Source organism: Netta rufina (genome assembly GCF_964035555.1).
Source record: "Netta rufina genome assembly, chromosome: Z".
In the NCBI taxonomy this organism is placed as follows: Eukaryota; Metazoa; Chordata; class Aves; order Anseriformes; family Anatidae; genus Netta; species Netta rufina.
The window spans coordinates 44,425,099-44,497,187 of record NC_140126.1 but is presented as its reverse complement, the minus strand read 5'-3'; the positions used below and the strand labels follow the sequence as shown (position 1 = coordinate 44,497,187).

At 36.8% G+C, this 72,089-nt stretch overlaps 1 protein-coding gene across 1 annotated transcript; it reads right to left on the bottom strand.

Moving 5' to 3' along the window:
* Nucleotides 1-21,033: 21,033 nt before the first annotated feature.
* On the bottom strand, nt 21,034-69,053 carry ROR2 (receptor tyrosine kinase like orphan receptor 2; the record flags this gene model as incomplete). Its single annotated transcript, XM_084305574.1, has 9 exons — nt 21,034-24,324; nt 25,999-26,201; nt 27,746-27,991; nt 29,761-30,075; nt 33,967-34,094; nt 53,436-53,466; nt 54,578-54,865; nt 64,306-64,383; nt 69,011-69,053. 9 exons carry the CDS (start codon nt 69,051-69,053, stop codon nt 22,882-22,884), a joined length of 2,775 nt encoding a protein of 924 aa, XP_084161700.1. The 3' UTR covers nt 21,034-22,881.
* Nucleotides 69,054-72,089: the final 3,036 nt, after the last annotated feature.

Here is a 72,089-nt window from a genome sequence, read left to right as displayed (position 1 = left end):
CCTTATTCATACTGAAATATGGAACAAGACATAATACCGTATGAAACAATGCTTTAACTATGATTCTATTGAGTATGGCTACTTAGACAAAAAAAAAAAAAAAAAAAAAAAAAAAAGTGTTTTTCAAGTTATCACGTTCACAAGAGGAGATAATAATAAAAATGTGGAAAGGCTCACAGAGCATTGTTTTTATTTGTATCAAGATGAACTAACCTGTCTCCATTTACTGTGATTGCTGTCACTTTACTTCCCAATTCAAAGGATTAGATCTCTGAGATGCCAGGAGGCAGTAGTAAGGTGTGCAAGTCCAAAGTACTACAGTACTATAGCACTGCATTTAGAATGGAACTTAACCTGGCTATGATTTAAATCAGAATAAAACACTGAGTGAAATTCTTGTAGCAAGAAGATCTTGCCCTGGCTTTTTGTCTATGGCAGAACTTTATTTTATTGAGTATTTATCATAACAAAAGGAGTATGCTTAAAAACTTCAAGAATCATAGATTTTGTAATAAAGCAAAACCTCTATAACGACTTTGTAATTAACATACTGTAATTCAGAAATCCAAAAAATCTAGACATTTCAACAAACTGAAAGACTTCATTGCATTTGCTTTGGATCAGACATTTCCTGTGTTTACATTCTCAGTAATCATCTTTAAACAGGCAATGTACTGAAAACTAATGTAATTAAGCATATTTCTAATAATGCTTGTGGTGATGTGTCTCACTGAAACAGTTGTAGGTAACCTTCATCTTCTCCCGTCAAAAATGGACAACAAATGAATTATAACACTTCAGGAGACAAAAACTTTGAATTCTTTTCAGCCACCTCACAGTTTGGCATTGAAGTGGTCAAGTATAAGCCATGACAAAATTAGTTCCTAGATACAGAAGCACTTCTGCTATGACTTGACTTACTTCTGTTACAAACTATATCAGGTCTAGTAATATCTATGGTGTGAATGACTCTTAGTTAGCTTCATATGCAAAGTTGTAATATCTGGCTTCTGGAAATCAATCAATCAATCAATCTTATCCCTCCCACCCCACCTACAGTCATGTGTTTGTACTACACTCTGCCCTGCAAAGCAAGCTGATAAAAACCTGTCTTGCCATTGCCCACTCTTGCTACAGTTGAGTTGCCCTGGTGTGGAACTAAATAGACCACAATAAAGCACAAAAACTACGAATCACAAACAGTGAGCAACACCTTGAAGGCTTGTGTCCCATTCAGATATTGCAATCAGATCAGCCATACAAGCAGGACTTCAGCTGACTGCTGAAAAAAAAAAAAATAAAATAAAAAAAAAAAAAAAGAATCTCACCAAATCCCATCTAGCTGAAGTTCAATTTCCTCCATTGCAAGTGTTGCCATTTCAAATAGGAAGAACAGCTGCAGTAAGAATATTCGTGCTTTGTTGTTTTCTGGAAAAGAATAAGATCATTTTAAAACCTGGAAAATGCAAGGGTTGACAGTCACATGCTGGGTACTGATGACTGTGAATAGCCCACTGACCATGTATCTCCAAAGACTAGCTACTTCACTTCAGAAGGTCTAGAGAAAGCTTGATGAAGACCCACTGTTCCTTCTCATGGTTGCCCTTTAGACCATACCTACGTGTCTATTTGTTTCAAACTGTTACCTCAGGCTTCACTTCAACCTACCCCTCTAACCATATTCTCTACTACTTTTTCAACAATTCTTAATGGACAAGAGACTGTTGGATACCATAACCTGGTATCCAGTTATGAAGGTAATGGAAATTGCAAAAATTCAGGCTATAACCACCTATCCACTTTTTCTTCATAAGCCCATTATGCTTAATATTTTAGTGATCCCCACCAGGGATTTATTATAAATTTTAGTATCTTATCCACTTGAAGAGGGATTGGGTTGAGAGGGGTTTTTTAGATGTTGTTTTCCAATTGAGCATTAAGTGCCCATTGTAGCACTGAGTCCCTCATGGTGTAACAGATGCCTTTGTAATTTAATTCATGTGTGTTCCATGAATATTTATGTATATTAGTTAAAAATAATTCAGCGACAGTAATACTGTTTTGTGTCCCCTAGTCAACAAATAAGAAGAAGTGGCCCCCTTGCCACACGCTTATCTCTCAGTCATTAATGTACAATAACAAATTCCAAACTCTCAGCTGGGAACATTATATTGTAATTGCTTAGTAGGCTATTAGGGCATACCTGTCTGTCAGAATCAAAATACAGAAAATAACACCGCTGTTATGGGCAGAGAATGATTGATTTATTGTGCCATCTCGTGGAAATATTACTAATTGCAAGAGTCCTTAAACTATTTCATACAGTTCTGTACAAGCAGAAACATCAGTTACGTGGCTCAGGACAGCTTTGCCTCCTCATTGAAGAATTCTGTTGCCTATAAAGTATTAACGTGTTTTGTTAACATCTATACTTTTGATCAGTCCTAAATTTGAAGACTCATCTTTCTGTGTGCCTTGTGAATTGAACACAAGCAGCCTTCATGACAAGGTTCTGATTTATTGTCCTTGTTACAACTATTCTTAGGTCTTCCTCTATGTTCAGATTTATTCAGAAAGATAATAAGCTTCTATTAAAATTCATTACACAGCAGAAGTATTTATTCTCACCTATTCTCACCTGGACTGCTGACTGGAATCTTATTTTTATTTTTTTTCCCCAGCACTTTTCTGAAAATCACAAACTAATTGTTCTAACAATAAATATTCACTGATTGCTTAATTAAGCTTATTTAAATGCAAATTAAAATCCCAAACCAATGAAAATAATTAAAAAAAAAAAAAACACTTTGCTAAAATGATGAAAGATCAGATTTAACTTTTTCCATTATCCAATATAAAGTCAATTAACTATAATTGGAAAATGAACAACCACAAAAAAAGTCTGAAAACAGGAACTTAAAGAGGACTGTATTACCTCATACAGAACTCAGAAGATTATACAGTTCTATTTTGCAAGTGGTTCAGTTCATTTTTCCTTTCTAAAGCCCACATGCAGTCAGAGTTTGAACACAAGTTAAATCTTCTCCCCTTCAGCTGTGTGATATTCTATCTGTAAGAAACCTGAACACTTGCCTAAATCCCAGATCTTTACTCTACAGACATTTGATAAACCTCATTCACAGATCATAAATATTAAGCTTAAAAACAAAACAAAACAAAACAAAACAAAACAAAAAAAAAAAAAAAAGGAAAAGCATGGTAGAATAACAGTAATGTTTGGGGATTTAGCCATGCATCTCTTTTTATCATTAACGTGAGTCAGTAAAGTGAATCTCCATCCCCCACTTTGAAAATATGTTTGAGGTTTTTAATTATTTTTTTATTCACTGTTATCCTTCAATAATGCTTCAGTGTATGAATACCACTAAACAACACAGTAGCAGAGCTCAGCACCATTTTCTTATTGCAGAATGAATTAGAGTTGCATGGATGCAGTATCCAGCAAATGTTTCAGGGACTGCTCCATCCTGCTCTCTCCTCCTCACCTTTCACCTCAGGAGTAGCATGCCCTTTTACCCTATTTCTGCCTCTTTCTAGAGCAGATGTTTCTTTCTTATGCTGCTGCATGACATATTTCAGTTGGTCAAAAATACTCCAAGGACAAGGTCAAGACCAACAAATTGAGAGATTACTTAAATAAAAGCCACTTGACATGTCAAGCTACCGTGCTGACATATTGCAGTGCTGACCTCTTTCAAACTGTACTATTTAAATTCCTCTGATCTGTTAAATGCCTTTCCTTCTTTGCTATTGCTGCAACACCTTTATTCTGTCAAGCCTGCTGAACCTGTCAGAGGGACATAAATGCTTACGGAGAAGAAAGGTTACTCTTTTTAATGTGCCAAGATCTCATTACATGTGGGTCAGTCATGACGGAGAAACACAGAGGCACCTATTGTTTGTGGTAAAACTATAACTCCACACAGATCTTCGTTACAGCTCTGAGCCCTGAGTCAGTGACACAGTCCTTGCCTTTCCTTTTTCTTAGCCACTTTTGATTACCTAATGCACTGCTGTGAGAGGGCTCTGACAAGAAACCAGAGCTGCAGCCCCAGCACATTCTGCCCTGCTATCAGTGCCCTGCTGTGCAGTACAGTAGGAGGCTGTACATGCACTGACGCTCCTGGCTGGCTGTTCTCACCACCAGTATGTGTACATGTTTTCATCTGCTTTGCAACCCCAGCACCAGACACCCTGCAAGAACAAGGTGATAAACTGTGATCTCCCTGTACAGGCCTAGTCCATGTCATGCTGATGTGAGAACTGCCACGAGTTTTGCTCTGACCCAAATACTATGATTCTTCTTTGTGTGGAACATAGCTGACAGGTTATGCTTCACGATGTAAGCCTATGGAAAGGTTTACTCCAGCACCATCTTTCTTGACAAAATTTTATCCCTGATATCTCCTCAGGTATCTTTCCCGCCTTGCTTCAGACCCAGTCTCCATCTATAAGCATCTGTACATGGTTAGGGTCCCTATGACATCTCTTCTGCTTCAGCATCTCTTCCAGGCACCAGATGCATTCCCTAGCCCCTATGGGCCTGGATAAAACAACTGAACACCTGGATATTCTTGTTGTTAAACTTAAGCATGCAGAAAACACTAACCACCTAAAATTACAAGTTTTGAGTAAATGAACTTGAATCAAAGGAACTTTATCTTGTTTTTGAGACTTCAAAGTTCACTTGAATTGTGTTTTTCAGATTCTTTGCAGGCTAAAGTCCTGATACAGTTTCCTCACTCCAGGTGTGGGGTTTCAGAATTGTTCCAGATATCAGGTATGAGATTTAGTAACACTGTAGTTTCTGCAATCCATTAAAATTAAATCTAAATAGCCTTGACACAGAGAAGTCAACTCAATAAAGAATTCTGAGGTGAGCACCAGTCTTAGGACAATTAGGTATCAGTGTTAATGGATCCATATCCAAGGAACTGAAGTGCATCATCAGCAGTAATAATGATTCTGCAAGACAAATTAGAAGGCTAATAACACCTAAAGAGACCCACAGTATTCTGATTATGTCATTAGTAATAATAATGCAACTGCAATGACGTCAGAGGCAGATCACATACAAACCTAACTGGAAATTGCCAAACCATCCTGTTGGTAGGTCAGAAAGGGAGGAAAGCTGGCTACCACCCTCTCAGACGTGTTGGCTCTGCAAGGTTAACAGGAGTGGAAGGTAGTGCTAACTTAATTCTGCCATTGCAGTAAACAAACAGGCAGACCTCCATATTCACATTTCTCAGTGTAACTGTAATGTTTATTTTTTATTTTCTACCCTCTTACTTGCTGTCAGACATTTTATTTTCTGTAATTTCCTGCATTTCTTCTTCTCATGCTTTGTTCTTCTGGTTTAATCTCCTTGTACATAAAGTAGCAGTGGTATGCAAAATACCATTGTTTGCCACAGAGAGGACACGGGGGTGATTTTAATTTCTCCTGTGCTACAGGGAACAGCATCTCACTTTGGTCTTTTGCATTTAAACTGTATGCATAAAGCAGAGGATATGAGCCTCCATCACCCATTACCCTGTGAGTGTGGTGTTGGCCTCAACACCATTATCTGTTGCAGTGGAAAGTGTGTCAGCTTCAATGCTAAAGACTCTTGTTAATATAAGTCTATGCAATGACAGGACAGTAATGCATATTTACAAAGTGTTTTGGTGATTCTTTCTCAGACAGTTATAAATGATTTCTTAGATGAGAGCTTTTTGCACTTGATGAATAGCAGAAGATTGTCACTACTTTACTGTTTAATTTTTAAATTAATTTGAAGTATAATTCTCCAACTATAAAGTGCTCTGAGACTACTAAGAAATGAATCACATTAAATGAACTTCATTATAAATCATCATCTTTACATGACACTCAAAAGTGTGTGCTGGAAGAAATTAATGCATCAAAGCAGGATTTTCAATGTTTCATTTAAACAAAAAATGCATTTCAGAATTAATTAAAAAGAAAAAACACTAGGTGAATATTTAAATTGTTTGTGTGAAACTTCTATTCCAGAGATAAAGGAAAACCAATCTTATGCTTAGTAACAGCATAAAAATTTGTAAGTGCTGTGAAATTCTATTTATGCAATAATCTCAGCTTCAAGTTATTCAAAAATTTAATAGGGCTACAAATCTGAACAAACAATGACTTAAAGTCTTACATAACAGATGAACTTTCACAAATTACATTTAGGAAAAAGAAAAGACAATGATGCAAGAAATATAACAAACAGAAATTGTATTACACTTTCTGCATAAAACTATGACATGTTCCTATTGAAAAGAGCAAGACCAGACATAAAAAACATGAAAATTATACTTATTTCTGAATGTCTATTAAACTACTCTTGAAATATATAAATAAATATATAAAAGAGATGCTGTCAAATAAAATATTGGAAACTTCCTCATGTATACACTTTTTTTTTTTCTTCCAGTAAAATCCAGTCATTTGGAAAACAAAACAAAAGCACAAACAAACAAACAAAAACCCAACTTGCTCTGAACTAAAATGGAAGATGACACTTTTCTATAAATATAAAGACATTTGCTAGTCTTTAGTACAATGACAGTTACTAGAGGCAGCAGACTGAATATCCAATCTATTCAGCTGAGACAGCCATGTAGAATACATAAGTTTTTAGACTGGTTGTTGGATAAAGTTTTAAATTATTTCAAAATGAGGTACAGAAAGTTTGAATGCTTGGAGGAAGTTTTTTGTGCTAACTTTTCTGTGAACTGCTCAGACATATCTTCATTAACTCATGAAGATCATTCACCATGATCTTCATTAACTATGGAGATCACTGATAGGATGAGTTTAGGAACTTGCCCCTGCTCTGCTCATCCATTTTGCTAGCACATGGTATGCTTTTACAGCATATAAAAAGTACAGAAATTCTAAGTTTGCAAGGTTAAATTTTTCAAAATTTGTCAAAGATTTGTGAAATCACAAAGTGTTGAAAATGAAATAGTACAGTGGAATGTGGGAAACCAATACAACTGAAATTTTAGACATCACTAACACCTGCACAATAATTATAAAGAAACAGACATACAATGCTGGTGATTTAAAGTTGGAATTGCAAAGGAAATAAAAGAAACTTTTTTTTTTTTTTTTTTTTAAACATGGAGGTTCATTGTTTCATCAATAAAGAAATTGCTAAGATTAGCTTAGGTTTGCTAAGATTTACAGAGTGACAGGGAATGTTTCTTTCTGCATACCTACAGAACGAAAAGTTAAGACAATGCAAAATAAGAATAATCTACAGCAATATTAGAAAATTTAACCTAGATTTAAACTTAGTTTGCAAGCTAATTCTTAAGCTTCTGGAAAGTTTAAGCAGTTTAAAATTTTCATTTAGTTAGCTTTTGAACTTTTGGGAAAGTCACAAAATTCTTTACACAGATTTGCTGGGCGGGGGGAGGGGGAGGGGTGTGGAGGAAGGGGTAAAGAGGGAATATTAAAAATAAGAAGGAAAAAAAAGATGCGTGTTAGAGAGGCTATCTGAATTTTACTCCCAAATAAATATTTACTTGCTTTTTTGAAGGAGAGAGGGAAAATGGAAGGAAAACACTGGCTTAATGGAACCTAAAAGAAAGAAAGTTTGTTAAGTTCCTACACTTCTACCCTTGAGAATTATCTAATTGAAATGCAAGAGCGAGTCAATGAAAATGGGAACAATAACAGCTTTGTGAAAGTAAGCATGAAAAATATTACCTTATATCTGCAGTAAATGTGATGAGTCAATATCTACTTATTTGGAAGATTGATTTGGGTGTAATATATAACCACAGGTACTTATCAAAGATTGAGTCTCTGAAAGTTGACAAAAAACATGCTTTTATTGTCTCTGACCATGATAATCACGAAGGGGAAGATTTCTGTCTAGCAGTTAAGTGACACTATGATCAGCATGTCATTTATTTTATTATTTTGTTGGAAAAATGTAGCATTACACACTTGCCTCTGATGTAAAAGTATTTGAATGATATGGGTCACGAGTGATCTTTTCTTCAACTAACGTGGATCTGAATATATGTAATAAGGAGCAAAATATTCTTATTTTGCAGTATTTCATAAACAAGGCAAATCCAAAACAAAATGAATCTGAAAATGTTGTAAGTGTACTCCAATTTATAAATTAAAAAAAATACACATATATATAGACATAAGATGCATATGCAGTTTATGCACACATATATGCATACAGCTATTTCTTCCTCTGTATATTCCTTCAGATTATGTTTTTACTGCTTAGTAGTTATACTTGCCATCTGTACAGAAGCAGATTAACAAAATATTCTTTTGTCGCCAGAGAAAAAATGTATCATTAAAAACAGAAACGCAATTTCTTTACTTAAACAACAGTTGATTGTAAAGATAATACTTTACAAGTAAATCTACTGAAGATACAACAAAACTGCAGAAGCAATATCAATTGTAATGGATTATATATGGATTACAAAATATACACATAGCTGCAAATGAAATTTATGGAAGTAGGAATACAGGCAAACACATACTGAAATGCCATCTGCAATAACAGAGGCACTGTCACTAGCATGAGAGACAAAGTGCAAGGGTGGAAGACTGATGTCTCAGTAAATCAAAATGACTGCTCAAATAAATGTATTACTCAAACAAAGAGCTTCATTTCAAAGGAATGAACTAGACAGTAAATGATGAACACAATTACCTAGTTTTACATAAGGTTGTCAACACAAAATGTTTTGTTGCATAACAAAGGATTCCAAATAAATTCATGGCTATGGTGCCATCATGTGTAACACATCTTAATACTCTGCTATTGGCAATGCTATACTCATACAACACATTAACCAAATCAATAAAAACCTTTGAGAAAGTGTGAAATGAAGCATATGGGCAAATCTGTCTGACTATCACAGCTCTCTGGGATATTCCAAAAAGCATCTGCCTCATTCAGTGTCATTCATTTTATTAAACTCTGAAGGTTTTGAATGTCCCTTTTTAAGATTGTGATATTAATTGTCAATATATAAATATACATATATTTACTACAGTGCTTAGTTTCAGGATTGCTGACAATAGACTTTTGTTTTTAAGGAAAACTCATTAACTTTGGCATATTACAAAATTTATTGAAGGACTACTGATAACTCAAGACATGCCGATGCACAATTGTGTTAGTGTTCTTTTCTTACCAGCAAACACTACATCACAAGTTTTTAAGTGTCAACTTTATGAAACCTCATAGACAAACTGGATTTTAAAAGTACAACAATGACCAATGAAGAACTTTTATTTGAAATGTCTCATTTTTTACCTCTTCTGGCCAACCTTACATTTGTGAAAAGAACCAGTGTATTGCTTAGAGGTCTTTTTAATTATGATTTCTATAGTCATATTTTCATTATTTCTCTAATTACCTAGTGCTGTCTAATTGTAAGTACACTTGCAAAGATATACCTATTGCAGACACACAACAATATTCAAAACATCTATATATTTTCATGGAAAATATTTTCCCTTTGTTTCCTCAGCTACATCTTCATGTTCCAGATATAGTTATTTACAGGCACCCACACACCTACTTTATTTCATAGGTAAAATGCTCTCCATCTAGAAATCATGGGTTAAAGCTATTTTATGGTTGAAATAAATCTTGTTCATATCCCCTCATTATTCCAGAACAACAACAAACATTGTTACTAAACCGGCTCTCTAACTGAACATCTCTGTTTCTCCAGCTCTGCTTGTGCAACAGCCCATGTTGACACTTATGGCAGAGAAGCAGGAAAGTTAAAGACAGTGTGGCCATTACCTTTAATAACGTGTAGTTTCTGCACAGACGGTGATATTCAGTAATACATATGTGCCCAAGGTAATGGAGAAAATATTTTTTTTAATGAGACCTTAGGGCATTCTGCTGTCTCATTACAACTCTCACTTTTGAGGTCTACATTCAGCATTAGTAGCAATAGTCCCTGGAACTATTTTTGTGCCTCGCATTAAACATATAGTTGCAAGTCTTACCAGATCTTACACAGAAAGGAACAGCAAAGATTAAATGTCAAACATAAAAAGGATTCTCTTTCTTCCATATCCTTTCTTCTTGTAAAGTGAGCCCTACACAAGTTTGGATGTGCAGAAGGTTTACTTATTAAGCAGAAAATCCCACTCTCTTGAAAGATTCTTCTATCACACCTTGTAGCTTTATTTTAATTCTGATATGCCCACTTTTTTCCCATTTAGCATAAACTGAAAATCTCAGTTCTGCTTCCTAAAAGGATTTTCATGCAACATGGGCATCTGTAGGCCTGAAATGATAGATGTCTTAACAATTGCAGACCCTTAGAAAAGATGTGTTTTGAAGTGCTGCTGTTCAAATCCTTTTTTCTTTTTTTTTTTTCTTTTTTTTTTTTTTTTTTCTTTTTTTCAAGTCAAAGTCAAGACAAAGAAGAGAGAGACCAAGGTCAGAGACCAACAGCAAGCTAGTTTTAAAATGGCTGTTCTTATTTGAGTTTCAACACTAGCTGGAATTTAAATTACAATAAAGTGAATCACCCATGTTTCTTTTCTAAATGTTCTGTTCTGAAGCAAAGGCAACTCTGAAAACTGGAGGATCTTCAAATAATATCTAGATAGACCAGAAATGCTAAACCTGTGACAGTCAAGATTCACTCTAAAGAGTTGTTGAGATGGCATGTCTCCCAAATTCAGTGAAACCAGCACTGGCACAGCAGAGCTTATCAGCTTGGTTTGCACTGCTGAGATCTCACTTGTGCTTTCCAGTGGGGCTGGGGTTTCCTTGCAGGGACTAGACCATGACATAAGATTAAAAAAGTAACATAAAAGAAAAATACTCCTGAGGTTGCTCTGAAATGAGCTGGGAGAATTTGTACTTTCTAATTAATATTAGTACAGCAAAATTGCAATGGAAAGAGACATTATAATACAGAAAAAGCAAAAGACCAAGTTTTTCCACTGCAATTTCCTTTATTTAGAAGAATTTGTAATGCTAGGTGAAATGTCATTCTGCTTCCCAAAACAAAATTCTTTGCCAGAAGATTGCTGGATTCCAAATAAATTTAAAAACCATTACTTAAAAAAAAAAAAAAAAGAAAAAAAGAAAAAAAAAAACACTTTAGAAAGTTCTGAAAGTGCACCCCTTGCCAAAACATTGTAATTGACTGTGTTGTGAGAAAATGTGGTTCAGTTTGGTTAATACAGCTTCTAAAACACTGGAAAGTACTGGCCAGTTTCGCAAGTATGCATTCATTCAATAGTCTTCTCACCCTTTGTGGGAATCCAAAGGTATGCACATGCATGTGTGTACAGCAGGAATCTAAACAAATAATAATGTAAAATATGTACAATTGACTTCAAGCTCAAACTCAAAAATATTCTGGCTTCTCTGTATTTGCTGTTAAAAAGTCTTGAAGAATCATGTCTAGCATTTCCTCAAAGCAATGAAAATTAGACACTTTCTTAGGAAAACTTCACACCTTAATTATTTTGACACTCCACTGCAATGTTTAATAGAAATACAAAATGCTGGCATTAGAAAGATTTGGCACAATTTTAAACTTGCAACCCAGTACAGAGAAATCACTTAGAGAAGTATTAGAGGAAAATATGTATACAAGATCATGCATTGATAACAACATCTGGAAAAACACCAAGTGAAAGCAAAGCAACTAGATGAATGTAGAAGTTACTTTATTACCAAATTGCTACATTATGCACTAGTATAAATGTGTTGTGTTAAACTCACATAGAGAACATGCAAACTGATTTTTATAAAAATAAAATTATCTAAAACCTGCATTTGACATGCACAAAATGTCTTATGGGACTCCAGAAAGCTTCTTCTCCTATCATTACCATTCTTTTCCCCACTTTCAGGGGCCAACCAGAAGCAGAAGTGCTGAAGCAGCAGGAGGAGGTCTGCTGCACTGTACTTCCGTCCTAAAGAGAGAAAGCACTAACAACCCAATCTGAAAGCCTTATCTCACCAATTTGCTGACAGAGAAGATCCCTGATGAGACAGAGATAACACCTCCTTACTGTAGGATTTTTTTCTGGGAGAGGGTCAGGAGAAATCTCACCGGTATTCAAGATGGTGTCTGTACACCTTGCCCTCCCAGATGCCTATATGTGGCTCTGGGCAGTTGTTAGCATCTACAACTGTATTCCCCATAGCCAACTGGTGATGCCACAATGGCCTTGGTAAGGCCCTGTGCCCCAGGACAGATGCTTAGGTAGAAGTAAAAACAGAACCCATAGCTATGGCCAGCAGGGTAGCAGCACTGGGTCCAGTAGGACTCATTTGAGAGGCAGCCCCAGCCCCCAGGTTCCCACTCTGACAGACTCTGTCTGTCTTCAAAGAATGCTGCCACAGAGCAGGGCAAAAGCTTGCTCTTAGACCCTTGACCCTTCTCTCCCTTGCTCAGGCACACCCTGTCAGACATGCACCTCATGATGAAGGTATATCCCTTCCAAAAGTTCCTGGCACACCTGCAGGCTCCAAGGGAACCTTAACAGTTTTGATAGGTAGGCCCACATGAACCTCATGAAGTTCACCAAGACCAAGTGCAAGGTCCTGTACCTGTGTCAAAGCAATCTCAAGCACAAATACATGCTGGGCAGAGAATGGATAGAGAGCAGCCCTGCAGAGAAAGACTTGGGGGTACTGGATAATGAAAAGCTCAATGTTGAGCCAGCAATGTGTGCTTGTACCCCGGAAAGACAACCATATCCTAGGCTGCATCAAAGAAAGAGTAGCTAGCAGGGTCAAGTGGGGTGATTCTCCTCCTCTACTTCACTCTTGTGAAAATTCAGTTGGAGCGTTGCATCCAGCTCTGGGTCCTCCAGCACAAGAAGGATATAGACCTACTAGAGTGAGCCTAGATGAGGGCCACAAAGATGATCTGAGGGCTGGAGCACCTCTCTTGTGAAGACTATCTGAGAAAGTTAGGATTATTTGGCCTAGAAAAGAGAAGGCTCTGGGCAGAACTTAGCGTGGTCTTCCAGTACTTCAAGGGGACCTACAGGGAAGCTGGAGAGGGGTTCATTGTAAGGGAATGTAGTGATAGGTAGGTTAACATGACACATAAGGAAGAAATTCTTCATTCTGAGGGTGGTGAGGCACTGGAACAGGTTGACCAGAGAAGCTGTAGATGCCCCATCCCTCGAAGTGTTCAAGGCCAGGCTGGATGGGGCTTTGAGCAACCTGGTCTGGTGGGAGGTGTCCCTGTCCATGGCAGGGGGGTTGGAACTATATTCCTTCAAACCAATCCATTCTATGATTCTACAATACCAAATTGCTCCCCCTTCCCCAAAACCTCTCATATATTAACATGCTTAAAAATGCATGATAAAAGTAGTTATATTAAGTCCCACTTATTAAAAGCAGATTACTGCAAATATGTACTCTGATTTCCAAGCAAAGCCACAAAGTTGTTTTTTTTTTTGTTTTTTTTTTTTTAAAAAAAAGGGCTTCATGCAAGTTATTTTGGCAAAATATTTTCCCAACGGCATAGGCTAGTGAACAAAATGATTACAAGAAGATACGGTATGTACCATGAATTCTTTTTGGTATGCACAGAACATTTTAAGGTGTTATAATGCTACAATGTCATGTTTAAAGAAAAATAAAATAAAGTCACAGGCTTTTTAAGTTATTCAGAAAATAATAAAATGTTTGCTCTGTATTAAAGGTACAATTCAAGAAAAAAGAAGATTTTATAACCCATGTTTTAATAACACTGATTACAAGATGGGGAGTGTTTATCTAAAAGAACAAGATGAATGTTTCTTATGGCCTTAATCCAAAATCTCTTGAAACTGAAGAGTTTTTCCCAATGACTTCAATGGGCTTTGGTTCAGGCCTCAAGACCATTTGTCATTATAAGATGCACCTACTCATTTCAGACCAATATCCCTCTCCTCCTCCCCCCCCCCCCCCCCCAAACCCCTCTTTCCCACAAAAAAGGCAAAAAAAAAAAAAAAAAAAAAGCTACATGTGCCTCCAGTATGTCCAGTATGTCTGTAGCCCAGACCAAGCCCGAGAACATCACAAGCAGTTGACACAATAATCTTTTGGGCAGCAGGAGAAGATGGCTTTTTGTAATGCCCTCATGACATTTCTAGCATGAGGCATACAGTATCAGGAGGCTAATAAGTTTTCCTGTAGTATGAATACCCCTGTATCTCATGAGTTTCCCCTCAGAATACCCATATGCAGTCCAAAACATTGTTATTTACAGAAGAAACAACAACAGAAGGCTGAATAATTTTGCACAACACAAGAAGCATGGGAAGGCACTCAGTCTGTGTTTAATCCCACACATCATAAAAACACTGTTAGGAAAGATAAGCAGGCATGGAGATTTGCGTCTAGTTAGGGCAGTGTCTAATACCTAGTTAGAGTCTGTTTAGCAGACTGCTACCTCCAACGGTGTCACCATAAAGCTGCTGCCCAGTAATGAGTCCTGTGCCTCTGACTTCCTGCTGTGCTGAGTCACCTCCATCACAGAGAGTCAGATGAATTGACCAGCCTGAGCTCAAAGAAGGTAAGGAGGACCGGTAGAATCCCTTGCTGTGTCTTTAGGAGAATGTCTGAAGAATCCCAACTGTTTCAGAAATTAATATTGCAGTGGTTTGGGTTGATTTCTTTTTTTTTTTTTTTCAACATGGAGTAGCTCTTTCCACAAAAGCACCCTTAACAGGCATCAAGATAACACACCCACATGAAACAGTAATGCATATAGTTAGTGAACTCTTCTTTCTCCAATTCTATAAGCATTGGTCTACTGTAAGCACATTTTTTCATACCCAGGAACAGTCCTTTAGATAACCAGGGATGTGTTTCATTCTTTATGTCATCTGTGGGATGCCAGATGCACCCTCACCCCCACAATCTCACATTAATACCTTTTTTTTCATAGTGAAGCAGGAACATTTCTTCACATGTCCAACAGGGAGCTGGTTAGTTAGCTGAACCTCTTGCTGTCTTCACACTTTCCAAGTACTCGATTTAAGGTATACTAACAAGTTTTTCTACTGAAGTTAGAAGTCTGTCAAAAGAGTCTTTTGTATGGGAGCATTTCCCACAACAATCCACTTTTCCCACAACATCCACTTCGTGCTGTAGAAACAAAGTTTTAATTTACTTAGCTAATCTTACAAATAAGACTTGCATTCCTAATTTATAGAGATAACTCAAGATTTGAGTGCAATGGAAATAAATTGCTTAATTAAAGGCTGCAGATGACTATCTGAATGTAACTGCTCACTTCAGATACCTGGTTAACAGAATGAGTAAAAAAATTACAAATATAGTCACCCATTATAAACAAAGATGCTGCAGAATGTTGACAAAAAGCCAGCACCTTTAAAGACAGAAAAGTGTTAGAAAATCATACAGAATGTAGAAGTAGAGGCCACAGCAAAGTCAGAGGTGAACTTACACTGAAAACCAAAGTCATTGCTTCCACACACCCTTTTGTTTGGAAATGCTTGGGTTTGCAAGTTAATGAACAACAAAACCCTTACGCTTTTACCACTGCATGCTTTTCAACATGTCAAGACTGAGTTCATTCACAAACATATCTATTTATAAATATAAAAACTGGGTCTGTCTTTTGAGAACAATATTTCATATGGAGGAAATGCATTAGTGAATGTTGTGGTTGTCCTCTGAGAAATACCTAAGAGAGGGCAAGGGCAAAGAATATATTAAAGGAAAAAGAACAGAGGAAGCAAAGATGGAACATAATACCTTCATTTCATAAAGAAACAAATTCTTTATTCCCAGTTCTCTCAGTGTTAACAGGTTATAATTTAAAGTACTTCCCTGATAATTTATGCAGAAATGATCACCTAACAGCTGGGAACAGAAAAATGCACTAAGGAGACACATTTGATGTGAAAACAAGACAGTGGGAAAAACTGAAACACAACATCCCCTTCTTGGTATGAAAAACACATGGCTATTAGCTCTTTTAGAAGATATTTCTCCTAATATTTCAGCTTACCTCTCAAATATATATTTAATTTAAATCTGATGTGAAAGTAATTAAATGGTAAACCATGTCAGTTTATGAAAAATGTATTCATAGAATTAAGAGCTGTAGATTTTTACAGTAACTGTAAAACCACAGACTATTCCCTCAGTTCAAGAATAATCAGCCTCAGCTGCAATCATATTACATCTAAATTAAATTAATGCTATGCACCTGAAATATTTCTGTTTTTAAATGACTTAAGAGACAGTCCCTATGTGGTCAATTACTTCTCTAGTTTGCTGCCTATTTTCTTACCTACAATCATGTTGTTAATTACAATGTCCTTTGTGGTTCTGAAAGGAATTCCTTTCATTTATTAATGGTGATATATATCAAATAGTTACCTTTAAAGAAGACTAAGAATTAGAGTTAGGTTTCTTTGTAAGATTGTTAAAACTGATTGTTATGAATCGAAATTACAATAGCTCACAATGTCTCCAGTGACCACTTTAGTAGTTTGAAAAGAAATTTGAAACACTATGTGGAGGGTGGCTCCTACATAAAACATCTTCTCCGGTAACAAATATAAAATACTTGGCAATAAAAGCCATATTCTGTAAATCTCCATTATGATTATTTATTACCTTGTGCATGGAAACCAATGTTCAATTAAATGAAAGCATTAATTTTATTTTGTTTTATTTTTCTAATTCCACCAGTTTTAGAGTTAGCAAAAGAACCTACTAAACAGATGGGTTATTTCCAGTTTTAGACACAGGTCTTTAAAAGGACAGTTAAACCATCAGGTACACTGCATTTGAGATAAAGTAAAGTTCCTCTTTCAGATCAATAAAAATGAGAAGTAACTACATCGGATTCTGCGTTCCCTCAGTATTGTATTATTTTAAATTCCGACTCTTCTGGAGATTTACAACCCTGTGAACCCCATACTATTTCCAGCTCCTGCCATAACCTCAGTTATATTACTTCCCTCTGCTTGTGCAATCTTGCTAAAGATTCACTAATTTCAGCTTCATTTTAGCTAACATTCAGCTTCATTTTAGCTAACTTCAGCTAAAATGTAGAACCATACTTTTAATGTACTCTATGTAAAGTACACTGGACCAGGCCTGGATTGGGCAGAGTGCTGAGATGCTCAACACAGGAGTTGGGGAGAGATTGGGAGCATAGCTGTGATGGTTGACATTCCACCTTCTCCCCACCTAAAGGCCCCAAAGCTCCCCCACACCTGTTTTTGACAGTCAAGTGCCTGCAGCTGACACAAGGAGATACCCATTCTGCGCCTGAGCTAGAAACCTCACAAGGCTGCTCTCAGCTCTTCTGGGTGCACCAGGCCAACTGTGGGCCACCAAACTTGAGTGGTCTGGATACTTGTCTAAGCCAGGCAATTTGCTGTTGTGTCTGATTGCAGGACCTCAGGCATACCTGTTCAAGCTGTGGCCCAGCTGTCCTGCACCTTGGTGTGGACACTATACGCTCCCATAGGAGTAGGCCCACCATCCATGCTGCTATTCAAAGGACCGGTGCTATCTCTTCTCCTCTGGGCATGGTGGGGTTTCACATGGCCACTCAGTATCACCAACAAAACCTCTCTAAGCTCAGTAATAGCAATTTGGTGGACCCTGAAATACATGTCTTTCCAGAAGGAGCCTACCATCCATGTTTTCTGCAAGCCAGAAGCCACCTACACCAAGGCAGGAAGAAACACTGAAGACAAACTTTGCATAAGACCTAATTTTGACTGGAGTCACACTCATGCTACAACAGCATGTATGCTTTACAGCATAGCAGTACTTTACTCTAAAGGTCACTTGCACAGATCTGTCAGGGTAGGTATCCATACTCTGAGGTCCATATGAAATGCTTGGCTGAGCCCCCAAAGCACTAGAGCAGTGCTCCAGAGGAGTCCTTGTGCCAAGCTGTCCTCCAGACTTTTTCCTGGCACAATCCCAAGTACTGTGGCTGACTGGAAGTACTGCCAAACAAAGAGTTTCTGGAGCACTAGGAGGAGCTAGTTTTGGATTCAAACCTGCATAATACCTCAAGCAGCCCTGGAACATCTGCACATTCCAGAGAGGGTAAATGAAGAAACATCCCCTACTGAACTGTATTTATCTGAATATGCATTGCCCTTTGCTTTTTGTGTGCATGTACATTCGTATGTGCATCCACATACTTTTCTTTTGGCCCTGAACATGGTGCTATTGTCTTATATCTTGTCTTCTAAAAGTAGGTATGCATGCACGTGCAGAGATTGCCTTATACTTGGGATCACATAACAAGCCAAGGGACCCAGCCTTCTGCAGTTGTAACCCAGTGTTAGGAGCCCCCACTAAGTATCTGTCAAGGAAGAGCAGTGGCTTTAGAGTCCTGGTGCTACAGTCTTCAACACCCAGCATAGGGCAAGACAGGAGAATTGGGTACAAAGTGTTTTTACAGAATTTTTCTGGAAAGGAAGCCCTGTAAAACTAACTCTCCTATGTTTTAATACAGTAGCTGCAGTACATTTTGGTCTAGGGAAAGCCTTACCAGATTATCATGGGCTTGGTTCACCTTGCCAGCTGAGCACATATAATAATACTCCTTGATTGTCCAAACCTCATATAGCTGACTGAGGGAGCCAGTAATTTGTCATATGTGCAAGCTGGGCAAAAGTAAAAGATTACACAATGTCACTTTGGGAAGAAAAAAAAAAAAAAAAAAAAAAAAGGAAAGAGACCAAAATTCAGTTTTCTAATAATATAAAAGTAAACCTCATTCACAGAGCCATGTCATTGTTCATACTGTATCTTCTAGTACTCCTTTCCCTGTGTCTGTGAGAAAATTCCCTAAACTTGACTTTTGCCATGCAATAACATTTTGTAAACTTATTTATACGATAGGAAAGTATATTATTCCTTCCAATATGAATTCAGAACTTTCTTTGAGATAGAATCTGACTTTGCTAGCGGATTTCTTCTTCATATTGTAGGGTAACTGGAGTGCTCTTTCAGAGAATATTTTCTGGTAGATTCTAGCCAGCTAGCAACTATGAGTTACTGTTTATTCAAGGTCCAACTAAAAACAGTAAAACATGACATTATTTGATTATATGACTGTGGCTGTTTCATCCTTATATTTGTTTGGCAAACACCTTGAGGTCTGACATCTTTTAAAAGTGCTTCATCCCAAAAAGTGTCCCTGAGCTCTTGCCTAGTAAGCATCTGACCTACTTCCTTCAGTCCCACATGGCCATTGAAATGATTTGTCCAAACATGAAGTCAAGTGATATCTAATAAATTCTTCCGGTAATGTAAGAAACAAGATTCAAATTCATATGTGTAATAAAAGTCTGAGTTACAGTTACTATGAAGAAATTTCCCCTTGACTTATTATGATGTTCAAAGCCATGCAACGAATATGTCTTTCTGGGTCAGACTTCAGGAAAATCATTAGAGGAAACTGAGAATCATGATGGTGAGAATATGATGGTGAATGAATGAAGCTGCCTATCAAAGCTTGTAATAATAAGGCCAATTGTACTTCTCAGTTTGCACTGTGGATGTATCCTTTATTCTTACATACTTGTTTATATTGTGCTGTTTATGGTTTTGTCCTCCCTATAGTCCAAATAGACAAGGCAGCTGAAAGGATCATTCAATTACTCAAATCTCAGACAGTGCCAGAACTGGATGCAGATGGTGGTCTTGCTAGTTTGCACCAGCATGGTGCAGGAGGAATGCACATCTGCAAGTTAGTTTTATCACTTAGTTTCCCCACTTAGACTATGACACACCAGTCCTCCCTGCCCTATTCCATTCCATTCTCCCATCTACAGTGCTTACTGTATACAGGAGTCAGCTGCTCAATGTGGTTGCCCAAGGCACCATCGGATACTATAGCCCTTTGGCTCTTTGTGCTCTGGGAGACATGAACCATAAGAAAATGCTGTCATGCACCAAGACTTTGCTTTGGCACATTTGACTGCTATACCCAAATCCCTCCTGCCTTTTATTTCAGCTTCCCACTAGATCAGGTTGTCAAGGGCCTCATCTGACCTGGCCTTGAACATCTCCAGGGATGGGGCATCCACAATCTCTCTGGGAGACCTGTGCCAGTGCTTCACCATCCTCTGAGTGAAGAATTTCCTCCTAATCTGTCATCTAAATTTCCCCTCTTTTAATTTAAAACCATTTCTCTTGTCCTGTCACTATCTGCTTGAGTAAAAAGTTGCTTTCCATTTTTTTATAAGCCCCCTTTAAGTACCAAAAGGCTGCAATTAGGTCACCCCAGAGCCTTTTCCTCTTCAGGCTGAAAAGCCCCAGCTCTCTCAGCCTTTCTTCACAGGAGATGTGCTCCAGCCCTCTGATCATCTTCGTGGCCCTCTTCTGGACCCCTTCTAACAGATCAACATCCTTCTTCTGCTAGGGGACCCCAGATGTGGGTGTAGTACTCTAGGTGGGGCCTCAGAGGGGCAGAGCAGAGGGGGGATAATCCCCTCCCTTGACCTGCTGGCCAGTCCTCTGTTGATGCAGCCCAGGACACAGTTGGCCTTCTGGGCTGCAAGCATGCACTGCTGGCTCATGCTGAGCCTTTCATCCACCAGAACACCCAAGTCCTTCTCCAAAGGGCTGCTCTCAGTGAGTTCTTCTTCCAGTCTTTACTCATGTCTGAGATGCCCAGACCCAGGTGCAGCACCTTGCTCTTGGACTTGTTAAACCTCATGAGGTTCATGTGGGCCCACTTCTCCAGCCTGTCCAGGTCCTGTCCAGGTCCCATCCAACTACATGGATGAATGTAGTTGATTAATGAAGTATATGAACATGAGAACAAGAAACCTAGGAGAAACAAAGAACTTAGAGTAAATAAACTTCACATTTCTTTTTATTTATCCTTTATTTATTAATAGCACCCAAAGCTGCATTATATTAACACAAGCAATAAAGTTTTCATATTTTATTCCTACCAGTGCATTTCCAAATCCAGGTGAAATGCTGGAAACAAGTAACGCTGCCATACCATGAACATAGAGTTTAGATCACAATGATACATGACTTAAAATGTATCCCCATGTAATTAAAAAACCAAACCAAACCAAAACAAAACAAAACAAAAAAAAAAAAAAAAACACCAAACCACGCACAACAAAACAATCAATAGTTTAGGCATGATATCTGTAACCTAAGGGACTGTGGCCATTTCTACTTTGACGTGTACCACAACAAAAAAACAGCCGTAGGAACTATAAAGATAACATACTTAATCATACTTTTTGCATTACTTTATTGAATACTCCATGTTCTGGACGTACAACTTATAGCTATAGTGTGTGTTGGCTACAATACTACAACGAGAATGTGTATTTCTTGTATTACAGAAAGAGTCGTGAAATGTATGGACCAGTCTGCATGTTTAACAAAAGGAAACAGCAATACAATAAAACTGTACCACATGTGAATATTGTAAATGATTAAGTTATAAAGTCATTTGTTCAAAAAATCCAAATATTTCAAAGAAAAAGGTATATAAAATGTAGTAAAACATAAATTACATTTTAAGGTCTGTACATGATTCATCCTGCAAATAGAAGACAAAACCAGCGCTCTGTACAATATTGCTTATTTTGGTCTTCTAAAGTTCAAAGAACCATTTTCACTAAAGAGGCAGGAAAAAAAAATACATGGTTTCACATGCAATCCAGCAGTAATTGCAGTAAATCAAGTGAGTTTATAACCCCGCACAAACCCCAACATTTTTACAATGTAGGAACATGTATGTGGAGCCTTTTTTACTTGACAACCAATATGCAATTAAAGTTGGATTGTTAAGTTAGTGCATACCTACAATATCCCCATTTTTGATTAACAGTGTATTAAGGCTGCTTGCTGCTGAAAATACACAGCAGAGAAGAAATACTTTCATCCACAAATGCAGTCAGATGATGTCATTTGGAAGCTTCTGTCACAGTCATTCATTGGGAATGATGAAAGAAAGACATCCTCTCTTCTCTCATGTTATTCCACAGGTTGTTGTGGATGCTATAAGTTTTTGTGGGTTCCCAATCATTTTGGATAAATTCATGGAAGAAAATTCCATTGAAGGTAATGAAACAACAACAAAAAAAATCCACCTCTGGCTTGGGAAGTCCCTAAGCCACAAGTTGCTGGAGCCTGGAGAAATACCCTGGGGAAACGGTTCAAGGGAAATTGCCCTTGTACTCTTCCCTGGGCAAGCACTATTGACTGTCTATGGAGACATGTATATGGGCTAGACAGACCCATGGTCTCACTCAGCACAGCCAATTTTATGTTCAGTTTCTCTACTTTTCTTATAATACAACCACGGATCAGTATTCTCAACTTGTTAGTTTTTCAGACTCAAAAAGCAAACAACAATCTTGTGTCCATTATATCAAAGAGATAAATACTATAAACTAAGCTGTTCATCACAACCAGGGCACTTCTATATGCTGAGGGCAACTGTAGTTGGATTCCTTTTTGTGTTATTGGTTTAAGCATAATTCACTAACATTACACTCACATATCATGATATACATGATGTGCAATGCTACTCAGCAATATGTTGCACAGCAACAGTACATTACTGAAAAGCAGCTTCCCTCAAGAACTGTAGGACTGTAAAAAAGATTGAACCCAGCAATTCCATACCATCATATTTGCAAAATGCTGATGGTGACAATGGTCAATAAACCCATTATATCATTATTGCTGTAATTTACATGCGTGTAGATTTTTGGTTGTGCTTCTTTTAGTCAAATCAAATTCATTGATCTTTAGCCTAAAGATCTACAGTCTCCAATCACAGAAGTGATGTAAAATCCTTAGTAATGAGGCCACATTCCTTAGGCTTCAGACTGAATTTCTGCTTCGTCCATCTGAAGTGTGTCATTATCACCCAGCAATTCTGTTTCTGGCACAGACCCCTCCTCTTCCTCCTCCTCTTGGACAGGATTCTGAGCAATGTCTTCTGCTCCATTGTGCGTGTCATCTGTGCCCTCTGAGAGCAGAGCAGCCCTGTCGGCCACCGATGCATTGGAAGGAGCCGTTGTTACATAGCCTGTGCTGGTGGATCCACTCCCACTGTGGTGGGAGCCTGGTTTGGGAATGATCTGGGGGGGCATTTGCTGAGGAGCCATTTGCATTGGAATTTGGACAGGGTAAAAATTTGGCAAATAGGCACCATAGGCGGGCATTGGCTGGTAACCATTGACTGGAATGTAGAGCTGAGGAGGTGGGACCATCGGTCTCATCTGCCCTTTCATTTGTATGAACTGCGGTTGAGGGAAAGCTGGAGTTTTCTGCTTTGGTCCAATGTACCTAGCATTGCTGACGTTACTGACAGGGCTTGTGCTGAGAGAACTTGTTTGTGTGGTGTTGCTTGCCCCAGAGGTTTGTGCTGAGCTGTTGTAATTTGAAAGGTTTCCCCATGTTCTAAGTCTGTTGTGTATATCTTTAAATCTTGGTCTTCTATTGGGAAATTCATTCCAACACTCCAACATCAAAGTGTATATCCATGTTGGGCAGTCGTCAGGACATGGCAAAACCTGTCGGTTCCTGATCATCTCAATGACATCCTGGTTAGAATAACCACAGTAAGGCTGCAGGCCATAGCTGAAAACTTCCCACAACACAACTCCATATGACCATATATCTGAATCAATAGAAAACTTGCCATACATAATAGCCTCAGGGGACATCCAACGGATAGGAAGAAGGGAATTTCCCATCAGTTTGTAGTAATCAGCAGCATAAACTTCCCTGAAAAGGCCTAAATCAGATATTTTCACATTCAGTTTATCAAACACCAATATATTTCTAGTGGCTAAGTCCTTATGAACAACATGGTGGTTTGAAAGATACTCCATTCCTGCAGCTATCTGAGTCACGATGTGGAAGAAGTCTGCTGGTTCCAGAGTGGATTTGACTGTCTTGTCATCATCAGTGCTGCCAACATCTGAATGGGGAGATCTCATCACCAAGAACTCATGCAGGTCACTGTGGGAGCAATAACTGAAAATCATGCTTATGGGTTGTTCCTTTGTCACAATTCCCAGCAAACAAACAATGTTTGGGTGCTGTAATCGTGATCTCATCATTGCTTCATGTTTGAATTCTTCCCGAAGAGCCAGTTCTGCTTTGTCCTTAAGTGTCTTGATAGCAACAGCTTGCGTTTGTTCACCTGGTGCAGTACCAAAAAGATGCCCCTTGTAGACTTTTCCAAATCTCTCCTCTCCTAGTTCTTCCATAAACCGTACAGTAGACAGATTAATTTCTTTAAGTTTAGCCTGAAACAAAACAAAAAAAAAAGAAAATCAGTAAAAAATCACAGTGCTTCTGAACAACAGAATCTATTAAAGAAAAGCTCACAGTGCTCTGAATGGAAGATAAAATGTGTCAAAATAACATTTCAACTTTTTTGTATATTCACACCAGCATATTGATTTTACAGTTTACCTTGAAATTAGTTATACTATTATCAGAAGTGTAAATTGAATTATGCTGCAAGATGATGAGCCTAATTATTTCAATAAAGGAGCTACCATATTTCCTGCAAGCTAGATGAATAATCAGTTCAGAGTAAGTCAGGCTAATGACGATACCTATTAAATGCAACTGCACTTGCCCTACAGTTCAGCACAGATGTGCCCACTCTCAAAAGGCCATGGGAACTGAATGAGGAGTTGGCAGCTGCAGAATGAACTGGAACATCCTTTCCAATAAAAGAAGGTTTGAACACTCCCTCTTTCAGTTCTCCAATATCAGATTTATCTTTCCTCCTCCATCGCACGATAGCAACAGCCCCTGCCTATGGGCAGCAGTACACATCACTGGTGCTGAGAAAACTTGAACAAGCTGTGTCAAAGAGTGGGAAAGAAGAGGAACAGAAGGAGGAAGGAGCTTCCCTCTGATACAGGAAGGAAAAGCTGGCAAAGCCAAGTCAGAAATCCCTGGATACTGCCTCCCATCTCCAACTAGCAGGGAAAGAAAGGGAGTTCATGATGGTGATCTGATGGGCATGTCCCAAGCAGCATGGGCTGGAGAAGTCCCTGGCCAAGCCAGGCACAGCCAGCACAGACTCACACAGAGGGCACTGCAGCAGGAGGGAGCAGAGCAGGCTGGAAAGAGGCTTTAACAGGTGATTTGGGAACAAGCTCTGATTTTAGTGCCCAATAGACTGTGAACTGTACCAGACAGTTTCCAACACAGCCCAGGCTTAGCCGTGAAACCTCCACCTTATCATACAAAATCAATGTCATTTGTTACAAACAGTAATATCCTGCAAAAAAATATGCCGTATCTTGAGCAGATTTTGCCAACTGTTTCAAACTGGGCATTGCTTTTGAGAATGTGTGCTTTGTAAATGCTATGATTAGAAATTCAGCATTAGATATGAACAGGATTTTAACATGAAGATCATTTAACTGACCCAGAAAATTATATGCAGGAGATGAGATCTATAGACTGCAACTCAAAGCTGATTTTGTTTCACCATCATTTGTGAAACACAGCCTGTTGCATCTCAGCTCAGCTCCCCATTTGTGGTGGCTAAGAATACCAGCAGAACAAGCCAACAGATTAAAGATGAAAACCCGTTGTGCACCCTGCTTGAAACAAGCCAACCAGTCTTGTTGTTACCAAGAGCGAAAATGAGCTGCAGGCTGAAGATTGGATCAGAAATAACAACATTCCCAGTCACTGAGACAGGACGCAAGAATGGGTATTGACAGGTAAGTGCAGATGTCATGAAATATTTCGTACTGAAAGCTGTTGCCAGAGGGCAAGATTTCTAGACACAGCTAGTGAATGCGAGACCTCATGTTCACTAAAGTAGATGGCCATCACAATATGAAAACTAGGTGCCTTGCAAAACGTCTTGATTCCAGCACAGAAAATCTGAGACAAGGTAAATCATGACACACTGGAAGTCTGTGCCCTAAGCAAAATCTGGGAAGAAATACCTGCTTGTGCTGATTAATGAGTGGCATTTCCATGTCCTGGCTAGGAGATGCCATCAGCTGGCGGCGCTGTGGTGTAGCAGCAGATGCCTTCTGCTTGTTTCTGCACATACAGACCAGGAAGAAAAGGCAGGCAATAACCAAAGGGATTGCTATGCTGGGAACCAGGATGTAGAGGATTCCCATTTTGCTGTTGTCACGTGGACCTGTCAGCACAGAAATGTTCACCATTTATAATATGTATTTTTAATTCGTTAACAATAAATAACTAACTAAATAAATAAAACGAATGGCCATAATTGCTAACAATATACTTTTTAACAAAAAGAAAACACCTCTAAATTGAAAACAGAAGTTGTGTTACTCTCCCCTTCCTCATAATTTTCCATGAAATATTTCTAATACATTTGAATAAACATAGCAGCAAGCAGTACAAAAGATAAACTTGGACTCCCAGATTTAATGCAGTTTGTGTTGGCTGTACCAGCATATGGTTTATTTCACTTTATTTTTGAAGCTTCCAGTTGTAGAAAATGCAGAATATAGCCTTGACTGTAATTGCAGTATCTTGTCCAGGGAATATAAAATAAGTGAATAGTCTTCAGCACAGTATATAAAGCAGTAATCTCAATGTGATAAACCAGGGCACACTGTTACAGTCTGGCATTCTCATTTCACCTCAGCCATTTCATCAGCACTTTCTCCACTTTTTAACTCCACTGGTACCACTTCCACCCAGAATAAAGTAAATCTCACCTCCCACTGACAGAAATATCGTTTGCTATGTACTTAATAAAATTAAAGTGGTTTTATGTTACAGTGAGACAGCAATGAAAAGGTCATCAATACATTTAATAAGACTATTCTGGAAGCTTTCTGAAATACTTGGTACTTAGAGACTGTAGGACAGCACAGTGATGTCCAAAACATTCACTGGAACTGCCTAGGAAGTCTTCTGCAGTCTGTGGTTTTGCTATTTGTGGCTACTGCTTTCACCACAACCACTTCCCCACGTTACTTTATACCATGTTACATGCAATGTAGAAATTTATTGTATATGTCAAATCATGTTACTGTGAAAAAAGTGAACTTAGAAATTTCATATCATTTTTGAGCGCTCTTAAATATACAGGCAATCTGTAATAAAAACATTTTTATGGCTTTCATGGTACATTTGCTGCTGCAGATGACATGGGTTTCTTCCTAATGAAGCACAGTACCAAATTGCTTTGTCACATCTAATGACTATTACCACTGTAGCAGCTCTAGAATGAAGTCTGCACCAATACAGGGAAGCAAACAGACTGCATTAAGCTATGAGAGGCAGTTTTTTATTTTTTCTCTCACTCGTGCAGTACAAGATCTACAAGCAGATAACGTAGGGCACTTCTGATACAATCATCTGTTTCATGACATCCCTTCTTCTGTGCTTCACTCAGTTTCCCTGCAACCAAGTGCAGTGTTATATCTCCCTCTACAGGATCTAAAAATCCTCACTAAGATGCCACACAGAGCAGAAGCAATATATCACTGAGTAATGTGAGCGAACCAAACTCATACAGATAACAAATTTATCATCTGGCAAGAAAACATTAAATGTGTATAACACAATACAAGGATGCCACATTATAGTAAGTGAAACATTTGAAAACTTAACTCTCCAAGTAAATTGCACTTGTAAAATACGGACAATTAAAAATCACATGGGATTTGGGGCAGTAGTAGGGGAAAAAAGAAAGAGAATACATACTACAAGAAGGTATGTCACACAGTTCCATGCGTACGTTTTTATTCTTTGTAAAACACCAAGGCCCATCCATCTGACCTCCAGGGTTACGGCAATATGCATGTCCTCCACCTAGCTCTGGAAACTGTGCACTTGTCAGGTCATGGTTGTGGGGACTCTGGGAGTCCCAGAGTTGACAAGTGTGGCCAGATTTGGTAACGCTGACTGTCCCTCTGTAATCTGCTCCAGAACCATTGTAGCACTGATGATCTGTTAAAAAGGGTTTGGTGAAAAGTTACAAATAACAAAACAATCAGGGGCCAGCAAATCCAAAACAGCTGAAGTGCGTAGGCCACTTATGTAAAAAGCAAAAACAAAGCAAAAATAAACCAAAACCAAAACAAAGCATACTAGGATTTAAGTACTTGAATTTGGGTACTTCAGGATTTAAATCAAAGTTGTGTTGTTGTGTTTTTTTTTTTTGTTTTTTTTTTTTTAAATGTCAGTTCTGTGGCAGTCTGTACCCTTTGATACACAGATACATCTGAATTCTGCCCTTGCGTGTCTCAGCTTATGGCTGTACACACTATTATTTGGTAACTCTGTATGTCAGTTAGTACTAAGTAGTATGTATGGACCTTTAGATACAGGAAAAGATAAATTCAACTGAATTATAGTTATGAGTTTCATTTCAGGAAAAGTCTTCTGGTGCCAGCAGTGTAAACTTTGTACCACCTTTATTTCTCATAATCTTATTTTCTGACATGCTGACTTCCAAGAGAAACAAGTGCTGTATTTTCTATTGCCTCTTGTCAGTTTTTCTTCTTTTTTCCTTTATAAAAAAAGGGATTCAAGCTTTTCTTCTATTTATATACATCACTTTTGTATCTGCTGAACTATCTTTATTCTCTCTGTTTTGCTGTTACCCTCTCTCCATACTTTTTGAGTTGTTGTCTCTCACATGTAGCAAATGAACTGAAACATGCATTTTCTTCTGTATGCTTGCAACATTGCCTTCTTCATTTTTCTAAATCTCCCTCCCCAGCCCTCAGGAATCCAACACTCACAAAGCTTCCGTTTCTCATTTCCTGAAAAAAAAAATGAGGGCATTTCAACTGCAGCTGTTCCACCAGAGGGAGCACCACTATGTCTGACAGTCACAGGCAGCCACACCTCCAAATCATTGCTGGACTTGTTTTTTATGCTCATTCGTTTTGCTTGATATATTTTCCCTGGCTTATCCACTCTACCATCACTTTCTCAGTTAATTCTGCTTCCCAGTTACACTGGGTTATTGCTTTATCAGCACACAGCAAGTCTTGCATGCCTACTCTTATGTCATTACCCCTGCTCCTAACTCTGGCTTCAGAGAACGGATATTCAGAATAATCTTATCAGTCTTTGAACTTTAAACCATCTTTAGTCTCTTGGACCTTCCTTGCTGAGCTTTGTAGGAGGCTGGTGATTAATAGCTAGGAAATCTAGTAGGCAGAGAAATTGTCAGCACATAACAACTGACAACTGAAAACCCTTCTACTCCTGTTTGCAAATGTATATTCACTGAAGTGAGATTAACATTTTCACCCATCCTGTGTGGGTAAAGAAAGACAATTACACCCCAAGCTCAGTTTACAGAGTTAGAGCTGTTGTGGATTTCCATATAGAAAGAATGAACATTGAAAATTAACTTTCTTAGCAGACTTTTCCAGTGAAGCTTCCACAGCAAATTTAAGGTTTACTGACATGTAAACAGAGCTCACGAATAGCTGTACAGGAGGACTCATCCAGAAAGGTAAGAATGGAGTCAGAGATGGGGACAGGCACCTGGGAAGGGAAGCCTGCAATGCATGGCTGCCCCAAGCGTATCTGAGGCAGGTTCACAAAACTGTGAACACAGTTTTGTAGCTCAGGGTAGTTGACAGAACCCTTTCTAGTACTAAGCACCGTCCTTTAAGCTTCCTCACCATCCTAACTGTCCCTTACAACAATGCAAGATTATGGTCAGTATTAACACTGCAAAAAGCAGTATATTGACTTACATCGGCTGAGTCTCTCCACAGGGATCCCAATCCTTATACAGTTGGCAGCTTCCAGTGTGTCAGGTCGTGGGAGATCCTCACACTTAGGCAACTGCAGCTGCATCAGTATGAGGGGGTTTGACCTCGCAATGTTGTACTCCTGTCTACAGAGATCATTCTCCAGAACTTCACATTCATCCCTGCACAGCTCCCGTGGCTTTGGGGTCCGAGAGCGCTCATCACACAGAGGAAACACAAAGTGGCAGAACGATGGTATGGCGAACTGTGAGCACTGATCAGACAAATGTGTGGAAGTGCCAATCATGGTAAATGCAGCTAGGAAGGAATAAAAATACTGTTTAAGTATTAATTCACAATACACATTCAAAACAATTTTTACATCATTTACTTTTTACATCTTTCACCTCTAGTTGGGGCTCTGAAAGCCTACTGAGCAGTAGGGCAATGAGTTTATCTCTACAGCAAAGGACAGGTGACAAATGCAGGAAAAAATAAATAAATAAATAAATAAATAATAATAATAATAATTAATAATTAATAATAATAATAATAATAATAATAAACCACAGCATCCCAGAGACCCTCTGACATCTACAATTAGCTTGTAGGACCTCAGTTCTTAGGAAGTTACCCAGGTAACTAACTGAGTAAATTGTTGGCACTTGACTAACTTTGACTAACCTGAAAGGATAAAGATCCAAGGCAAGATTCACCTGACAGAATGCTGACCAAAGTTCCCAAAGTTTCTAGTTGGATAAAATTTGAATGAGGATCATTTAGCTTCTTTCTCCTACGGACATTCTGATCAATAAGCAAGACAAGTGTTTTTCAGGTCTTGACAGACAAAAGGAAGTATGCCATTCGTATTTGGGGAGATATTGCTATTAATTTATAAGAGAAGCCTAACTGGCAGCAGTTTGGGGAAAAAATAAATGTAATCAATATCAGAATACTGATAGCATTAAGATGAGTATTGATGAGATGAGGTTAATGATTTGATCCTCTCCTTCAGCTCTCACCACCTACACACTAATGTTTATCTGGGAGTTTTCTTGCATGATAAAATAAAATAAATTATACTACTACTACTACTACTAATAGTAATAATAATAATAATGAGAGAAGTAAAAAAGAGAAGTGTACATGTTGTGCATCATATATCTGGGATGAATCAAGCTTTAAACATAGAAACATTCAATCCCACACTGGAAAACATCAGTTTTGAGTAAGGCTTGCTGGACTGCACATCCCACCTATGAACATTGTAAAAAGAAAGGAAATGAGTAGCCCAAGTCATTCAACAGTGTCTTTCTAACCTATGGATCAATTCTTTCCCTCTTGTATAGCTCTCTCCTTCCTACCATCTACTTCCTGCTGCCACCTGCTATGAGAGAAACTCCTATCTCTTTCTAAACACCACACATGCAACAGCCCCAGCTCCAGCCTTTTGTACAGCCTGTACCTTTGTTGATTTTAATACAGGAACGTAACCTTTCAATACTGGATGCAAGCACAACATCAGGTCTCAGAAAACAGCTATGAGATGTACATGTCCTTAAGACTAACAGGGAAAAATTCAACTTGCAGGACAGAAGCAGTTGGCTATCTGAAATTCCATACTAATTTTTGTGAAGGTGTTACAGAATTTAGATTGCCAGGAGGGAAAGGTGCGTAATTTATAATCATGGCCTTATTTTGATGGGAAGCAAGCAAGGGTGTGTAGTGATAGCATAGCACAGAAACAAGAAATGCAGATGGAGAAACACAGGGAGAGTCTGATTACTATGTGCCAAAGGGCGGGCAGCAGTACTGGGAGCAAAACATCAGCAGTATGAAGTGTTTCCCCATCCAAACCCTGCATATCATTGCCAAGATCCTTGGTTTTCCAAGTCTGCCAGAAATGGCCCAGAAACCCCATCAGCCACTCATGTTTTTCTAAGCTTCTTTCTCAAAGTTTGCTTGTTCCTACAAAACTATGGTAAACCCCTGAATTTATTATTGTACTGCTAGGTCTCTTTCCAGATTGTCTCTTTCCAGACTGAAGACTGAAAGAAGAGCATCTGAACAAAGTATGTGGGAAACATGTTGAGGACATCTGAATGAAATATGTGGGAAATATGTGGAAAGATTAAAGCATCTGAGGGATTTATTTTTTCAGTCAAATAGATATTAAACAGCACAGTAAAGACATTGCTAATCACACATATCCACGGTTCAGGGGTGAGGTCAATGCACTCTTTATTGTTGGCCTTCCGGTCTTTTAAGTCATGTTTCAAGTTTTTCCCCTAAGTGTCCCCCTTTTTTTTTTTTTTTCAGGCTCTGTTTCTCATATTACTGCATGACCAAGCAGCACCACAGGCAGTAGAGATGAAGTGATTTCATTCTGAATGCAGAATGGAAATTCCCTGTAGATATTATAGAGCCAGAGAATGGCTCAGGTTGGAAGGGACCTTAAAGATCTAGTTCCAACCCCCCTGACACGGGCAGTGATGTTGCCTGTGACCTTTTCAAGTGGTTGTACTGTTGGACGGTAGGTGTCACCGTTACCCAGTCACAACCTCCACTGAATGTTGTACAGTTCCGAGTACAAAGTGATTCCACCAAAAACTTAAAAAGCACAGGCAAAAGTGTAAACAAAATCTAAGGAGAAGTTATACAGCAAATACTTTACCTAACCAGGTACAGGAGTTTCAAAAATATACCGGCATTTGGGCAGGGAACACCCAGTATCGCAACACTTGTTTTATTTTTAAGAAGACTCAAGAACAAAGCGTATTGTGAAGTCCTATAGTTCTATAGGACTATGAAGTCGTATAGTTTGCACATGGCTTCTGGTATGTCCTTCAGATGTGTATACCCTAAAAATGCTAAGTTATTAATGCTTTATCATTACTGCCTAGCTGGGTACTAGGCAGTTCTATGAGGTGTTTCAGAGTTTTCAGCCTAAAGAAAGTTAACAATAGAAATTCTCTCTAACTCCTGTACAGTGTCCCAGCCCACAACCTCCAGAAAGCTAACCAATAATTGGTGGTACTGGGGAACCACCAGCCAGATTATGAATGTTCATGTTGTATATTCCAGAAACAAATATGACTTGATCAATAACCATTTTCTGCATCTGGTCAAGACAGATTTGATGTCATAGCAAAAATGTGGTATCAATACTATGAATTTATTAGTGATAGAATGGTAAAAGAAGACCAGAATTCCAACAGAGTACATGAGAAAGAAGGGAGGGAAATGAGTCATAGAAGGACAAAAAAAGATTGGAACTGAGGTTTCAGTTATCCCAGATTTGATCACCATATCCTAATGTCAAGAAGATAAAAAAACTGACCTGGATTTCTGGCTTGACAATGAGCCTTTAAAGTAATATATTTAAGGGGACAGAGATGACAAGTAAACTCAAGATTTTTTTGGCAACTAGTTCTGTTTAAATTCCAGATTCAATTAGTTAGCTGTATCTGGCCAGATGCAAATAAGCTCCTGATGGACTATGCTAATTGGCCATATATAACAATAGAAGGTTTGCTCTGTTCCACAGATTGATTTGCTTGCTTTGATTGTGTCCATCAGAATTGCAGCTGCTATCATCAATGATCACTCTGATGAGTGAAAGTCCAGCGAAGAAAAATCTGTGTTGATATACAGCCCATTAAAAGTCATTAACATTTTGGAAACATTTTATGAGTGTATTCTGAAATGATGACCAGAGAAGGAATCAGCAGGGGCAGAGCACAGGAAGGTCAGCTCTTGCTTTATATAAATCAGTGTGAAATCCAGACTCTTCTGTGATTATGCAGTACGGGAGGAAACTCAAGGGAAAAGCCACTATACTTATTTCAAGAAAACTAAGGCACAACTTATTTATTTATTCATTTTTACATGACAAGGCATTTGCTTTTTAAAAAATCGTGTGTTGGAATCTGTCATGCAAGAAGTTCCAGCAGGAACTACAAGTTGTTTAAAAGAAAATGTCCCAATATTTTACTTAAGGCAAGGAAATTCCTTGCTTTTAATTCTTGCTTCCTTGCTTCAAATTCTGCTATATGCACAAGTGAGAGAATGGATCACCTACTTTGAGTCTTAATAGAGTATATCTTAGTCATTGACTTAAAAACCTGAAAAGGATTCAGGTACATTGCTTGTACCTGAATTGGATATTTCCATAGTTTTCAGTTCTGCTACAGAGATCTATAACCTTACCAGTAATTCGATTTTCAATTTCCCCTTGCATCTGGAGGGAGTCCACATATATGGTCCTGTTTCCAATGATTCGAGCACATGCAATTCCTCTGTATGGTTGACAGAAACCATCTTCGTGGTAATCTTCTCTGCAAAAGACAGGTTAGGATGGTATAAGTCAATGTCTAGGACTGTATATCGCAATTACTTTTTACAAAACATATTCTTATAAAAGGAGAAAATCCCCCAAAAATGCAAATCTAAAATTGTTCAGTTCTTCAGATGCAGCTTTCTCCTTCAATTCTCTCTACACTAGTACTAATGAGGCACACTATAGCTTATTGGGGGGGGGGGGGAGGGGGGGAGGGGAAGAAAAAAAAAAAAGTAAAACAAAACCTGAGATTAATTTTGAAATCATATTCTAATAGTAATGAAGTTTGACAGATAAATTTACTAAAAAGCTGTTAGACTGAGGCAGCAACATAGATCTTGTTACATGTCCACATGCAGTTTTGGCATCTAACTGCATCCAGTACAATTAGAAAAACAGTTGGTTCTCTTCTCCCACCTCACGCTTGCTCTTTCTTCATTTCCTGTAGTGAACAGCAGAAGACACCTTGCCAAACTTTAATTAAAATAAGGAATAGTTTTGAATGCTTAGTTAGGTAAACAGAGTGAAAAGTAATCAAGGTTTAAACCTCTTTCCTCCTCTGCCTGGTCAGAGTCAATACCAAATTCTTCTTCCTACCTATAGTTTAATACATTTTTCTACTGAATGAGCTTTTGGGCCAAGTTCAACTCCCTGACATCATTGTAAATATTTTGACATAACAGGACTAGCCTAAAGGCTCAGTCATTCAACACAGCATCCTCAAAGCCCAAGTAAATAATACTGATCTGTAGATGATAACTCTCTGAGCCCTGCAAAGGGGCTTCCTAGTGAGGGCACTCTCAGAGAGAATCTCCACTATACCATGCATTTCCTCTGGCACAGCACAGTCTCTGTGCCAGGATCCACTAGCTTGATGGGTTCATAGCACATCACTCATTGCATGATGTACTGAAAAAAAGCATAAAATGTGACCTGGAAAAACATCACTCTGGAGAAATCCTTGGATACCCCCAAACTTAGTCATCTTTCCTAACAGTCAGGTCAAAAGTGTGAGGCATCCCCTCCAATACCAGCAATATTTGAAATATTACTCCTATATTCTTCTGCATTTCATACTCTATTTATTACCTTCAGATGTTGATACCTGTTTTGGCTACACATATTTCAATTTCTTCTACATACATCTTCATCCTTCCTGTTTTGCATGTCGCATGAGCAGGACAAGGTTCTTAGTGAAAATGTGTAAAACTACAAAACTCCATCTGGGCCAAACCAGCACTAAAACCTGCAGTCTGACAACAGCTATCCATGATGAGCATACCACCCAGCACCTACACAGTGCTGACTGCAGCCTGTTATCCCTGATATCCTATTCTGTTTTAGAATGTTCCTTTATTTTTTCCCCTGTTGCTTCTTCCTGAAAAATCTCTTCAGGGAAATGTCACCTCTATTCCTTAGGTTATAAACTCATTGGAAGCAGGAGGGAGGGTAGGCAGGACTGTCCACACAGGGTAGCCAAAAGCTGGAACTATCAATCATTACTTGAGCATCAATCCTCCCTTGCTTCCTGGAAAGATGATGACTTAACAGGACCTGACCCATCACACAGCTGCTAGATGAAACATGCAGATTTATGATATGAAGTGTCTCATGCAGTTGTTGTCTATATCTGGCCCTTATTTCCTACCACAGTATGATTGTTATATACTTATAAACCATCTTTTTGTCTGCAAATTCAGAAACAAGTTCTGCTTCCAGAAAGATAGGTAATTTTTCTATTGTGGTGGATGAAGCAAAAGAGGAGTCTTTTGGGATCAATTAAATGTTGCAGTGAAATTCTTTCGCACTAATAACAAAACCTCTTATTTTGCAAAAACTGCATCATGCCTGAAGGGACAAAAATATCAAAGCAGTTTCTCTGTGCCTGTTTTATGATCCTTGACCACCTCAGTAGGAAGTCAGCAATTCCCATAAGGAGCTGAATGAATATGAAACCCCTATTTGACCTCTTTCTCAAGACTAAATTCTTACCCCTATAGCCCTATCCTGCAGAACAAAGTCTGTAATGTATCTAAGTGAAATTGTACCTCACACTTCAACTCTCAGTGCAGGTCTCTCTTGCCAGAACAGGGAAAAAGAGAAAAGAAAAAAAAAAAAAAAAGAGAGAGAGAGAAAACCAACTATAAAAACTAGCAGGGGTTTGGTGACAAAAGAAAGCAGTATGATCTCTTACTTAGTTCAGTTTATTTATTTCTGTCAAGAACTTCTAAATACAGCTTAGATATTATATATACACACATGTGCTCCCCTCTCTCATGTTGTAGTCAACTGCTGATTAAACTGAACTGGATATGACCATTACCATGGATGCAAGCAAAAGTAAACAGTAACCTGATGTCAGATACCCTGACTGAAGCAGAGCTCTTGCTCTACACATGTCTTTGTCAAGTCACACAACTCAGCTTGGCCACTACTAGTGATCAAAGGGGGAAAATTGTTAGTCTTCTGAGCAAAATGTTTGATTTTGACAAAGCTGCAGTAATGGCAGCACTACTGGTACTTACAGTCTCCTTATGGATTTCTCTTTCCTCCCTCTGCTACATATAGACTCAGCACATGGCAAAGTGTTTGCAGTAAAAAGCAAGGTGGGGGAAATCTGATAAAATAGTGCAGGAGAGGCAGCATGCTCAGTTCAAACAGGAGGCTTTGGAACCATGTGCTTCTTTGATTCATGCCCTAAACCATATGCCAGCAAGTCAGTTGCTGATTAGAGTAAGAGTTAAAAGCTGCTGAAAATAGGCAGAAATACTGACTCTTCAATTTCCTGCTCCTTGAGCTGTAAAATCTGCTCTGATCAAGAACCCTGGTAAAAGCAGAAATCTGACTCCACAAGAGGAATTCAGAAGATTTGAATTTGTCCTACCTGCAGAAATGTTACAAGCTCACTAGGTATTATTACAGCCACAGATACTATTCGTCATTTTTCTTTCTGAATGTTTCAAGACAGCATTGCCTTTTCCCACCAATAATTTTCTTCCATTTTAACATAATTTTATTTATTTATTTTATACATCAAAGAGTCAGGAACACCCTATATCTTGGCCTTCTTTTTCACCTTTGCTAAAGGACTACCTCAAGGACAAGTCACTTGTAAGAAGTCTTTCACAGAACCCAGTTGGAGTGCAGGTGAGATAAGGTAAGTTCTCCCACTAAGAGAGCTCTCCTCACAGCTGCTTGTCAGACTGTGGATTTCAACCAGACTTTAGGTTTAAAAACAATGTTGTAAGGAATATGGCTAAACAGTCCCTTTTTCTAAAACACCAACTTTTGTTTCTCAGGGTGAATACCATTAATTTTCCAGACTCAGAAAGTGATCTTAATGTAAAAACAAAAAAGTTGAGAACTAGCCTTTCTAATATGCAGATAGAGGAGGAAAACCTTCTGTATGGAAAACACATAATTAAAAGTAGTATCTGTGTTTTGGTCTTATGCACAACATAAGGTGCATAAGACCATGCTCACAAGGTCTGAAAACATTGGGAAATCTGCAAGTTCCTCATCACACACGCACTGCATGACCCAATTAAACATAGTTGGCCTTCAGGTTTGTGGGCAGAAGAAATCTGCATGAAAGGGAGAATTAAACAAGTGATATAAAAGGCTCGGTGGTGCAGCGCCTGTTGAATCTCCTTCTAAAAATGGAAAACGTAACTTCCTGGGATATGTGGGAAGACCTAGGTGTCCCTGAATGGGAACAAAAGCAAGCACACATGGCTGGAAATGTCTGTAGACAGAGAAATGCCACCAATGGTTTGAATCCAGGCCTGCTGTTTTTGAGCTGTTAGGAGATGAGATAGATACTCTCATGCAGGACATGCAGTGCCTTCTGCTCAGACACCCCTCAGGCCCTGAGGATGGGCTGCAAAAAGCAGTAGCTTTCTATTAGATAGTTTTAAATAAATGTTATTCAGAAATAATGGCTTTCTTTAGCTACAAGTATTTACCATATGAAAACAACTGTACACAAGGTCATGCAAGACATCGGTAAGGTAAAGCTGTCCTCCAGAAGTACATGGAGAGAAGTCCAAGGCTTCTGCAAGCACTGCAAAAATGCACCAAGCACTGCTACCCCCGCACAATAACCATCACTATATTTCCAGAGGTGACACACAAGGAACACTGAACAAAAAGCTACAAAAGAAAATACCTAGGAAACAAAGAGGCTTTTCTGAATGGAAAATCTGAAATGCTCAAAGAATACATCTGGGTATAATACACTATATGAGATCTATGTAACACAATCTATTGTATGCAACTGTCACAGCCGAGTAGGCCAGAGGGCATATGAAACAAAAAAGTCCCAGTAAATAAAAGGCAGTTGTGGAAACTCTGCTCAATACTAAGATAATCTTGTGATGCAAAGTCTAGTGACAGCTTTCAGCATACATTGGGTTCTTTGAAGATGAAGTGAGAGCTGACCTACCATCTTTACTTGAAAATGGTGAAAGCACTTGAAAGCAAATTTAGCGTAAGGGCTCATGAAATGAATTTTGAATGCAGAGTTGAGAGGTACTAGAGGTACTATTTATTTGCTAGTAAGATACGTTTTTTCTGGTTGCCTCTCACAAACTTAACTTGAAAAGACAAAGAGAAACTTAAGCTAAAACATTTTTCCTGATAACAGATGCAACACTATACATCAGTTGCAAAGAGGAATTCAATTCCTCCAGAAAACCCGGAAAGGGGAATTTTGACTCAGCAAGTGAATAACAAGTCATTAGAAAAAAAACAATCTTTGATTTTTTTTGTTACTGGCAGTTACACATTGAGAAGCCATTTTTTAATCTAATAAGTAACTTAATTTTTCACTGTAATTAATTCAGCGCTGGTATTGGAAACGAGGGAGGCCAACACCCATATGATATAGATTCGGTTTAAAACATAAGCAAGCCCTGAGTATTCCCTGTAATAATGTTTGTTAGCCACAATAATTAATAACTAACAGTAAAAATTAAGTAACTAGAAATCAGTCTTAGCACAGGAGCAAGCTGGAGAAAGGGGAACTAAACACCTTGCAATAAATGAAGTAGTAATTAAGAAAAGCAATTAAAACGGTGGGCTTTTCACCTATACAGGAAAGAATTGTAAGTAATACTCAAGTAGTTTCCTAAGAAGGAGTTTCGAGATTCCATAGAAAAGAATATGACAGATCTTCTGAAGTTTCATTATTCTGCATGCAAAACTGAAAATTTACCTGTTGAAAATATTTTTAGTTGTTGTTCTTGCTGTTTTTGTTTGTTTGTTTGTTTGTTTTGATACATTACCAGCTTCTGTAGTCCATTTCATGGTTTTGAACCAAGTAGCAAGATAAAAATCCTGAAGGTTCAATTTAGACCATCACATTGACTACATTAAATATATATATATATATCAATCTATACTTTTAATACAATTAACAAGTTATTTACAATTATAATTTGATAACAATTTGTTTATATATATTCAAATAATACACTTAGAAGTTATTTAGAGGGACATAAAATACAAAGAATTACAGGAATAAAAGCGTTATGTTTAGTGAAAGAGAGGCAAATCACACTACGTGTAGGAAAGCTGTTATGAAGCTGTTATAATAAAACATCATGGATTTCTGTCTTTTATATATGTATATAACCATTGTTTGTTTACATTACACCTCAAACTGGGAACTGTTATAATCTGGCACTACAACCTTTGTAATATGTTCCCCCCACTCTTGACAAGTATCATGCCATAGTGTCAGGTCACAAGGGAATCACTTTTCAGTGGCTAAAATGAATTCACATCTCTTAACAGTCAATAACTCTCCCCGAAACAGGTCACAGAGAAGATCTACAGAGAAGAGAAACATATTAAGTTTTCATATGTCTTTGTCCTATGTACTTTTCCTCTTGTCAAAAAAACAGTAAACCTATATTACTATTACTGTAGAAAAATTCTTGGTACTTTCAGGTCAGGTTTCTGTATTTAACTTTCAGAGAAAATATCAAATAAGCCAGAATACTTTAAATTCAATTTCTTGTTTAAACAATGGTTGGGACAACTTGTAGTAGGACCCTGCCTAGTTGGAGATGTCCTTGGCCAGCACCGTGGGAGAACAGCACGTGCTTCCTTCTCTACCAGTCCCCGTGCTCTGAATAAACATCTTAATTCTCTGACCAAAGTTTTATCTGCAGATGACCCACCTTTATGGCACATAAAATCATTTGTTTCAACATCTTCATCATCATCTAAAGATCAGCTCTCTTGGGATAACAGAAAATACCCATGAAAGCGATTAAAACCTCAGAGAGACTTCAGTAAAATGCAAGATGGATATAAAAAAATTTTCTGTGCACTTTTCACTAAGGGAAATTTTAAAATGGAATCAGAAAGGAAGAGAAGTTTAGTGTTAAAAAGCCAAAAACTAACAGGTGCAGGAATCTGTATATATAGTCATAGCTGAGTTGAAGTCAATGGACCTATGACAATTTACACTCACCAAGGATACGGCCCATGAATTTTGCTACCAGATGCTCCTTGAGTTTAAAAGCAGCCCCCAAAGTAAGATTTCCCCTACATCTACAGTACAATTTGCATAAACATTACCAAATAGCACTTATTTATGTGTTTTTTATGAGTAAAAAAAAAGTAACACTTGACAGAACAGCTAAAAAAATAATTAAATGAACATTAAATGAACAGACCATTTTTGCTGAGTTTGATTTGAATATTTATCTGCTAGTTCCTGAAAAGTATGCTGTGAACTGAAACTTTAGATTCAATGTCCAATTGGAAATTAATAATTGATATTTATTCCACTGATTATACTAAATGATTAATTTTTTAATCATAATATTCAAGACACCATTTTAAGTCAGGTAATTGATACAGCAATTAATTGAAATGTCATTAGTGAAAACACAGCTGCAAGTAGTCTTAGTGTTTGTGATAACCTAGAGAAAAATAAGTTGTCAAACAGCAACTTGTAAACAATAACCTTATTTTTAGCCTACTGCAATTATTTCCACTCCTGTTTACAAAAAGTGTTTTTAAACACAGAACTTAGATATCAAAGTCTGCTTCATAATTTGTTTTAAACTTACATATTTAAACAGTCCAGATAATGTTTTAAATGTATATGAGGATGTTATCATGAAAGGAGGATGTTTTTAATGCAAGTTACTTAAAAGACATTTAAACCCAAGAAAACAGGTGGACATCAACACAATTTAAGCCTATGCCTGCATTGAATCATAAACCATATTGTTTTGCTCTATAAGCATTGCCTTAAGTGGGCGTCAGCACTTTTGGCTGAGCTGTATCCTTGCTACGAGTTACCGTGTTCAGTCATTTAAGTGGCTAAAATCCATGGAAATTTGTATTTACTTCCCTTCTTTCACAGAATCCTCTTCCATCACTCCTGTAACAAGAAATACACAGTCCTCACTAGCAAAGATGGGGGAAAGAACCAAACATATGAAGCAGAGGTAGTGTTCATGAGATAATACTACGCACTACTGGGGTTTGACGGTATCTCAGACATTCATGTAATTATCATTACATGTTTAGAAAAGGTTTCGTTATACCAAAAAATATTGCTGTTCTCAACCACAGTCATATATAGAAGTATAGACACAGTGGGAAGATGGCTCGTAGTGCAGTAGCCTGGGTGAAATAGTTGAAGTAGCCCTAAATAAATACAAGTTATTGTGCTGTTCTACCCATGATGCAGCACAGAGTTACTCAATAAGTAGTAACAACTCCAGCTTATAGAATACCTGCTTAGTCATTCAGATACAGTGCAACTGTATGTCAGGAGACAGAAGATAAAGAATTTTGATGTTTGCAAAGCAGATAGTCCTTATGATGACGAAACAAGCAAAGCTAAGCAGGGACACCTGCTCCTGAAATTTCTGCAAGGAACAGAAGATTGTCCCTGGACACATTAGTCATAAACCTCTGACTACCACATGTAAATTCAAAAAAATGAACTAATATTAATACTCTCTACAAACTTTCCTCCAATCTCTTTCGATTTACTGACATGGTATTTATGTAAATTCTCCCGTTGCTTTCACAGGTCTTAACGTGCTTGGATGAAATCCTGAAATCATATGAATCAGCTGGAAATCCAAGGAAGGTTGCCAGTCTGCTTTGTTGAGTATTAGAAATTTTTATCAGAAACATCTGTTACCATTAGGGTTACTGAAGAATTCAAAAAAGAAAAAGCTTCAGAAAGCTAATTTCAACATATGGGAACATGGACCTGGCCTTGCAGCATTCCAACTTCTTTCTCACCAAAGAAATCATTGAGACTGAGTCATTGAGACTGTCTCCTTCTATTCTATGATTCCTTCTCCACCCCCTTTTTTCTTTTTAAGGCAAGTTATCTTTCCTGATGTGTTGTGACTGTGTAATAAATTGTCTCCCACTGACGCTCCCACGAAAAAACTGTAGGACCAATGAGCCTTTTAAAGTGCCTCTAACAAGCAACTCTTTATTTTTCCAACTGCCAGAAAACAGAATTCCTCTTTTATCTTTCCTTCCCATTCCATGCCACCCTGAGCAAGTACACACAGCTTAGCTCCAACAAGTTCTCAGAAGAGTCCACCAGCTGAGAATGCAATTATAATTGCTACCGTACAAAGGCAGCAGTAAAACTGGTAGCAGGCAGCCAAAGAGCTGGGCCACCACTGCCTTGGGGCCAATGCAGGAGACAGAGGGCCGGACCTGGGCAGCTTGCCTATGCCTAAAAGAACAGAGCTAAGATGGCATGTTGGCTGCCCAGCGGGAAGGGAAGGCCATCAAGGGGAGATGGACAAGGGGCAGCTTTGATCATTGTAATTCCATGGAAGGGAGGGACACTGAGCTTCACCAAACAAGCTGGTCTGGGGATGGAATGGTGAAGGAAGGGCAGCTGCATCTTGTAATGTGGCTCCAAGCATGCCTAGTGCAGCCTCTACCCCACAAATGCACACAGGAATTGACATGATCTAATAAATTCCTTAAAAAAAATATCAACTTTCATTTTTCAAGTATATACTCAGGTGGTGTGATTTACAAAGGCAGATTATGCACAGAAATAGAAATTTTATATTATTGCTCACTTTATTAAAATCCATTGACAGAATATATATGCAAGCCAGAATGGCAGGTAGGTGATAGAAAGTCTTGAGAGTAAATTAGACTAAGAAAGAACAGTTAAAAACAGTAGTTATACAAACTCAAAGAGAAAGGGGCTACAGGGAAGACAATGGAATAATTTAAAATATTTTAAAAATTTTAAACAAAACAAAAACAACAAAACAAAACAAAAAGGACAAAACAAACAAATGAAATACTTTTTTTTTTTTTTTCTTGAATGTTGGGATATAACAGTTTTCTGTAAAGTCCTTCTTAGCTTTTTAATTAAAAAAAGTACAAACTTTTTTTTTTTTAAGAATTGTTTTAAATATACTTTATTTAAAAATTATTTCAGAATTCAATATTGAACTTTATCCCTAAAAAAGTGAACCTTTATAAAAATATCAGAGCAAATCCAAAAATGAAAGGAACCATACGGGTGTAATTTTTTTCTTTCCTTTTTTTTTTTTTTTAAACATAACAAAAGTGGTTTTGCTATTTCAGCTAACACAGAGATTATATGTCTGATAGCAGAGAACTTTGTAAAACAGCCAGAAATTATCATAGCATCAGCTATAAATTCAAGATTACATAATTATATGAACATGAAAGTGTTCATCTTCAAAGTCCTTCACAGTTCATTTTTATTAAAACTACAGAAACATAACTATTTATAACCTTACAATATTGAAATAGCAGTTTCACAATAATTTTTCCAGTCTTAGGCAAAAAAGATGGTTTATTCTGCTTATCAGAAAATCCCAGCATGAGGTAAGTGATTTCTTTAAAGCATGTAAGCATTAATATGAAATTCTTAACATGAAATACTTGTTAGATTATTATTATTTTTTTTTATAGATGCAATAAGAACTATATATTGTAGGCAACATTACTGAAAGTTACACTTTGAGAACACATCCCAGTGCTAGAGGCTATTTTCATAGCTGCTCTTTACTTCACAGAATATATTGGAGCTGAAATTTTCCCAAGACCAAAGCTATTTTTTTTTCCAACCTTAAAAGACATGGTTCAGGTGTTTCAGAAAATGAGTCCTGAGAAAATTGTCATTTTTCTCTTTAAAAATAAATAAATAAATAAATAAAACCACAAACCAAACCAAACCAAAACCAATACAAGAAAAAAGCAGCCATTTTGTTCCTGTGCTATTAAGCAGACACCTGAGACTTGCTGGGGCTTGCCTTTGTTGTTCCAATGAAACACTAGCCAAATTTGTCTATTTTTTTGTGTCATTTCCATCTTCATGTGCTCAGCCCAGCCTATGAGTCTTCAGCTGATAAATTCTCCAAATACCCAATCTACACCATGCTTTGCCAATCTGCATGAGAAAATAAAATTGTTTGGCACCCATGTCAGGGCTGGCACTTAAGGTTGGGGGTATGAAAAGGGGCTACTAGTAGAAGTGCCTACAGTCCTCCACAGTCTTGAAGTAAAACCTAATATTTTTTTGTGCCTTGCCATTCCTTTCTGTCAACATATAAGTATCGCCTCTTCTGGGCTGACCTAGTTTGAAGACAGCGGCCTATTATTACAGCTTTCCATCCATTGGCTGGCTCCAGTGACCAAGATCTGGGTGGGACCAAGATCTGGCTAAGGAATCCAGACCTCATGAGATAATTCTGGTGTGTCGTCATAATTCCACATAATAGAATTGTTTGTTGTTGTTGTTGTTTTTCCAGATTAGGAAAATGATCTTTTTCTACACAGGAAATTCTATGCCAGTTTCAATCAAAGCCTCTGGAGTTCTTAAGAAGAAAAATAGAAACAGGGTCCTCTACCCCAGCCACTAGAAAACGGTAGAAATGTGCAGCATTTGGCCTACCCTTCACACGGCACCTCACAGAACCCAAAACTGCTGGGAAGCCTGTGTATCCACCCAGCTCTCATGCAATCCCAAACGATAATTTCCCCTTACTTTTCTTCCTTTGAACTTAAAACCTTTTACTGAATGCTTTTCACAACTCATTTCTAAAGACACTGCTCTCCTCATTAATCCTTACCATGGATTAATGTCTTTTTTTTTTTTTTAATCAAAATTTTCCAAAAATGTAATAATGGATGCTGTCTTTTATTTCAGGCAAAGCAAAATAGTTCACATTCAAAATCCAGTTACAATTTGTTTTCAGATGCCACACAAACATTATTAACTTGATAGGATGTGAGCAATTGTAGCAGCACCACAGCTCCATAAATTAATTTAATCAGGCTTAACGTTAACAAACTTTTCATTAATCAAAACAAATTTAAAGAAAATGCAATTGGCAGATCAAATATATCTCCTAAGATTAGCACATTAGCATTTAGTTCCTAACGCTTGAAAACTAAGATCCTGTGAATACTGGTATATCTGTCAGTTTGAGTGACAGAAAGTTTACAAGCTATCACTCACTGCCTAGTCTTGAAACTATTAAGAATATATTTTTAAGTAGCATGTACTAAACTGTTATCTATTGCAGAAGAAAGTAGAGCAGTCTATACTCTTCCTATTGAAAGTATAGATTTATTCCCATTTGAAACTATTTTCTTATACCATTCCCTACTGAGGCAGACTTTTCTTGTTTGCGGGGAAACTTTTTAAATTAACATTACACATATTTCCCTTGCCCATCCACTCATTGCTTTGCAATCTGAAACTACTTTGTTGGCAGAGAGAAAAAAAAAAAGTTTTTTGTAAAATTGTCAGATGAAAATACCAGGATTTTTGCATGCAGGTCAGCTTGTGGAGACACACCTATTCCATTGAACTAAAGAGACTGATTTCCAAATGTGACGTAAAGCATGTTGAGGTGACAACATGCTTTTTGGTTTGCAAATTGAACTCTTTCTAGGGGGAAAAAAGTGTGCCTGTGTGTGTGAGCACATATGTTTAAAAACGAAGTTTGTTTTTATATAAAATTGTATAAAGTACAGCTATGTACTTTATATTTATATATAAATATATTTATATTTATATTTATATTTTTATATATATTTATATTTATATATATATTTATATGTACAGTTATATTTACTGTATAAAACCTGTGATACACTATACATCATTTGTCTCCCACATAAAGCAATCCTTTTCCCCTTTTATACTATTACCTGGTTTAACAAAATGAAAAATGTAATAATATGAATGACTTTTATGAGGAGACTGTTGGTAAGATGTATTTCTTGCAATTTTATTTTTAGAGTAATATTACCACAAATACTTCATATTTTCTTCTACAAAAGAAGTATACATTTAAAAGGGTAGGTTTACTTACTACTTTTTTTTTCCTATTTCTTTGAAAAAGGAATAAAAGAAAGGTTTTCTATCACACCTGATGTTATTTAGTTTTGAAGGGAAATGTTTAAATTTTATCACTTTGTACCATCCGTTTCACCTTTTTTTAAGTATAGTGAATTAATTGTATTTATAGTTTGACCCCTTCAGACTGAAACAGAGAATGAAATAATACAAAAGTAAGGAAAAAATAACGATAAAGCCATAAAAATTGAAAGGATGATTTATGATATGGTGTTACAACATTACCTCATTTTGTTGAATTACCTACTTTTCATTAGAATAGTGTTCCTTTACCTTTGTGCCTAACTACAATATTCACCCTTTCCATGTATGCACTTAGAAGCCATTCAGCATCCCAAGGAACACTAATTATACTCAGTGTGGCATCAAATGCTGACAGGAAGTCTCAGGGACATATAACTGTCCTTTTGTAGGACATACAATAAATACTTTGAAAGCCATTTAAGCTTCTGAACGAAGGAGAGAAGGGGAGGGAAAGAGGGAGGAAGTAAAATCAAAACAAACTAAAGATCCCTGGTTGTATCAGGGATGTCCAACAGCTGCAGTAGCTTCTTGCCAAAAGCCTAAGGGCCATTACTACTTTGAATATCAATTTACGTATATCTTTAAAAGGATCAACAAATGTCTTATTTTGCTTGCAAGTTCTTTGGTAGTTTAATATAAATTGTTTCTCTTAGCTGCCCAAACCTAAGCACCTGTTGCTAATCTTGAATTTGTTGGAAGAGGGCATGTTGGGGTCACATTTTTACAAAATTGGAGCTGTATTCAGCTCTTGGCTGTACATGCACATCTCAGAATCACACCTTACAGCTCAACTGATAAAATAGCCTCTTAGCTGTAAGAAACATGACCACTGCTCCACAGAGTAAAAAGGAGTTTGTCCCAGTCCACATTCTACAGGTAAATTCTCCTTACACAAAGCATCAGCTTCATTGAATTATGTAGGTGGGTACCTATAAGCTAAAATTCTAAATTTTTGAAAGCACAACTCTTAGGAAAAAAAAAATCTTGTGCATTAGTATACTATATGCTGGAGCCCCATATATAACAGCAAAGTGGTATGCACTACATTAATGTGCTACATTACATGGTCCACCCATTTTAAAGTATCTTGACTGTACCACTCACAAGAGACAAGGTGCTCCCTCAGATTTAACTCTATGTTAGATTAACTGTAAAAGCAGACAGAAGTGTAATTAATTGCCTCTTCCTAAGCTTGTCCCACAGCAAAGAAGTCCCATAAGGATGCTTTCTTGGCTTTGCAACCAGGCTCGTTCAGTACAAAGCAGCTGTATTACACTGTAAGGGCTCAGGGGCATTTGATTTATATAGTAACACAGAGCTCTAATTTTAACCACCTTTGCATATCCTTGGCATCCCTTTGTTTGGGGGGTGTGGTTCTGAATAATTCAGGTTAGTGGGCATAACAATTGAAACAAAATATTAACCTTTTTTCAGTGTTCCCTGTCATCTTATTTCCCTTATTCTTTGTTTCCTTTAAAAGGAAAGGAAAAGGCTACCACTTACAAAGAGTTTCTTCAAATAACAAGTGCACATATAGAGACACAGGTTTTGGCTCTTGGTTGTACATGCATTTCTCAGAGTCACACCTTACAGCCTGACTGATAAGAGAGCTTCTTGGCTGCAAAAAAACTAACCATTGCTCTGGAGAGTAGAAAGTAGGCTTCCTAGCCCATAGATGCCTGCTTCTACTCCGCAGTGCTAAGCACGTTAAATACATGCGTGGTGTTTAAATCAGTCAATTTTGTAAGTACATATTGAATTTATACTTCTATCACTAAATAACAAAATGCATAGGTCCTTCATTATTTATTTACTAAAGATTAGAAAAATATTTAAATGGAAAATTAAAGCTGAAAAAATAACATAGTGTGGGAAGAAGCCAGGATCTGGTGTGGTACAAAGCAACTCAAACCAGCACTTCCACTGCTCTTTAATCTTGCCTTGAATTACACATACTCTAGGTTTTTAATGAGAAGAAATATATATATATATATATATATTTTTTTTTTTTCAAAGCCACAAACATAAGATTAGAATAAAAGTTTCTCACTTTCCATTATAAGACAGCAGACTACACTTCTTTTGAGTGTATGCTACAGCTCTGGACAGACCAAATTTTCAGTTTTGCATTTATTTGTGAGACATTTTGAGCCTTACTAGGATACTACATAGCTAAAGTAAAAATCAAACAGTATGCCAAAAAAACTTACATTCTAAAATAGACAAGAGAGAAAAACAGCATGAAAAAGAATTGTGACGTCTGGTTCACTGAAGCCTTGATTTCAGTTCTCTCCTTCCTCTACAAATTTCCTGTCTCAACCTGCACAAATTGGCTCAAAGAACATTTAAACTGATGGGCCAAGTAGCAGATCTGAGACGGTGGATCAAAATTCCCTGATAAGAGTCCTAACTCCACACCAGGGTGAAATATAGCCTCCCCTCCAACCTTGAAATTAAAAAGGAAACTGACACACAGGGGCTAGAAAGGAACTGCAGCATGTTCCAGCCAGATCCCCAAATTGGATTGTCAGGAAGCCAGGAAATCTGCCAAGGCAAACACATGCTGTTTAATGTAGACCAGCCTGAAATAAACTGTGCCTTGGTTCCTCATTTGCAAAATAGGAGTAACATTCCTTGCTTTTGGGAGAGAGAATGCACCCTAAATGTTTTGAAGTGATCTGATCACATAATAGTGGAAAGCACAGAATTCCCAAGATTGCCCATCTCCATTTGATGTACAAGAAATGGAGAGACAAAGGTTAAACAACCTGCTGCAATCACATATGGAGACAGGAGCACAGCCAGAAATTAAATCCAGACCTCTAAAATTACAATCCAGTGTTTTAATCACAATATCCTTCTTCTTCCTTGATTAAAACAGGAAAGCAGAACACAAAATATGTGCTTATTCTGTAACTTCAAGATGTTACCACAAGCATAATAGAAAAACATATAGACCTCAAATATGGACATCTCTTCCAAATGTATATTTTGCTGAAACAAGAGGCATGCATGTCATTCTGGAGGAAGCCCGTCTTTGAACACCTGGTCCTAATGGACCTGAATAAACACTGTAAATTCTGAGTTGAAATAGCCTTGTATTAGGTATTAAAACATCTGCTTATGTGAATTTTAAGAAAAATCTCACATGATTTACAAGATTAAAAATGCTATTAGTGTGTGAACTGCACTGAGACTAGAAAAGAGTTTTTGCCACTCAAAGAAAAGGAAGTTTTCTTTTTCATCCTTTTATTTTTCATCATTTGAAAGAACTATTTTTTTCTTGACTACACTTCTTTTCACATTTTTCTTCAGTGGACTGAATTTTAAAATTCTAATTATTGTCCCAGACTACATGAATAAAACAAGGCATGTGAGCAATGCAAGGTTGTTCTGAATGGTTAGTACCTAAAAAATTCCTCCCTGAACTAACAGCAACTTCTACTTGATGACTGTATTTCTTCCCACCTATTTCTCTTTATAAGTATTCAGCATACTGGCACTGGTAACTGAAAATTCAGAACCGATCTCAGTGTTCAATAAAGAAAAAAAAGTGAATTTTCATACTTAGAAAGCCTAGTTCCCTGAAACCTTATCAGATTTTCCAGAGGACCTTAGAGCCAACAGACCGTCAGGTATATCCCAAATCCCCTTCAGGGTGGTTCCACTACAGTCATGGCCTATGTGAGGAAACTCAGCTTCAAATCAGGAATTTGCCTAATGGATAAAATTCAATCTAACTATTCAATTCAATAGAAAAATAACTTAAACTAGAGAACACAGTCTCTTTAAAATGACATTATCTTGTAAGAGCAGTATCTCTGGAAGGAAAGGCAGCTGTTTCTGCTTTCCTACCCTCAGAATTCAAGAGATTAACATTCATTGCCTAATTGTAAACTATTCTAAAGTACCATTCTCTGGCATTTACTACCCAATTATTTTATTTCCTCTCATTCATACTTTTCTGAATGGACAGGACATCTCTCTTCACAAGGGAAAAAGTGAATAATGTTAATGATACAAAATATGAAAATGTTACGCAGGGAGAGAAAGGATTCACCCTGCTGTCTCGTCCTGTGGCAGAAATGTCCACTAGTGTCCACTAGTAGCATGTCCCTTTGGGCAGAGCCTAGTTTTTTGGTAGCGTTTCGATTTTATTTCATTTATAAATTAATTTGTAGTAGCTATTAATACTTTCAATAATTTTAATACTTTTGATAAATAAAGTAATAAAGTACAGAAATCTCTCAACATCACTAGCGAACAGTCAAGGCCCTTTTTTGCACTGGTGAATCTAGCTGCATAATGCACATTTGATCTGCAGCAATTCTTAGTTGCTAGATAGCTTTTAAAAATCCACAGCAGAACACATGGATTATATAAAAATACCTTGCTAGATGTTATCTGTATAGGTAAAGTTTTTTATCCCTTAATAATTCATTAGGTATAGTTTTAAAACAAGATACAATGGTTTTAGGTTTCAGTACTTTCACTGAAGCATGTCTCTTTGGAAGCATTAATGCCACGAGAAACGGAACTCAGGTGGTTCAACACGAGACTGTGCTGCACAGCCAGCAAACAGAAAGAGCCCTTTGTTCCACACCAGCCCCTTCCAAGCAGTTTGGTATTTCATTCATTTTTTCCCTTTTACTTGATTCTGGCTTACAAGTTGACCTGCACAATGTTATACAAAATATTCATTAGAAACAACAGCAATAATGATAACATAGTTTCTGAAAAGAGGAGAAATAACACTGTCAAATTACAGCATTTTATTTGCAATACTAGGCAGGAGTTGGCGAACATGGAAATTAAAAAAAAAAAAAAAAAAAAAAAAGGAACAAAAAGTAATATAAAAGGAGGATAAGGATTTTGGAAAGGTGGACAAAACCTGATTATGTAGAAAGGTGCAAATAATTTAAATAGGGGCAGGTATTAAATGAGGTAAAAATCTGTAATCCCCCAAAGTTCCTGGACTTCCATTGCCAAGTCCCTCAAGATTTCTCTCTTGACCTTTGATCTCAGACTGCTTTTCTCAAGTTTCAGCTTTCTCTTCAATCTAGCAGATATGCAAAATAAATAAATAAATAATCTACCAGTACTGTACTCTTCATTACATTTCCAATGGCAAGCCCAAAAAGATGATGGAAAGCTACTACTTCCAGGTTCACCCCTTGGTACAGGACCAACTTAGGGGTGTCCTAATCCTAAGACAGTTCAAGAACCATATGAAATAAAGTTGTTTATTCCTTTATTTTAACATATAGTTGAAAAACAGTGAAGGTTAAATAACAGTGTTCAAAAGCTAGGTAAAGCAAGAATTAAAGATATCTAAGAAACATTAATCCACTTATCCTTTTACTGGCCACAAAACCAAGAATTCTGTGTCTCATATTTTATTTTATTTTTTCATTTTAACAGTGTGTGTTTTAGTTTTTAAATTATGTTGATATATGTAAAATATTAACAAGGCAATGCTCAGTGCAGGAAAAGAGGTCGAATGATACAGTATTAGAGAAACCAAAAGAAATAATATTAATTATTTGCTTAATAACACAACAGGAATCAAAGTAAAACCTGGTTCCCAGCCTTTCACCTTATTCTGAGATCTCACTACTCTTCAACTGTGTTCAAGAACTGTTTTTGAACTTCAGTTCAGTGCTTCACTATGCATATTTTAGTTTCTCTCTTGTACCAGTCTCTGCTTTCCAAACCTGTAAAAGATTGGATGGCTTCCTGGCATCTCACTATTTTACCTTTTGTAGAGCAGGTGCATAACAGTTTTTTTAAAGTGCTGTATAATCTTAAATAGGATTTCAGTGGTTCCAGAAATTATTACTTTTTTTTTTTGGTATGCTGTCTTGAACAGCTGTTTTTAATCTTCAATCGTTAGCAATCAATTTTAAGAAAAATATTAAACGTTGTGAAATCTTTACAATGCTGAAATCCTTTAAATTAATTTGCACATTCTGTGCATATATAAAGTACAAGAATGTGTACTGTGTGTTATTATTTTTATACATGTAAGATTATTGAGTAAAGTATCTATAAAATGGGTGCTGTGGTGGTCAGTCCACTGCAGCAATTTAAGGAATTTCCACTCAAGGCAGTTCAGTGGTCTCAAGCACTGACCAGTTATGTATGTCTTAAAAACATCCATGCATCTTTACAAATTCACTTTTATCCTTATTTTTAATTACTTAATTCCAACTGTAACTTTATGAAACTAACGTATAAAAAGGCCTTGTTGCATTCCATATGCCATTAATTGATATGCTGCAGAATCTATCTTAAGAATACACAATATGTATTATTTAAATTAAAACTAATAGATAAAGCAGAATACATAGAGCTGAGCCAGTCATAAAGATGAGATTAGATCTGCAAGTGAACGACTAAGTACAACTATGAAAAATCAGCCAGTAACTATTAAAGTCAAAATGACACTAACAAATAGAGGTTATCTAACTGCGCAAAGAGAGGATTCTAGTTTTGTTTTATCTGACTTTTCAAACTATAATAGTATAACATGGATAAATTTACAACCACAGCAACCTAAGCATTTTACCCATTCATTTTCAACCGCTCATCCAGCCCATGCATGCCCTGTAAACAATTAGTGTTCAAACATCATGACTCTGTGGTATTTTCATTGTCTTAAACATGAAATAAGCAAGAAGAAGTTGTTTGAGAATATTTGATCAAACCCAAACCCACAGTAACACAATGCTATTCCTGTCAGAAACGGTTTCAGTCATTCTGTGAGATTTCAGTCATATTAGATATTTTTAGTAAACATACTGTGGTTGCAGGCAGTGTTTACTGAGTTTATGAACCAAATTCTTACAGAGCAAAATTGGTCAGAGTGCATTAAATAATTTTCTAAAATGTACTTACTGAAGATTGTGATTTGGGCTGTTTGTTGGACCTGCAAACATAAAACAAACAAACATTGCTGGCAAGTTTGGCTCAGGGACAATGGCATAAAAATAAAAATAAAGCAACCTAAAGCAAACTGTCTCTTTAAGGAGGGTTTGTCTCAAGATTCAAACAAAAGCCTCTGGGTTCCTGCACATAATTACATATTGCTATTTTCAAGACCACAAATAAAAATCACATGAATCTTCTTTCTGTCTGTTCAGGCAGCAACTTGAGTGGACTTTTTGTTGGAAAATATCTGCTGCCATAAATATATAGGCTGTTAAAAAGACAATGTGTTATCTTGACACATTGCTTACCTCTTACTAAGCCTCACCTGAGCCTTACTATCAGAGTTTATGGTATGACAAGGGTATGCCCTTAACCTTTCTCACAACGGGAACAAGGTCTGATAGCCAGCACTTAATGAATCACCACAAACAAACTGTGGAGTAAGCTATTATCATTATAAAACTGGAATACATTTTAGGAAAACGTCTTGAATTAATTTTTCACTACGTCAGAAACACTTACAAGCAAAACAAATAAATAAAACCTTTGCTAGCAAACTGAATGATCAAGTCTTCAAAAAACAACAAAAGTACTTTTTGAAAGTGTAGTTAGACACAGCAGGTCTGTTCTCAAAGGGCAGACTTTGAGGCCTGTTTTCAAGTAGCAGTACCAACATGGTATTTCACAAAGATAGGTACAGCGCTATTGAACATCACAAGGAAACAAAAACCAACACTGAAGAGAAGCAGGGTTTTTTTTTTTTGTTTTTTTTTTGTTTTTTAAGTGATCTGTGCTCAGCATTAAAGTGAAAACTTCAGACAATGAAATGTTACCATTTCATACATTATTCTGGCACTTAAAATTTTTTCTTCGCTACATATTTACAGACTTTTCCATCTGTATTTACTTTCTTTTATTACTGGTGAATGGGTATCAAGTTCAACCATGACGTTCTGCGATGGGGGAGAGGCCCCTGGCAATGGCTTTATTTATTTCTTTTCATTGCTGAGAATTCTTAAAACATCATATTCATTTCTCATTAGGCTATTGTCAAAACTAATACCTAGCCAATAAAGTAGTCTGAGCAATTATATAAGCCAGGAACTCACCAAGCCTTACAAACAACACTCCTGTTGCAGTTATCGTCTTCATCCCATTGGAAGCCACACACTGGTAGTATCCTGTATCCGTGGTATCGAGATCCTGGATTCTCAGACGTGAACCATAATCTGTTTTTCTTATGATGATACGTCTTGGCTCCTGCACCACGGGAGCATCATTTTTTAGCCATCTGACATTTGGAGATGGATTTCCTGCTACCTTGCAGTGGAGGATAGCTGTTTGGCCCTGGACTACAGTGATATTGTTTACTGGTTCCAAAAAGGTCAGAAAGTAACCTGTAAGGGTAAGAGGTCAGAAAAGATCAAACTTCACATGAGTTGGGATAAAAGACTACCCAAAGGCATATTTTTATGAGTGGATCTTGGAAACAGTTTCAGCTTTCTTTCAAGGATATACAAACAGATAAACAAATAAATATACAGTTCACTGTCCTAGATAAAGAATAGCGTCACACTCCAATTTGTCTTTTGTGATTGACTTCAGGTTTGTCTGCAGGTAACTATGCAGGTCAAATATGAGTTAGTATCATTACATTTCTATCTCCTTTCACCTACTTTGAAGATATATTTTTAAATTGACAATAGGCTGCCTTTTTTTTTTTTTTCAAGTCCCAAAATAGCACTAAAATGGACAAAGAAAAGTTTGTATGTATATTGAGTAAACAGATATTGCGGATTTTAATTTTATAAATGAAAACTAAAATCACTAACTTCTTGTTTGCTGAAAGCAAAGGGCTTGTCAAGAAGGCTGTATGCTGTAGTGGTGATCTCAAGTGATAAATGGAATAATTGACAGAAGAACAATGTGAAAAAAATGGTAATCATAAATTCTGTAGCTTATTGCTTTAAAATTTGTTTTGGCATTAGAAGTCCTGCAACTGAAGTGCATCACACATTGAAAGCATTCGATTCCACTGAAATAGTAATGAGATTGTCAAAACAAGTGAGAAAAGTATTCATCTGTCATGTTCATGTTTCCTTTCACGAATTTATCTAGATGCCGAGCATTACGTATACTTCATATTGCACTTCACTTTTGTGTCAGTTAGATCCAAATAAAAAAGTAACTTTAACGCATGTCCATATGTGCTGTTTCCTATCAGTTAGATTATTTTTCAATTGTCTAATTAGGAAATAGCATATCACTGTACAGGAATCTAACACCAGAATGCAGCACTCAACATTCTCAGTCTAATTCCTGAAATACCTTTAAGAAAATTGATGCTCTGCTTTGATTTACATTTGACATAACCATGAAAATCAATTCCTCTCTAATGGCTAGGGGTAACACTGGAAAAGAAACAAGTGGCAGTAGAAACATCAGAATACAAAGTTAGAAAACCAAATTTTGCTGAAAAAATGGGTTTTACCAAGTATTGCATTGTTCTATACAATTGGTATTTCAAAAGAATTCCTGTTTTCCAGTATGAAAATACAACGTAGGCAAGTGTGAATTTAGTATGTCAGTAAACAGAAAATGAAGTAAGATCTAAATACATAATCTTTACATAACATTACAAACTTAAGAAAATTTAGTTTGTTATCATTTTGCTTATAAAATGATAGATTATTCTGTCTGCAATCTTACATTAATTTTCCCTATTGTTAGCCTACTATTCCTTAGTGGTCTTTAAAACATTTTGACAGAACACAAAACATATTTAAAAAAAAAAAAAAAAGGAAGAAAATGTGGGGGAGATATATGAATGCTTTCTGCTGGGTCTTGTTTAGGATTTCTTGTCACTTACGGTTACATTTCACAGCTGCAGAGTTGGAATAACGAGGATGACATTCTGGCAGGTAACGGAAAATCAAATTACTGTAAGAAAGAATGTAAGCAAGGTCCTGTCCTGTCGTCCCCCCCCGCTCCCCCCCAAGAAGAAAAGGAATTTCCATGCCTGTTTCACTTTTACTCATTATTTAAAGAATATAAATATTTATTTTGCTACTTTTTCATAATCCTTATGTAGCTTATTTTCAAACTGTGAAAGTTGAGGCAGAGTATACAGGCAAGAAGATAAATCAGTTTGCATTAATTTGAAATATGTTTGAAAAAGAGTTGCCATAGTCAATAAAAAACAATTGAGTTAGAAGAAGCAATTTATGAAAAGAAGTGGAAAAGTAAATAGAAAAAAAATCAACCAATTCTTAAAAAAAAAAAAAAAAAGGAGGGGGTGGGACACTGAGGAAGTGCAATGACATCCAGTCGTGTCAGTGACAGTAAGTTGTTTGGTGGAAGACCGGAGCCACAACATAGGGCCATGAGAGCACCAACTCAAGTGAGCAGTAGTACTGTGTCTGCCAGGGTGGCCTATACAAGGGACTTGAAGGAGTTTTAAGAACCTTTTGGAGGAGAGGCTTGACCACTTCCAACATGGAGCCAGCACAGAGGTAGTCACTTAGCTCAGAGCTGCTCCTGATCTCCTGATTCCTATGAAGTGAGAGAGGCAGAGAGGATGCTTTCCATAATTATGGGGCCAATTCAGGTACTGTAAGCTGACAGTCACTGTGGTTTTGGAGTACAATTTTTGTCCTTAACACAGAGGAATGTGAGAAGCCTACAACATTCTTGAGCTATTTGTCAGCTTTTGCATCATTGGCCATCTTATAGCTTGCTTAATCTTGAATATCTCTATTTCACTTTTCCTGACTTAAAATGACCTGGGTTGAGTCTTCAGCTGAGGTTAGCTATGGATATTATATTTAAATTAATTCAGCTGAAAATAGATGTTAAATTTACTTATTAAGATCAAGATTTTTTTATTAATTCAAGACTAAATCCACAAAACACCTTCCTGTTATTCCAATTAAACTAAAATTACTATGGGAAGCAATTTGGTCTATAGCTTTTAAAACAAAATATTTCATATGAATTTATGAATCAGATCCCATTAATAATAAGAACAAAACTATTACCACTAAAAGCAATGCCAAAGATTTACGGACTAATTCAGACCCAGTGTGATTAGATGCACTTCCCCTGAAGTCAGTGTAACTGAATCCATTTCCTGCAGGTCAAAATTTGGCTTTAGTTCATTACTCCTCCTGCCAATTTTGTTTTGTGCAGTGTTTTAAATTACCCTGTTATTACAAATCAAGTAATAAATATTTTAACCTACCGAAGCACTCCTGTTTTCTTCAAAGTTCTGTGGAAAAGCTTAGGTGCATTAAGGGCAACATGAAGGCCTATCCACTGCTTATGAAAGTACCCTGAAGTGTACACTCTGTTTGCTAGGTTCATTTTCTCTTTGAGAAATAATGCTGAAGTCTGGGATTTATATACTTACTGAATCTGAAGTGATTGTATGGAAGAGTGGGCAGCATTTCATATACTGCCCTGTTATTTGGCATCCAATTTAGACAACCCCAAATTACAAATCTTTCAAACAAAGTGGAAAATTTTACCAACCATATTCTTAAGAACATTTTCCTTATTTAATTTCTGTGGTGATAATTAGCAGTTACTTTTTGTGATGTACGGCACACCACAAATATTGTGTGTATGCCAGCTTGATACAATGATTTGGAGAAAAAACAAACTGGTTCCCAGACTAAAATGGTATCCTAAAAACATTAAAAGCAAACTTTTTCAATGTAGCTCTCTCTCTTAATAAGTAAACATTCGTTTGGACAACTACAGAGGAAAATGAAACATGATAACACTAGGACTTATATTTTATTTAATATGTGTTCTATATTCTTTGTTCTGTAACAGACAACTAGAGATTTTAAAAACCTAAACAGATTAATTTGTCTGTTTTAATAGTGAAATATCTATGAAACAAAGAATAAATATTCTCTATAAAATGGTTTGGGCTCGCTATGTGCAAAACAAGCGTTACTAAACTTGTAAATGTCATGTTAGAAACAATTCTATTTCCTTTGGAATATAGGTATTCAAATACATTTAAAAACATAAAAATCCAAGTATAATGGCCAGCAGCTTTCTGTGTTACAGAAAAACTGGTTTTATATACAGTCTTTTCTGTAGTCTGGCTTTGTTCCAAAGTTCATGAAAATGAAGGAAAATGCTTCCTTTGCTTTCAGTGGTCTCTGGCTTGGTTATCAGAATGCTCGAAGGAAAAGATATCTGACGGATGTCTCTGCATTTGCTGTAGGCAAAAGCACTCTAAATTAAATTTCTCTTTTATTATGGTTACTAACATAGTGTACAACCGTTACTAATAGTTGTTTTCCTTGAATGGAGTAAAAACTGTTCTGTCAAGAAGCTATGAGAGAATGATACAACTTAATCTACATAAGATATTATACTACCATACTGTATGTATCCTGTGAATAAAGTATCTTAGGGAAATGACTGATACGAATGCTAGAGAATTCTTTTGTATTTTGAAATGTCTTTGTTACGTTGCCAGTACTTCATATTTTAACATGAAGTATATTTGATAGAAATATATCAAACTGAATTCCACAGCAAATCAAAATTAAGATGACAGGACTATTTTGCATGTTTTGGTAGGAATATAAAAATAAACTTTTCCCACATACGGTACAAATGTCTAGTTGTTTTTATATGCACAAAGACACATTTTAAGCTAAAAACATAAAGAAAGTAATTATCACAGAAACCCCACATACATACTCTTTTTCTTCTTTTTATTTATATTATTCTGGGACTTAGATGTCATAGCTATTGTCTCAAACCATATGTGGCATGCTTGTCATAAACACGATACAAAATGATCCTTCTACTTCTGTTATTTTAAGATCTTAGCTGTGATTTTGGATTTGGTTCTAAAAAATCTCTCTAAATCTCTATAGCTACTTTGAATCAAATTAATTCTGGCATAGATGTTTTTGATTAGAGTTTTGATTTCCATTTTCGTTAGTTGCTGCTCATTTTCCCTATACTGATTTTATAAATAACCAAGCATAACTAATTTTCAAACGATCATCATGATCACCTCCATGAGTAGCAATTATCAAAAACTTGCAGCTATTTATTTCAAAAATTCTTAATCATTAAGAATACTTAAGTCTTAGGAAATAGGAAGATATCATCAGTGTTACTTTCCAAATGTAGAAAGTAAAGCAAGGAGAGTTTAAGTGACTTGCCAAATTTACACATGGCCTAAGTGGTTATTTGTACAATACTATTTCAAGTTCCACATATCCAGCTTCTGAAAGAATGGAAAATCTGAATCATAAAGTGCTAGATACCTAAACATAAAACAATATCTTCAGAGCAAATGATAATAATCACATATATATACACATTATCACCTTTTAAAATGCATGTTCTCTGATAAGACATATATGCGCTTAAATAATTTTAAATGCAACGGTTGAAAAAAAGCATAAATCCATCTCTTCAGTATTATATAACATATCATAAGTTGCAACAGCATTCGCTTAAAATACTAAACATTTTAAATCAACTTTTTTTCTATATAAAAAAGCAAATTTTATTTTCTGCAAGACTGATCTAATTCAAAGCCTTTTTTGGTTCATCTTGTAGGACTTCCCAGTTTTATATATATAACATCATTTGCTTAAATAGCAATGTGGGATTATCATTCCTTCAACTCCTTGCTTTTTCTTTGTTTCTACCTCTCTACAATTCTCATTTTTGTCTTCAAATAACTGATAGTTATTTTTGTAGGCTGTAAAAAAAATAACATAGGTTCTCTTGCCTCAGCTTCAACTGGCAACCTTTTGTGACGGCATTTTCTTTCAAGGTTAATAATACTTTACATCCAACACAAAATATATATATATAAAGTAATCATGTTTATCATTAGGAGCTAATTCACTATTTTAAATATAAGACATATTTTTGACATAAAAACATACTTTATGTTATGGAATAGCATAATGTTAACAGTGCTCTAATTTTACAGGTAAAAGAAATGACAAGAGAAAGATGACACTACTCCCAAAGGTACCGTTATGAATACAGTAAAAGAGTATAAAGTATTCAAAGAATTGACAGGTAATCTATAAAAATATCAAAGTGTTGTGGAGTGTTCTGAGCTTATCTAAGATCAGAACACTGTCATAAGAGATATGAAAGATGAAAGTTGCTGAAATATAAAGCACTTCTTTCTGGAGTTTTGTACAGCAACACTGCTGAAAGTACAAGAGCTTAGGGGACACGTATCATACCACTGCACCTCAGTAGATGGTGACGGTCCATTAAAGTTGCTCCTTCCACATATAAATCAGGAAATACACTGAGAAGCACCACTCTAATAAGGAGAGGGTGGAGAAGTCAAGACTCCTCATTTCTTGCACAGATTGTTTTCCTAAATGTAAAGCAGTCTTCTCAATTCTTTGCCCTTTACCTCTAGTACGAAGATGAGCAATCTATAGCAATATATTGAATCCATGTTAGGAAATGCAAGAGAAGTTTGGCAGCTCTCCTAAAATACATGAGTAGTTAAGGAGACTAAGTTGAGTTATACATTGCCACATAATGTTTCCAGATGAACTGATACCTTTACAGCCTAATTTAATTCCATCATTTGCACCCCATTTTCCTTTTATGATTTGATCTCACTGTACAAAAACGCATCCACAAACATGTAAAATAAAATGCTTTGGATCACATAGACTTTGGATCACATACACAAGCATCTGGATACTTCATATATATTTTGGAACAAATTACAGCCAATTTGGGAATAAAGAATTGCCACTGAAATATTGCCACAGTCTGAACATTGTCCCTCACACTTAAATCAGTGGGCTTATGCTCTCCTATTAGCAGAAGGAAACCTATTTTTGAGCAGTACTTTCTCATACTTAGAGGGATGAAGCCCAGGTGTCTTACTTAGACTAAGTGTCCTACTTGGTGGAACTCATTGGACTGGGAAGAGATTTTTTTATTTATCATTCTGACATACCCAAAAGACCTCCAGAAGACCTAAGTTCTCCTACAGCAAAAGCTCAGTGTTATGTTCTGGTTCCAGAAAAACATTGCTCAGAGGCAGTGCTCTTTTGGTAGCAGTTCAGGTGTTCACTTAAAGGAAACAGGTGGGTAAATTCTCCTTGTTATTCAGTACATTTACTGGTAGGTAAATTCTCCTTGATGGCTGAGTCATGGTCCTATCCCATCAACTTTCAGAAGCTGCTGTCTGAGTGAAATTAAGTCTGTTCAGAACTAGAAGGCTAGTTTCACTTGAATGAACAGACTTACAACTTTTTTAAAAGTTGCATATTATTAATAATATCTTGCTTAACCTGGTTACTTCTGGAGACAGAAACATTTTTCAGGGTTTCTGGAGTATTCTGAGGACAAAAGTGACCTACACAGTTCTGCAGTGGATCTAACCTTGGCAATACTGAAGCTTGTTTACTATTACTTTCAGGCCTATATTGTGTCAATTCTACTAAGAGAAAAAAAAATAAAGGTCACAGATTAGTATAACTAAACATTCCTCAATGAAGGCCAATGTGGTGGAAGAAGTTAAGGACTCTATTTTTCTCATGGTACACACAAATTTCCAAAATACAACTGTGCAATGATTTTTGAAATAAAAACTGTTGCCTTGTTATGATACAGAAACACAAGGGTTAATTTGTGTTAACATTCAAACCAAAGAAACAAAATGTTTCAGCCAATGGATTTTTGCTTATTTGAGAATTTTGTTGCCACAAAAATAAGAGGAGCAAAATGAGGCCACTTCCAGACCAGACATGTTAGAAACTAGCAACTGATTCTATACCAATGAGTCATATAAGAGCAAGGGTCTCTTTTTTTTTTTTTTTTTTTTTTTTCTCTGAAGAAAATAAAAATCCTTATGACGTAGAAACATTTGAGATGTGATTAATTACTTCCTCAGACAGGTATTGCCTGTGGCTCTGGAAAAAAAAAAAAAAAAAAAAAAGGAAAAGGAAATAACTACAACTCCTTTCTGGGCAAGAATTTAGCAAGTTATGTCACATGAAAGGAGCATTTTCTTTTATGTCTGCATCCTTAAAAATTCAGACATAACAAAAGAGTTTAATTGGTAAGATGGTCCCATTCTACAAGTCTGTCAATTGCAGTTAAACATTAACATTGACTTTTTCCCTTCAAAAGCATTGGGTACTTGAGTGTGGAGTAGATAACACAACTCTGGCATACTGTGTGGCTGACACAAATGACAGTTATTTAAATTATTCCTGTAATGGAAGACAAAGTTTAATCCTCTAAAATAAATTGGGAACTTAAGCAATTAAAAAAAGGTCGGGAAGAAGAATGTCCTGAGTTTACCCTCAAATGGGAGGAACAGAGTATCTCACATCAATGACCAGATCCTGATTAGAAAATCTTTCAGTTTCTTCTGTGTTTATCTATATTTCTGCAAAAGGTAGCCATGTCATTTTTCTATCCAATTAAGCATAGAAATTAATAGATGATTAACAGAAGATTCTGAAAAATCTTCCAATAAACACAGGCAAGGTAAGAAACCTTACTTTCAGATGAAGCACAATAAAAAAGAATTATTTAATATCGGATATCTATGACAGCATACAGTGACTGTATTCCACAGTCCCCTCAAAATTTGAGATCTCTGAAAAAGAAGTTCTGAGAAAAACATCTGGCCAGCATCTCAGAGCTTGGTAGATTACAACATGTTCTCATCTTGCTAAGACTGCTAATGGTAAGTCAGAGAGCATTTTTTTTCTAAGTATAAAGGTTGACATATGGAGGGGGGTGGGGGAAAAAAACAAACAAACAAACAAACAAAAAACACCAGAAAGTATAAAATAATCCTTATACTTAGAGATTATCAGGGAATTAAATTCCAAAAATCTAAATCCCAAATGGAATTGAATCTGTCCAGGGATGTCAAAGAGAGCAAAAGAGGCTTCAATAAGTACACCAGTGACAAAAGAAAGACTAGGGAAAATGTGGGCCCATTGTTGTACAAGGTGGCAGGCCTGGTTACACATGACAGAGAAAATGCTGAAGTACCGAATGCCTTCTTTGCCTCAGTCTTTATATAGCAGTTGGATTCATAAGAAGAAAAAATCTGTACAAGTTAGAAAGCATGTGTTTCTTCAGGCAAAATACTGAAAGTGCTCTGTTTTATGAAATTACGCTATTTATTTGGAATCAAAATTTGCAATAAATCTGTGATTGTGATACAAAAAGGATACATAAAGGATACATAAAGGAGAATATTTACAGGTCATAGCATTTGGATCTACACTTTAAGTAATAAAGTATAATACAAATTTACGTTAAACAACAATTTATTATAAATTCTGTTATTCCAGTCTGTTTAAAAAAAAAAAATCGCTAATGCCCAGAGATCCATAAATTGTAAGTACGCTTGCGTTGCCACAGAAGAATAAATTAAAGAGGCTAGATTTAGTTATCTCAAGATAAAATATTCAGAAATATCTTTAAATTTACCTATAAATGCCAATGTACTGTACAAAATCAGATCATATTCATGGCATCGACCTGATGAACAATATAGCAGGAAGGTAGTAATAACCATATGTTTGGGTCAATCATATAATCCCTCAGTGCAAGCCTTAAGAAAATGCTTAAAAAAATATTTTTTTACAGACTCCTGTAACCTCACTGTTCTTACTTAGAATCAGAAATATGAAGACATGCAAGGCTGCCTTTCTTACAGAGATGTATATACAGATAATTTAAAACATAACAGGGTTTTTTTGGTGCTTTATAAAGTATGTTTATAATTTGAGGGAAAAAAAAAAAAAAGAACTACAGTTAATTCTACAGTTAATTTTACCTTTAGGTGTTGGAATTGGTCTCTCAAGTCCATCCACATGACCTAAGGGGTCATTTGAATCTGGAATTTCCATTTCACCTAGGAAGAAAATAAAAGGTTTGTTTAAACTGAGGCTCTAACTTAATCTGTCTCTTAAACTGAATCACGATAGTGAGTTCAGCTAACTTATGCAGGCCAAATCTTGGTTCTAGAATAACACATAGGTAACACCTAATACTAATAGCAAGACAGTTTTTATCCATACCAGTTTAGAAAACATAACAATAAATCTGTTCTGTATAACACCTTGTGCTTTACAAGCATGGGCAGCATTAAAAATAAATAAATAAATAAATATAAATCCAGTTCTCACCAGAATAAAGTTCATACTTTTTTTTTTTTTTTTTAAATCACATATTTCCTGATAGTTTCACTGGTCCAGCAAACCAAGTAGTACCTGAACATTACTGACACTCTCAACTGTGAAATGGCATAAATCTATTTCTGAAGTTACATTACAATAAGTTAGATTCCATTTTTAGAGGTCAGACTCACCATCTTTGCTAATTTTCTTATCCTATTCTCAGACACATCTCTAAAATCTATCTCCCAGAAATGAAAACAAAGCAATGAAAAATTTTCCCCGATGATTTTACCACTTTTTCAAGTACTGAGCTACTCATTATCTTTCCTCAAGTATTCCAAATGCTGACAAAACAGACTTTCTTCTGTTTGCCCTCCTTGCTTATGTCTAGCACATATCAGAGCAAGCTAGAAACAATGTTAGCCAGCAGTTTCTGCAGACAGCAAAAAACACTTCCATGTTCCTTTGCTTCCGTGGTTCTTAGGAAATCCTGTCCATTAAGAAGTGGACATTCCCCAGTTTGGTCTCTCTTTTTTGAAAGAATTATTCTTTAAGGATAAAAGCTAAATTTATAAATAAGACAAGGTTATGCCATTGTTCTTACTAAAACAACTTCTCAGATATGCTATATTTCTGTAATCCCACTAATTCACATTCAATCATCCAAATTCCTTATTGTCTCACTGTATCACTAAGAGCATATAAATCTAAGGTTATCAGGATCCAAAGTGAAAAATATGGTACTTGTTGTAGATATTTCTTCAGCAGGGGTGTTCATGGTGACATTTTAGACAAAACAGAACTAGAGAAAAGGTTCTCACTCTTTCTTTTGTCCCCATAGCCCTTTCTTCACGCTAAATAAGTCTTATAAAAACATTCTGGCTGCAAACTACAGTGATGAAATACAATTAATAACATCTATAACTCCCACTGCATTACAAAAGAAGAATTAAGACTGTCACCATTATTGTTGAGAACAAAATATTTAGCCAACGTCTTTAAGTTTACACAGAAATCAGAGAGATCCTCTACATTATAGCAGGTCTGAACTTAAGTATTTTTTCTCATTCCTCACCCTTTGTCATTACTTCATTCATCCCTTCATCTCATACTGCTTGAGGCTCCTAGCCTGGTAGTGCTTCTGATGCCAAATGAATTGTGTGCTCATTCCCTGACACCCCAGTTAGACTAACGGTAAAAACAGTGCTATACATATGATGAGACACTCTCTTTTGAACTAGAAAGTTTAAGGCTTGGGTAGACATGATTATGTGTGAACTGATAAAGGCATGTCAGGAGTGCTTCTGCCAACTTCTGGCAGAGATATATCACCTCTAATTTTTATCAAGAAGCAGCTAGGCAAGTTCACCTTGCCTCTGATTGACCTCCCCTAGGTTCCACAAGGAGTTTAGAGGGACTTCAACATTTACCAATCACACAGGAGATAAAAGTATGACTTCAGACCAGACAGTGGAGTAAAGGGAAGAGTAGGAAAAGCAACTGTTCTTTCAGTCCACAACCACTTGCACTTGGCTAGCTCAGATTATCATAATCCACCAGTATTCATTGGATGAAAGATTATAGAAGTTCATTCTTAGGCACACTTTATTACTTTTTGCTTAGTCCTCCAGAATCCCAACTGCCCAAGATCTGAGTGCCACATTTGCTTTAATTCCACGTATTCAATTTTAAGACTTGTTTCCATTTCTCCAGTCAATTAGGGAGATTCATAACAGGAAAAAGCATTAACTCAGATAAATTAGCACAGAAATTTCTTTCTATTTTTCCTTCCTCCCAGACTCATCTCTTTTTTTTTTTTTTTTTCTTTTGAAAGCTTTTCAGAATAAAGATGGAAAGAGAAAAAAGCATTTGCTGATTTGAAAATGTTTCAACAATAGTTTTGTGTAATTCACTCTCATGCTTGATATGTTTATGTCTGGTAAAAACATTTCTCTCCAGATGTGGTTTATGAGAGGATAATTACAAACCATAGACAGCACCTACATGCAATGTCTTTGTAACTAACTAATGTTAAGATTGAAAATCCTTTGTGTACTTTGTAAATTATAAATACAAAACAGACCTGTCACTTAAACTGTTGCTTTTATGAAAGAAACATTTATATTTTCTGCAATTTGAAAAACTCCACTTAGACCACATTCAATATGAATTCCCAAGCTTAAGATTGAATTTACTGAGCCATAAGTTAAAACATCATGATGTTATCATCAGCATTAAAAATTAATCTTTTTTTTTTTTCCCCACCAGAAATGCTTATGGATCAGATGATCAAGAAAATAGCGCAACCAAATAAAATCTTTTCCCTTTGTGTCAAACAGAATAAAAGAATCCTACAGCCAAGAAACTCTCCAATGAAAACAATATGTATTCTTGTTGAATATCATTTTCAATGCTTTCTGAATTTAATTCCTAACTTAGAACATTTATTCTGCAAGGAGAAGATCCCTTGTACTTCCATCAGTAGATGGCTCAGGTTCATCTAGTTAAATCATCTAGATAATAACCCTCACTGTCATTTTTCCTTAACTCTCCTCACTATAAGGTAGACGCACATCTGATCATGCGCCATCACCAATTTTCCACAGATACATATATCAAGTTTTCAGTCTTACATTTGTTTGAAGATCCCTACATAATTGTACTCCTATTTCTGATTTTTAGCTTTTATGTCTTTTCCCGTTTAATTTATTCAATATTCCAGTCTGGGTATCCCATTTTACTTTTCTTCCTACTTTCTGTATTTTTTCCTGGCATTTTTTTCATGTTCTGCTGCTGCCAGAATAGGAGAAAATCCACAAGAATAGAAAATAAATGACCAAAAGTTACACAGGTATCACATTTGTCTTATGAGGAAAGACTAAGCAAGCTGGCCCTGTTTAGCCTAGAGTAGAGGAGATTGAGTGGGGATCTTATCAACCTCTACAAATACTTCGGGGGACAATGTCAAGAGGACAGGGCCAAACTCTTCTAAGTGGTGGCCAGTGATAGGACAAGTGCTAGATTGAACCACAGGAGGTTCCATCACCACATGAGGAAGAACTTCTTTATGGTTTGGGTGACAGAGCACTGGAATGGGCTGCCCAGAGAGGTTATGGAATCTTCTCTTTGGAGATAATCAAAACCCACCTGGATGCCATCCTGTGTGACATGCTGGAGGTGACCCTGCTTGACTAGACCATCTCTGGAGGTCCTTTCCAACCTCAATCATTCTGTGATTCTGTGATTTATATTCAAAATAAAGAAAGTGGAGACATGGAATGGGAATGAAAACAGACCTGACTGAGAATGATGAAGAGAAATGAAAAACAATGCTCATGGGGAAAACTTTTTCTAAATAACATCTTTTTTCAGTGCTAACTATGATAATTGAGGAACAAGATCTTGGTCTCAAAATTATTAGTTCCATCAAAATTGAGCTCAGCAGCAGTAAGAAAAGCAAATCCAAGTAGTGTTGTATATACCTCGGAAAGGAATAAAGGATAAAACTGAAAATATCATTATGTCGCTGTTGTATAATGATGCTAAGGCATTCTCTAATACATTGAACATTGCATGTTCAGGTGCTCTCATCTTGAAAAAGGGCACAGAAGAGTTGAAAGAGTTTTAGAGAAGAGCAATGAGGATAATAAAAGTTATAAAACAGCTTCTTCACAGCTACTAGAATTCTGGGGAGACGACAGCTGAGGTGTATGGCAGCAAAGTTTTGAGTCATGAGGTTCTTGGAGTATTCAAACTGTTCTCTCTTTTACCAACCTCTCAGTAAAAGACATAGGGGTATGAGGGAAAAACAGCAAAAGGCAATTTGAGAACAAGTGAAGGGTAACATTTTCTCATATGAGATGTGGTTTGGTTGTGGGCAGAGATCACATGGAGTATAGGTGAGACCAGACAAGTTCATGGAATAAAAATCCATTGAGCACTAACTAATCTACAGAAATCATATGTTGGAGAGGAAACCCCTGAGCTCAAAATGGCTGGAGGTGAGGAAAAGACCCAGAAGTACTACTCTACTTGCCAGCCCCCTTCTTACCCTTTTTCTTCAGCATCTCCTTTTTGTTTACATCAGAGCCATGTCACAGAGCTGAGTAGACCTCTGATCTGCTCCAGAATGGTTGCTCTCATGTTTTTCACTTACTCATATTCTCTGATCAGACTTTAAATACATCACAGCTTATTTCTGAACACCCACTTCTTCAATCTACATTTGCTTTGAGTGTCAGGTAGAGAAGACGACCAGTGTTTGCCCTCCTTGTGCACTACTTGAACTGACAAGACTTCAGCATAACCAGAACTCAGCCTGAATGCAGAAAGCCAGTATGGTGATGCATGTTCCAGATTTACCAACTGTCAGGTCCTCAGGAATACCCCTCTTTTCAGGAACCATACTACCAAGTAAAATGTAGCTACTGTAAATAGTACCTCTTTTATACTGCTTACTTACACAGAAAAAATGTCTTAGGTTTTCAGGGCAGGAGAGGAAGCTATTTCAATGTAAGGAAAATACAAACATCAAAACACAAATCATATTTAAAGTCAATATTCAATACTTCTGATGTACAAAATACAAGTTAATATTACTCGATCTTTGTGACATACCACAGCAAACTGCAGAAGAAGAAACAACAACAACAAAACAACAATATATTAAACAGTTTTCCAACTGAATAGAAATAGTTTTCCCTTCGCATGTGAACTCCCTTCTCCTGACAAATATGAGAAAGATTCGCTAAGCTACAAGGTTTCTAGGGCAGGTAGATTTACTGTTTCATTTTAGGCACTGATGACCAACACAACACACAGGAAATCATCCTGCACTACTGAGACAGGAATGCTCACACGCTTGAAAAACTAAATTGCCTGGTAAACCACACCATCTCCATACACCGAGTCCATACACCGTTCATAAAAGAATTAATTTTTTTCTTCTGAAATGGTTATGAGTTTACACATCATTCATTACTTGAGAGGTCATTGCAATAAACAGATTTAAAAATGTTTATGGCTATAAACAGACATCAAAACAATACATTAATCTTCATCAAAAAGCCAGTCCCAAGCAGGCAGTTATTATAATTAATACCAGGGACAAACCAGAACCTCAGCTTCAAACAGGAAGAGAATAACAAAGTCAGGTATTTTCAGCCAGAGTGGGCCTGATTAATTTAGAGCAGTTAAGAGCTGGCTGATGCAATGTCATGCAACATTTATAACTGTCTTTCAGTTCTTGTATAGAACAGTTGAGATCTTAAAGGGCTGGAAATTGCACAAATAGTTCTTATTACTTATTAAAAAGGGTGAAAAGGAGTGCCAGAGAATTAGAGACCCATCAGCTTAACATCAGTTCCTGGAAAAATAATGGAACAAAGAGATTATTTTTAAGCATTTCCAGTACAGCAGAGATGAGTAATAACCAACATAGAAGCCAACACTGAATTGGCTTACATAGATTAGAATTGAACATTAGTCAACAATCTTAAGTTACTGCAAACAAGGCAAATATCACACCAGAACATGTAAACAGTGGTAATCCCTCCAGTCTACTCAACACTAGTATACCCCTGGAGTCTTTTCTCCAGTTTTGTGTATCATCTTTCAAAAAAGGATCTGGGACAAACTGAAATACTACAATTAGTGCCACAGGGTTGGTCTAAAAATATGACCAACAAAAAGAAACAACAAATGACAAAGCCTGCTTAGTCTGAAGAAGATTAGACGTGGACTGCGACCTCACATTCTTCACCTGCACAGGTCTCCACAAATGACATTTTCCAAGGTGGGAGATTAGAAAAGCACCTATTGCACATGATACTGCACAGATACAGTTAATTCTTCTTTTCCTCAGGGTGAAACAGGACCTCTTAAAATCTCTTCTAGACTCATGATTCTATGAGGAAAATGACCATCCTTCTACCATTGTATGTTAAATCCCAAACAAATCCTTCAACACTAACAACTGCACATACCTACAGCTAGGGCAACTGCTGATTTTTGTTCAGCCATTCCTTCTGCTCATCAATAGCCCTGTTCCTGTAGCTGAAACTATTTTCAGATTCAAATGTCAATATGCACCCTTTGCTTCCCACAACTGTAACCTTTGACTCAGGTTCCAACTTTCTTTCAATAACATAAAACTCTCAAACTCTCTTTCTGCAGCCTAATACCCTCTAATATTCTGTTCTTTTCTTCATAAAACTTTGTTGACCTTCTGTCAATTACTAACCTCTGGAGCTCACAAACAAAGGGCCCACTGTACCCTTTGATTCAGCTGCCAATCTGATTACTTTGGCTGGGGGAGGCAGGCTGCTTAGGTTGCTGAATCAGGGCCTTTCATTGAAATTTCTCTTTTCCAACATCTGCAGCCCCTGGCAACCAATTGCAGAGTGGGCTTGGCAGACCTGTAAAGGGTGGTGAATAGTCTACAAAAGACACAGTTTGTAGCATAAAATCAGTGCACCCCTTTCATAGTTATGGCAGATTAGAACCACCACAGCACATGTTACTTAACTGCTGCAATTTCACATAAAAATAACTAAAGGTGGGGGAAATAACCTGCAGTTTTTGTTGCAGTTGCTCTACTCAGATGACTGTGAAGTCTGAATAACAAACATTTCTTAACTTGCTATCAGCTTTCAAAGCAAACTTTTTGCCAGATAATATGGTAAACACTTAATTTAAATGTATTTTTGATACCATCCATAAGTACTTTAAAATTACTTGCAGTTAAATTCATAGTAATAAAAAGCTTTCACTATAATACTATTGGAAATGGAGTAAGCTTTTGTATGCCTGCTCTAACAACAGAGTCATCAAAATAACATCAAACAAGTATATTTAAAGTAACACCAACACCAGCCTGCAAGTAACAGAACCTTCAGAAAGCTGGAAGAAAATGCAGACAAGAAACCCTTTACAGGAGCCAGGACTGATTTATACAGAATAAATCCCCACAATTTATAAGCGTTCCTTGTTGAAGCAAATCTCTTGTTTCATAAATATGAATTTTCTTCTCTTTAGATTTTTTTCTATTTTACCTAAGAGCTACAATGAAATAGTTTAATGTCAGGAAAAAAATGCTCTACTGCAAAATGTGGGAACTACACAAGGGAACAAAGGCAAATCTGAGGCAACGAAAAGAGCTTCATTATTTGTTTAGGACAGAAAATTTTGCATTAATTTAAAGTAAAATTCCAAACACAAATATTAAATCACCTTCATTCTGCACAGGGACACCTCATTTATCAAACACATCTTAACAGGTCTTTAAAATCCTATAGCTTGATATTCTTTTGTCAGTTAAATGCATAAAGAGAGAATCTACATATTGCATTCATCTCTGATATACCGAATATTTGCATTCACAGACTGATGATACAGACAAGATACAGCAGTGGACAGTTTTAGAAAACTAGTAGACAAGTGC